The sequence below is a fragment of the Schistocerca nitens genome, chromosome 9 (genome assembly GCF_023898315.1).
Source record: "Schistocerca nitens isolate TAMUIC-IGC-003100 chromosome 9, iqSchNite1.1, whole genome shotgun sequence".
Taxonomy (NCBI): Eukaryota; Metazoa; Arthropoda; class Insecta; order Orthoptera; family Acrididae; genus Schistocerca; species Schistocerca nitens.
Window position 1 is genome coordinate 438,023,254 of NC_064622.1, and position 72,089 is coordinate 438,095,342.

At 42.4% G+C, this 72,089-nt stretch overlaps 1 protein-coding gene and 1 pseudogene across 1 annotated transcript; both read right to left on the reverse strand.

Moving 5' to 3' along the window:
* Positions 1 to 16,945: 16,945 nt before the first annotated feature.
* On the reverse strand, positions 16,946 to 54,542 carry LOC126203727 (fatty acid-binding protein-like). The gene is made up of 3 exons (XM_049938099.1): positions 54,303 to 54,542; positions 37,076 to 37,356; positions 16,946 to 17,262 (listed from the first exon to the last, which is right to left on the reverse strand). Exons 1-3 carry the CDS (start codon positions 54,379 to 54,381, stop codon positions 17,212 to 17,214), a joined length of 411 nt encoding a protein of 136 aa, XP_049794056.1. The 5' UTR covers positions 54,382 to 54,542; the 3' UTR covers positions 16,946 to 17,211.
* LOC126204812 (5S ribosomal RNA) lies at positions 45,188 to 45,305 on the reverse strand (annotated as a pseudogene).
* Positions 54,543 to 72,089: the final 17,547 nt, after the last annotated feature.

The following is a 72,089-nucleotide window of genomic DNA, read 5'->3' on the forward strand; positions in this document are numbered from 1 at the left end:
TGTAGCTTCATGAAGTTCCTAAAGGTGGCTGCGCTTTATGTAGACTTGAAAACAGCTTCTGTAGCGGAGATGTGTTCCAAGCTGAGAGCTGTCATTGAGCCTGTTTTGGCAGCAAACCAGAGTACCACGAATATTCATAAGCGCTTGCAAAATGTGGACGGAGACCTGGCGATGAACAAAAGCATGTTGAGTCGTTGGGCGAGGCATCTGTCATCTTCATGTGAAGATCATGCAGACCTGTCCGATGTACCGCTCGCGAGCCAGCCGCACACAGCTGTGACTCCTGCAATGTTGGAAGGTGCGGACACTCTCATTCAAAGTCATGGACAGGTCACAATCAAACACCTCGTTGCTCAGTAGCACATCTCTGTCCGTGCTAACACACTCATCCACCAGTTGGGGTATCCATAGGTGTGTACTGCGGGCTTTCACATAAAATGAATGATGTGTGGTGGCCCTCCACGACATAACCTCTGACTCACAGTTGAAATATTAAAAGTTTTGGCTTGTTTCGTTGTCTAGGGTCTGGGAAACGTAGTTGCCACATTACATGCCAAATACTGCTGAGTCTTCAGTATGCACTATGAATGTACACACGAATCGAATGGTCGAAGGTTCCTATCACTAGGAAATTGCGAATTTAGAATGTTACATAAAAATTTATAAATGAAAGTCTGCAATTAAATAAAATCTGCAGGTACTATTTTAACGAGTTTAAATGATGAGTACGATAGCAGTACCTTTAAGAATCCGCTTTATTACTGTAAAACACTTATTGGTGTCGACGATCCTACAATTAAATAAAATATATGTTGAATAACAGGAAAACAATAGATTCCTACTTCGCATAATCAGTTATGAGCAACAACATGCCTCATGAGATTTTCACTTCTAAATGCATACTACGTCTTCCTGCAACCACGTGCAAACTGCTCCACTGTCCAGGTCTTTCATGCGACAGTGCATCTGTCGCGCCTTACTCTCCCGGACTCTCCCGTGTCCTCTCCTGTACTGTCCAAGCCAACACACACTCACAAACATAATAAAACACATTCTAAATGCTGGATTTACATTTAAATAACTTTAAATTAAATGAATATTCCTACGGTTGGACCATAAACATGCTCTAAAACACATTATTAAATGCATAAACAAATCAAATAAACATATGTCAAAGGAATAGAAACAAAAAGTAGCCCATTAGCCTAATGTCTTTGTCCTTTCTAAAACACAGTAAATGAATGACCAGTTTCTTTGTGAACACTATATATCAGATATAAACAAGGACATAGATGAATAAATATATTTAACAGCATGCTGCTCTGTTTTTCGTGTAACTGTGGAGTACTTATGGGCTGATGCTTCAAAACGGTTCAAATGGCTTTGAGCACTATGGGACTTAACATCTGAGGTCATCAGTCCCCTAGAACTTAGAACTACTTAAACCTAACTAACCTAAGGACATCACACACATCCATGCCCGAGGCAGGATTCGAACCAGCGACCGTAGCGGTCGCACGGTTCCAGACTGTAGCGCCTAGAACCTCTCTGCTATTCCGGCCGGCTTGTCTGATGCGATCGATAGTAATCGGCCACATTGACCTCCAATAACTCATGTACTATTCAAGTTAGATGCCTGTAATTTATACCAATTTAGGTATACACTAATAGCTTTCTAAAGACACGTCGATCGACAAAATCGGATGAACCGTTAAGATTTTTGGAAATTCGATGTTGGGTGTTAAATGGTTCAAATGGCTCTGAGCACTATGGGACTCAACTTGTGAGGTCATCAGTCCCCTAGAACGTAGAACTACTTAAACGTAACTAACCTAAGGACATCACACACATCCATGCCCGAGGCAGGATTCGAACCTGCGACCGTAGGGGTCTCGCGGTACCAGACTGTAGCGCCTAGAACCGCTGGCCACTCCGGCCGGCGTTGGGTGTTACTTTTATACTTTATAGTCAGATGATAAACTTTAAACTAATAAAGATATTGAAAATCTGATTACACAATCAGAATCTTCGTGCAAATAATGGTAGTGTACATGTTTCTTTTTAAGGTATCATGATTCATCTGGCTAATATTAATTTTTATACGAACTGTGGAATGTCTGCCATTAAGGTTTCACAAAGTCCGCCATCTCTGGCACTCCCGGCATGTCTCCTTCATCGACACAGCGTCACCATGGAGTTCCCAGCCACACGGTCCCTGGACACTGGCTAACATTTGGCACCACGTGACCACTGATGCCCTGCGGCCCGCTGAGAGGCCTCAGTGCGGCCAAGTCAACACTGAAGTTAGAATAGTTTCAGGGCGCCACATCTCGCCCTTTACCTCACAGTACCGCCTGGATTTCTTGCCACCTAACAGAAGACTTCCACCTGTTTGACCCAATGAAGGAAGCACTCCTTGGGAAGCAGTAAGTGGTTTGTGGTCTTCAGTCCTGAGACTGGTTTGATGCAGCTCTCCATGCTACTCTATCCTGTGCAAGCTTCTTCATCTCCCAGTACCTACTGCAACCTACATCCTTCTGAATCTGCTTAGTGTATTCATCTCTTGGTCTCCCTCTACGATTTTTACCCTCCACGCTGCCCTCCAATGCTAAATTTCTGATCCCTTGATGCCTCAGAACATGTCCTACCAACCGATCCCTTCTTCTAGTCAAGTTGTGCCACAAACTTCTCTTCTCCCCAATCCTATTCAGTACCTCCTCATTAGTTACGTGATCTACCCACCTTACCTTCAGCATTCTTCTGTAGCACCACATTTCGAAAGCTTCTATTCTCTTCTTGTCCAAACTGGTTATCGTCCATGTTTCACTTCCATACATGGCTACACTCCATACAAATACTTTCAGAAACGACTTCCTGACACTTAAATCTATACTCGATGTTAACAAATTTCTCTTCTTCAGAAACGATTTCCTTGCCATTGCCAGTCTACATTTTATATCCTCTCTACTTCGACCATCATCAGTTATTTTACTCCCTAAATAGCAAAACTCCTTAAACAAAAACAGTAAGTGGATGATGTGGATATTATTGATACATGAAGACGTCGGATCCGTTGTCGACCAATAGATTGGTATCATGCGGACATACAGGCCCTTCCAGTAAGTTGGCGTAAGGCCATTGCATTTAACGGAGATTACGTTGAAAAATAGAATTTTGTAGCCAAAAGATTGGGTAATAATATGGTGTACTGAAATCCGGATTAAAGCCAACCTGTTTTCAGAAAATAAACGTGTTGTATTACTTGCTGAACGGCCTTCGTACAATACTGGTGGAGGCACAAGTGCTCCAGAGCACACAGTTCAGCAATCTTTGTTGAGCATGGCAGCAGACGACCCCTAAGCGCTCTTATGTCGACCGAACGACATCGTCAGTTACGACTGTAGTGGGTACGGAGTCATCTAGACTGAAACATACGTGTCGCCTGGTCGTATAATTGATGTTTCTTGTTCACCAGATCAATGTCGTGTCTGTGTACGCCGTCATCCAGGAGAACGGCTGCTCGAAACGACTGGTATTACGCTGTGGCGAGCGTTCATCCGGGCTTCCGTGATACATGGCAGTTATAAGAGTCGAGGGACACGAAAGGGAAGCAGTTGTTGGGAAGGGAGTAAGACAGAGTTGTAGCCTCTCCCCGATGTTATTCAATCTGTATATTGAGCAAGCAGTAACGGAAAGAAAAGAAAAATCCGGAGTAGGTATTAAAATTCATGGAGAAGAAGTAAAAACTTTGAGGTTCGCCGATGACATTGTAATTCTGTCAGAGACAGCAAAGGACTTGGAAGAGCAGTTGAATGGAATGGATAGCGTCTTGAAAGGAGGATATAAGATGAACATCAATAAAAGCAAAACGAGGATAATGGAATATAGTCGAATTAAGTCGGGTGATGCTGAGGGAATTAGATTAGGAAATGAGACACTTAAAGTAGTAAAGGAGTTTTGCTATTTGGGGAGCAAAGTAACTGATGATGGTCGAAGTAGAGAGGATATAAAAGGCAAGGAAAGCGTTTCTGAAGAAGAGAAATTTGTTAACATCGAGTATAGATTTGTCAGGAAGTCATTTCTGAAAGTATTTGTATGGAGTGTAGCCATATATGGAAGTGAACCATGGGCGATAAATAGTTTGGACAAGAAGAGAATAGAAGCTTTCGAAATGTGGTGCTCCAGAAGAATGCTGAAGATTAGATGGGCAGATCACATAACTAATGAGGAAGTATTGAATAGATTTGGGGAGAGGAGAAGTTTGTGGCACAACTTGACCAGAAGAAGGGATCGGTTGGTAGGACATGTTCTGAGACATCAAGGGATCAGCAATTTAGTATTGGAGGGCAGCGTGGAGGGTAAAAATCGTAGAGGGAGACCAAGAGATGAATACACTAAGCAGATTCAGAAGGATGTAGGTTGCAGTAGGTACTGGGAGATGAAGAAGCTTGCACAGGATAGAGTAGCATGGAGAGATGCATCAAACCAGTCTCAGGACTGAAGACTACAACAACAACAACAAATCTGATCATCACAAGAATAAACACAATGTAAACATTACGCCATGTATTCTTCCGCGTTTGCTTGAATATCACTGGATTTCGTTTCACGTGGAGCAGAAGCCAAGCTGTGACCAGTACAGTCGAGTACGATCATTAGGATACGTTTTAGGCCGTGTTACCGGCGTTGGTGTTACACGCGCATAGGCTTACAGATAATGCGGGACAACAGCTTTACCGGCGCATTAAAGTTGGACAGCACTGGCCAACCAGCGGTTCAACCAACCTGCAGTGATGTGTGCAGCTACAGTTCAGACGTAACAGAAGACGAGCAAAGGAACAATATAGCTTCGAATGTCATTTAACTTTTAAAGAGATTGAAATAATATTTGGAAAAACTCCAGCACTACCGCGCGTTTCTTAGGTAGCCAGACGGAAAGCATAAAATATTCTCGTTCTCACCTGACATAGGGCCGTTCAGAAAGTAACCTCCGGTTGATTTAAGAAAATACACCAAGTTAAATAAAAATATTTTAATATATACATCTTACAACTAAATCTTTGCACTATTTTTCTACATAGTCTCCATAGCGATTGAGGCACTTATCGTATCTCTTCACAAGCTTTGAAATTCCTTCTGCATAAAAATCACCCGCTTGTGCCTGGAGCCAGCCTGTGACCGCATCTTTGAGCTCTTCGTCGTCATCAAACCGCTGTGACCCGAGCCATTTCTTCAAATGCATGAAGAGGTGATAATCACTTGGCGCCAGGTCTGGGCTGTAAGGTGGATGGTTGATAACGTCCCACTTGAAGGACTCAAGAAGGGCCGTTGTTCTGCGAGCAGAGTGAGGACGGGCGTTATCGTGCAGAAACACGATACCGGAAGTCAGCATACCACGGCGTTTGATCTGTATAGCCCGTCGTAACTTTTTTATTGTTTCACAGTACACGTCTTGATTAATGGTCGTACCACGTTCCATGAATTCAACCAACAACACCCCTTTGGCATCCCAAAACACCGTTGCCATGAGTTTTCTGGCAGAAAAATCTTGCGAGGCTTTTCTTGGTTTGGTAGGCGAATTTGAATGTGCCCACATCTTTGATTGTTCTTTTGTCTCAGGGTTCACGTACTTAATCCAGGTTTCGTCACCGGTCACGATTCTGTTTAACAATGGTTCTCCTTCGTCCTCACAACGTGACAGAAAGTCTAATGCAGAGGCCATTCTTTGAGTTTTGTGGTGGTCGGTAAGAATTTTGGGCACCCATCGTGCACAGAACTTACGGTAACCCAATCTTGCTGTCACAATCTCGTACAAGAGAGTCTTAGAAATCTGTGGAAAACCAGTAGACAACTCCGAAATTGAGAAACGTCGATTTTCACGAACTTTTGCATCAACTGTCTGAACGAGTTCGTCAGTCACCAATGATGGTCTACCACTCCTCTCTTCATCATGAACGTTTTCTCGTCCACTTTTAAATAAACGTACCCATTCACGGACAACTCCTTCACTCATAACTCTTGGTCCGTACACGGCACAAAGCTCACGATGAATAGCTGCTGCAGAATATCCTTTGGCTGTAAAAAACCTTATGACAGCACGCACTTCACATTTGGCGGGGTTTTCTATTGCAGCACACATTTCAAACTGCCACAAAAACTAAACTAGCGCAGGTACGACGTTCACTCGACCACGGCTTGATGCCGACTGACCTGTTGAGTGCGTGAACGCACAGATGGCGTCGCTACTCCCCCCACAACCCGCACTGTGACCAATCGGAGGTTACTTTCTGAACCGCCCTCGTAATTACAAAGAAGAGTGATGAAAATTTCAAACTTAAACGCAGCGTGTGTGATGCAAAAGCATACTGCAGGGATTTCACCGTACTGTTGAATACTGAAGCCACTGAGACGATTAATTACAGTTTGTCGTCTGGTAATCTCTTAGCTCCTTCCTTATCTGAATCGGAGAAATACATTTCAGATCTGGGAGTGTCACCTGCCACTTTGATAACGAGCCTACCAACAACAGAACCACGAAGCCAACTAGGTGCCACATTTTCTCCTCTTCTTTTATGACGAGTCGTAAGCCCCGCCAGCGTTCGGCAGTCACATGTGAAAAACCTGCGTGCGTTAGTTCCAGTACGTCTGTCAGCTTGATACTCTTGTTACTTCTCGGGCCAAATATCGTAACTTGTCTCCAGATCAGTTCTATTGGGTTCATTGTAATGGTAGTGTGGCAAATGTAAAAATGCAGCATTTGTATGGTGTTCAAATGTGTGTGAATTCCTACGGACCGAACTGCTGAGGTCATACATAGGTCCCTAAGCTTACACACTACTTAATCTAACTTACGCTATGTACAACACACACACCCATGCTCGAGGGAAACTCGAACCTCCGACGGGGGGAGCAGCGCGAGCCGTGACAAACGCCCACAGACCGCGCGGCTACACCGCGCGACTTGTATGGTGTGCTCGATGCGTTGAAAATGATTGTTTTTCTTGTTTCTACGATACTTACCTACATATGCGGTATAAAACGATGGATATCGTCAAAATAAAGATTATTTGGTTTTTCATTTTTGCCTTAAAATTAAACTGTTGTGTTTTCTTAATTTAAGCAACTTTTATCAACAGTCTATCATAAAATATCGATAATTAAGAATTTGTATTTGAAATGAAAGCAGAAATTTCGCGTGCAGTGTGTAATTAGAAACAAGAAGACGTGCATTATTCACAAAATATGGTGATGAATTTTACAAATACGAGATGTGGGTATTTCAAATTGAACGAGAAAAACAAGGAAATCAAAGGAGATTTGACCAGGGAACTATAAACTGCAGTTGGTTATTGAACTGTTACTCTACCGAGTCCGCTACACATTCGTTAAGCAATTGTGTGTCGACTGTATACCATACAGTGCATCGAAAAACTTCAAAGCCGATTATATCTGTAAATTTATGATAAACATCAAAAACAACCTATTTCTCGGGACTTTTTAATCGTGTTTCACTACGGAGCAAGAACCAGCCTCTGACGTTTTTATACTGCGCAATAACAGCGCGACAATCAGAACACAACACTGCAGAGTCTGCGACTGTACTCGATTTTTGAAATAAAAACTACGCAGCTAAGAAAAACGTTGATGGCTGTTAATACATTTGAATATCTTAAAGTTTCATTTAACATAACTTAGTAATAATATGTCTAATACATACAGGTATGGCCGCAGGCTCGAATCCTGCCTCGGGCATGGGTGTGTGTGATGTCCTTAGGTTAGTTAGGTTTAAGTAGTTCTAAGTTCTAGGGGACTGATGACCTAAGAAGTTAAGTCCCATAGTGCTCAGAACCATTTGAACCATACAGGTACGCAGGACCAACTTCCAAGAGCGTAACGACACCAGTGTACGTGTACTACGGCTTCTGACCAATCATCGCGTTTGTGTTTGTTTGCATTAGGTTTATTCATATGATGAACGGAGTATAGTAAGCGAAGGCATCATGACAGCTGTCAATCTTGTGAACATTAGTGGGGACCATCTGAAGCTCATCATAGTTGAAATCTATCCCAACAGTGATGATATAATCTAGCGGGATAATTGTCACCAAGATAGAATCATTATTCAATGGTTTGAGGACCATGATAGTGAATCCACGTTGATATCTTGGTGGCCACATTCTCCTGATATGAATCTGAACATCTGTCGGACTTACGAAAGGACATACAAAAAGTCACTCAGTGAATTCCAACAGAACAAATTCCCCATTGTACATGAAATATCGTTGTCAAGTGGATCGGATCATGCTGGATAATGAAGAGACCACAATTAAGACAAATATATTTTATGCTCTTACATTTCCATACTACAGCGGTTTGTAATTACAACTGTGACATGATTAACGCATATATTAGCTACAGCTAAAATTTGATGACGTAAATGAACTGTTCACACAAAATACACTCCTGGAAATTGAAATAAGAACACCGTGAATTCATTGTCCCAGGAAAGGGAAACTTTATTGACACATTCCTGGGGTCACATACATCACATGATCACACTGACAGAACCACAGGCACATAGACACAGGCAACAGAGCATGCATAATGTCGGCACTAGTACAGTGTATATCCACCTTTCGCAGCAATGCAGGCTGCTATTCTCCCATGGAGACGATCGTAGAGATGCTGGATGTAGTCCTGTGGAACGGCTTGCCATGCCATTTCCACCTGGCGCCTCAGTTGGACCAGCGTTCGTGCTGGACGTGCAGACCGCGTGAGACGACGCTTCATCCAGTCCCAAACATGCTCAATGGGGGACAGATCCGGAGATCTTGCTGGCCAGGGTAGTTGACTTACACCTTCTAGAGCACGTTGGGTGGCACGGGATACATGCGGACGTGCATTGTCCTGTTGGAACAGCAAGTTCCCTTGCCAGTCTAGGAATGGTAGCACGATGGGTTCGATGACGGTTTGGATGTACCGTGCACTATTCAGTGTCCCCTTGACGATCACCAGTGGTGTACGGCCAGTGTAGGAGATCGCTCCCCACACCATGATGGTGTTGGCCCTGTGTGCCTCGGTCGTATGCAGTCCTGATTGTGGCGCTCACCTGCACGGCGCCAAACACGCATACGACCATCATTGGCACCAAGGCAGAAGCGACTCTCATCACTGAAGACGACACGTCTCCATTCGTCCCTCCATTCACGACTGTCGCGACACCACTGGAGGCGGGCTGCACGATGTTGGGGCGTGAGCGGAAGACGGCCTAACGGTGTGCGGGACCGTAGCCCAGCTTCATGGAGACGGTTGCGAATGGTCCTCGCCGATACCCCAGGAGCAACAATGTCCCTAATTTGCTGGGAAGTGGCGGTGCGGTCCCCTACGGCACTGCGTAGGATCCTACGGTCTTGGCGTGCATCCGTGCGTCGCTGCGGTCCGGTCCCAGGTCGACGGGCACGTGCACCTTCCGCCGACCACTGGCGACAACATCGATGTACTGTGGAGACCTCACGCCCCACGTGTTGAGCAATTCGGCGGTACGTCCACCCGGCCTCCCGCATGCCCACTATACGCCCTCGCTCAAAGTCCGTCAACTGCACATACGGTTCACGTCCACGCTGTCGCGGCATGCTACCAGTGTTAAAGACTGCGATGGAGCTCCGTATGCCACGGCAAACTGGCTGACACTGACGGCGGCGGTGCACAAATGCTGCGCAGCTAGCGCCATTCGACGGCCAACACCGCGGTTCCTGGTGTGTCCGCTGTGCCGTGCGTGTGATCATTGCTTGTACAGCCCTCTCGCAGTGTCCGGAGCAAGTATGGTGGGTCTGACACACTGGTGTCAATGTGTTCTTTTTTCCATTTCCAGGTGTGTATATCGCAAATACAACATACGTAATTACTTACTACCCGGTTCAAAGTATCACTAGTACGTTTATTATCCACAATCGAAACATCCGTTCATAAAAAAAAGTATTCTCTGTGATAGGTGGCTTGTGTCAACGGGCAAAGCTCTAAACTAGTCAACCAACAAATAAATATCAGCTTTGGTGTAAATAATTAAAATGGACTTTTCTTCACTGAGGAATGTGTCTCGCGTCTGTCATTATCCAGAGAACGCTCTTATAAGAAAGTGTTACCTTTCCTGTCACGAGATTAAGTGCAACCAGCACAAGTCCCCTTCACCAAGGTAAAGTTCTTGGCAGTACCGGGAATCGAACACGGATCCGGTGCACGGCCGCTATCTAGGCTAACTACTGAACTACGCAGGCGGACCTTTAGAACAACTGCAGTTAATAAAAAAATATTGTGGCATCGGAGAAGACATAAAAACTTCGAAGCTTGTCACTGAGATTGTAATTCTATCAGAGATAACAAAGGAGTTGGAAGAGCAGTTGAACGGAATGAACAGTGTCTTGAAAGGAGGATATAAGATGAACATCAACAAAAGCAAAACGAGGATAATGGAATGCAGTCGAATTAAATCAGGTGATGCTGAGGGAACTACTTTAGGAAATGAGACCCTTAAAGTAGCAGACGAGTTCTGCTGATCGAGCAGCAAAGTAACTGATGATGGTCAAAATAGAAAGGATATAAAATTGACATGGGAAGCCTTTCTGAAGAAGAAAAATTTGTTAACATTGAATGTAAACTGAATGTGTTAGAAAGTATTTTCTAAAACTATTTGTATGGAGTGTTGCCACGTGTGGAAGTGAAACATGGACGATAAACAGCGTATAGAAGAAGAGAACAGAAGTTTTTGCAATGAGGTGCTACAGAAGAATGTTGAAGATTGGGTTGGCTGATCGCGTAACTAATGAGGAGGTACTGAATAGGATTGGGAAGAAAAGAAACTTGTGGCACAACCTGACTAGACGAAGGGATCGGTTGACAGGACAAATTCTGTGATACCATATTGGTGGGAAGCGCGAGGTGGTGGGGGGTTAGCCAAAATTGGACGTCCTCTTTTTTGTGTATCATTGTCGTGTGAGAGACAGTTCAACATCTGAAGCGGTAACAGGAAGTGTCACGGAAAGCTGTATCGTTGCTCCACCACAGCTGCCCAGTTTATTCTGCAGAGGACACAGTTACACATCATCGTTGAAGGAACAATATCAATCCGATTCTGTCAGCTGGTAATAATGACTCAGAGCATCCATTGTTACTACACCAATGAAGTCTTTTCAGTCCTTTACAATTAAATGAAGCTGAAATAATATCGCTTTAAATGAAAAAGTGCAAATTTCGCGTTAATACAAAAGAATGAAATACAATGTAATTTGGGCATCGAGCGCTCCGCGAAGCTTTTCGGTGACGAAGCGAGCTGCATCTGTAGGCAACCTGCAACGCTGACAGTGGTGAATACCTGCAGAGCGTCGACGATAGACACAATGGGTCGTACCTCTCCCTCACTCTCAAAACTACTCGCTACTTCACTTTCATTTTACCAACAGTTCCTTCCTCAGTGGAAAGATTCTCTTCTGAAACGCGGTCCATTTCAATCAACGGAAGCCTTGACTCAAGAACTGCTGTCCAACACTGGGAGATACCTAACAACCAATCACAATGTACTCTGTTTTTTTTCATATATGCGACAAATCGACACAGAGTCAGAAAAGTTATACTATATCCTCAAGGACGAATACTGCTTCTTTAGGCAACTGAATTTTGCCTTCCCTTGCCTCTCCTCACCTCACCCCATCCACTCGTCCCTCTTCCCAACCCTATTTCTCTGACATGGCACCCTTTGGCTCATTCCTTCTTCCTCGACTGGACAAACTATTCTGTAGCAGGAATTTCCAGAATGATTACGAAGGATTCCGAGATATATAATTTGCTGAACAGCCAGAACGCAAACTTCTACACTATGTGATCAAAAGTATCCGGAAACCCCCAAAGACATACATTTTTCATTTTAGATGCATCATGCTGTCTACTGCAGGGTCCTCCATATCAGCGACCTTAGTATTCATTAGACACCGTAAGAGAGCACTATTGGGTGCTCCGCGAAGCACACGGACTTCGAATGTGGTCAGGTGATCCGGTGTCACTTTGTCACATGTCTGTACGCGAGATTTCCACACTCCTAAACATCCCTTGTTCCATTGTTTCCGATGTGACAGTGAAGTGGAAACGTGAAGGGACACCTACAGCACAAAAGCTCACAGGCCGACCTCGTCTGTTGACTGACAGAGACCTCCGGCAATTGAAGATGGTCGTCATGTGAAATAGGCAGACATGTATCCAGACCATCACACAGGAATTCCAGACTGCATCAGGATCCGCTGCAAGTACTATGACAGTTAGGCGGGAGGTGAGAAAACTTGGATTTCATGGTCGAGCGGCTGCTCATAAGCCACACATCACGCCGATAAACGCCAAACGACGCCTCGCCTAGTGTAAGAAGCGTAAACATTTGACGATTCAACATTAGAAAAATGTTGTGTGGAGTGACGAATCACGGTACACAATGAGGCGATCCGATGGAAAGGTGTAGATATGGCGAATGTCCGGTGACCGTCATCTGCCGGCATGTGTAGTGGCAACAGTAAAATTCCGAGTCGGTGGTGTTATGGCATGGTCGTGTTTTTCACAGAGGAGGCTTTCAACCCTTGTTGTTTTGCGTGGCACTATCATAGCACAGGCCTGCATTGACGTTTTAAGCACGTTCTTGATTCCCACTGCTGAAGAGCAATTCGGGGATGGCGGGTGCATCTGTCAACACGATCGATCACCTGTTCATAATGCACGGCCTGTGGCGGAGTGCTTACACGACAGTAACACCCCTGTAATGGACTGGTCTGCACAGAGCCCTGACCTGAATCCTACAGAACACCTTTGGGATGTTTTGGAACGCCGACTTCGTGAGAGTCCTCACCGACCGGCATCGATACCTCTCCTCAGTGCAGCACTCCGTGAAGAATGCGCTGCCATTCTCTAAGAAACCTTCCAGCACCAGATTGAACGTATGCCTGCGAGAGTGGAAGGTGACATCAAGGCTAAGGGAGGGCCAACACCACATTGAATTTCAGGATTACTGATGGAGGGCGCCACGAATTTGTAAGTCATTCTCAGCCAGATGTCCGGATACTTTTGATAACATAGTGTACACAAAGGTCTCTGATAACTCATACATCGTCGAGGAGAGTGTGCCGCACTGACGACTGAATTATGTGCGTGTGTTAAATCTTATGGGACTTAACTGCTAAGGTCATCAGTCCCTAAGCTTACACACTACTTAACCTAAATTACCCTAAGGACAAACACACACACCCATGCCCGAGGGAGGACTCGAACCTCCGCAGGACCAGCTGCACAGTCCATGACTGCAGCGCCTTAGACCGCTCTGCTAATCCGCCCGGCCCGACTCAATTAGATAGTACTGCCAGCACCATCAAGTTTTATGATCAGAGCTTGATGTTTTCGAAGTGATAATTAAGAACTCATACCACCTCACGTATCTGGACACCTCTCTTGTCAATTATTGCTAGTGGCACACAAAAGAATACTAACTGAAGCCGTTTCTCATTGACAACTCTTTTCTGGGATAGATATGTATTCGGACCCATTTATTTAATTTCATCGTAGATTAAGTAAAAATCCAATTACATAAATGGGCAGCGTGTAGCCACGTTCTCACAGAGGAAGCACTTTTTATTTGTGGACCTATTGTCGAGTCTCGTCATTGTGAGCTGTCACAAGCCGGGCGCTGTGGTCGAGCGGTTCTAGGCATTTCAGTCCGGAACCGCGCTGCTGCCACGGTCGCAGGTTCGAATCCTGCCTCGGGCATGGATGTGTGTGATGTCCTTAGGTTAGTTAGGTTTAACTAGTTCTAAGTTCTAGAGGACTGATGACCTCAGATGTTAAGTCCGATAGTGCTTAGAGATGTCACAAATATTATACATGGAACATGCAAATAGCCGATTGCCATACTTACATACAGCACATGAGGCATCTGGTGCTGAAAAACTTGTTTACATGCACCGTAGTTACAATACGCGCACATGTTGTACAAAGCAAATAGCATTTAAATTAATTTATTATATGAAACTTCCTGACAGATTAAAACTGTGTGCCGGACCGAGACTCGAGCTCGGGACCATTGCTCCTGCTCTTGCTCGCGAAAGCCAAAGGTCCCGAGTTCGAGCCTCGGTCCGGCACACACTTTTAATCTGCCAGGAAGTTTCATGTCAGCGCACAGTGCTGCTATTGCCCGCGAAAGGCAAAGATCCCGAGTTCGAGTCTCGGTCCGGCACACAGTTTTAATCTGCGAGGAAGTTTCGCATCAGCGCACACTCTCTGCAGAGTGAAAATCTCATTCTGAAAATGTATTATACGTTTATAATACAGTATATTATCACTTTAGACAAAATAGAAAATGCAATGTCTTCACACCACGAAAAAGAAGCACTTGAGGTAAAAAACGAAACAAGTCGCTGCAGCAGAAACTGGTTTTTCCGGTATTTGAAGACCATTTAGAACCACTCTTGTCCTCTGCAAGTTAATTACTGGAAATGTATAAAATTATCCTTTTGCGAAAAACTTGTAACCAGTGACACTTTACTTACCTTTGTAAGACTTTTCAAGGTACAAGCAATACCAACATTTTAAACAATGTTGTTTTAAGTTATACAGGGTGTTACAAAAAGGTACGGCCAAACTTTCAGGAAACATTCCTCACACACAAATAAAGAAAAGATGTTATGTGGACATGTGTCCGGAAACGCTTAATTTCCATGCCAGAGCTCATTTTAGTTTCGTCAGTATGTACTGTACTTCCTTGATTCACCGCCATGATTTCATACGGGATACTCTACCTGTGCTGCTAAAACATGTGCCTTTACAAGTACGACACAACATGTGGTTCATGCACGATGGAGCTCCTGCACATTTCAGTCGAAGTTTTCGTACGCTTCTCAACAACAGATTTGGTGACCGATGGATTGGTAGAGGCGGACCAATTCCATGGCCTCCACGCTCTCCTGACCTCAACCTTCTTGACTTTCATTTATGGGGGCATTTGAAAGCTCTGGTCTACGCAACCCCGGTACCAAATGTAGAGACTCTTCGTGCTCGTATTGTGGATGGCTGTGATACAATACGCCATTATCCAGTACTGCATCAGCACATCAGGGATTCCATGCGACGGTGGGTGGATGCATGTATCCTCGCTAACGGAGGACATTTTGAACATTTCCTGTAACAAAGTGTTTGAAGTCACGCGGGCACGTTCTGTTGCTGTGTGTTTCCATCCCATGATTAATGTGATTTGAAGAGAAGTAATAAAATGAGCTCTAATGTGGAAAGTACGCGTTTCCGGACACATGTCCACGTAACATATTTTCTTTCTTTGTGTGTCAGGAATGTTTCCTGAAAGTTTGGCCGTACCTTTTTGTAGCATCCTGTATACTGGGATTGTATATTATTCCTTATATGCCTCATTTCAAAATGTAAAAATATTTCTCACTTCCTTAGAAACTGTTGAAACATGTGAATATTCCATTTTGTGTTAGGCGCTACGCACTGTGATCAGCAGTTTTCTTAATCTGTTCTGTTTCGTCTGGGTGAGATACGGCTTCGCACTGATAACTTCAATGACTGATCGATGTTTTGTAGTAAAACGCAATGCCGAATGACCACGATGTTACGAGTATAACTTTCTACTACCTTATACTTTTCTGTGGCTACAATTAATTGTAATTAATGTTCCTGCCCCCTTCCTCCGCAGTTATATTTTGGTCATTTATTGTTTTGACCGTCATGTGCCATTGTTTTTCAGTAAGTTGCTTGAAACTATGAAAGTCATATTACTTTTGAAAAATTTTGATTTTTACTATTCTTTAAAAAAGGTTCATAGAAATTCGCATATGTGCTTTGTCCTTAGGTTCAATTTCAGCAGCGTGAAGGGTTAAAGCTTCGTATTATTGGTACAACTTTGTAGCTGCATGACCGGCAATTTTTTTTAGTACAGTTACAGTGACGAATCTCAATGTTACAGGCATTATTCACTGCTAGGCCATAAACGGCAGTGGTTTTATTTTACCGTAATAGCTGTCCCTATTCCCTTCCTCTCACTTTGTAAAGTTTTATATTTATTGAGTCATTTGTAATTTTGGTTTTTCCGTATAATATTGATTTATCGTTTTGGATGAAAATTATATAGGTCTACTGAGCTACTTCGATTTGCGTCATTTCGTATATTCGAATTCTAACAGCTTTAGAATGTAGCAGCAACGGCCTTGTTGCAGATACTTTTTACATAGATCACATAGAATATTTCGGATGGAATTATATAAAAGTTATTCCCAAGAAAAATTTGAAAGATATTGACTTTAATACTTTTCCTTAAATACTTTTCTTTCTAATAGGACTACTAAATCGCTAAATCCTTTATAAAATCCGTTTTGTGAATATGGTTTGAACAGTGAAGTATCAAAAATAGTGTTTCGTATTGCTTCTACGATTCGTCAGTGCGTTTCGCGAACACAGCACATCACTTATCAGATTACTAGAATGTTATTTGTGTGTGTATGTAGTTGGAAATTTTGGAAATTTATGTTAAGTTCCTATGGGACTAAACTGCTGAGGTTATCGGTCCCTAGGCTTGCACACTACTTAATTTAACTTAAACTAACTTACGCTAAGGACAACACACACACCCCATACCCGAGGGAGGACTCGATCCCCCGACGGGAGGAGCCGCGCCAACCATGGCAAGGCGCCCGAGACCACGCGGCTACCCCGCTATGTAGTTCAGTTTGTCTGCGTATTAGGAATTTCTCTCTTTGAACCTGCTAATAAAAATAAAGGATTTCAGAATATTTCATATTCTGAATAGAAAGAGAGCCAACAGAATAATATACGTGAACTCCGACGTATAATAAATCGTAGGTACATAAAAAGGGCTTTGCATTGAATGAACGTTCTTATATTTGACATGGAGATATATTTTACGATCCGGATTCGAGATAATTACAAAATTACATACAGATACTTCATTACACTGTTAAATACAGACGACACATTTTACATTTACAAGTTTTCCGTTAACATATTATGTTAAAGCATTCTGGCGTAAGATTAAACCATCTTAGAATATTATTGAAAGTTCGGGTGTTGTTTTTATACAATAAATACAAATATTTTCAAACAAATGTGCTGTTTGCAGAAAATATGATCCCACCGTTCTCCAGGGCAACCTTTGCGCTTCTAGACTGCCTTGTATATTTTCTTGCAAATAACATCATTGAGCTGCATAGTCTGAAACAGATGTTATCATCAAAAGTTAATCAGTGTAAAAGAAATACGAAACTGCGTAGAAGACATACACGAACTGACTTTAGGTATATGGAACATGATATTAACAATCTCACATTCTTACAGTTCTTTTTTCCTTGATCCACACAGAAAAAGAAATAAGACACATGTCAGAGACTCAATTTATTTCCAACATTTTCGAGTTTCATGAAGAGGAATACACTACATTTACACAGTTCCGTCTGTGGACAATCGTTCTGGAACATCTCACAGATGATGTGAGGAAATAATTAATTAAAAGTCTTGTGTCTGATAATACTGAAACTAGAAAATTGTACTGTTTTCGAAACTAAATGTTTTTGCAGCTTTTCATAAAGTTGTGAGGAGTCCAGCAAACACAAACGAGGAATGCCAGTTTTCACTTTCACGTTTCTCGTCACATACGAATAGTCCTTGATATCAATGCTATCTATTACTATCTTAAATGGCTATTTCAATGTTTTGCGACGTCTGATTTTGTCTGATGCAGTCCCAATGATGCAAAATGCTGTTACTGTTCGTATGAGGTGGATAAAAGATATACTCTGTACCCACGATGTAAAAGGATTATTTTATTTCAGTACCTATGGTAAGTAGGAATATGAGAAAGGATTTGTGCACACCTACCGATTTAAACCAGTTGGAACTGTACTGACAAACGTGTTAAAAGTATTAACCATACAACATAATTACGTGCCCCTCTGCGTACTGTTATTAGCCACAAATCTCGTTTAGGTAGCTTCAAACGTTTGCAATATAGCAGGTAATACACGACTCACCCAGTAGGGATGCATGTCACAAACTGAAGTCCAACGCCAGATTTTTCTGTCTTGTGTGTTACGCTAAATCGTAGCACATACTGTAGGGATTTTGATGTGCTTTTTCATTAATTGATAGACTGATTGACAAGGGGGGTTGGTGTAAGTCTATACATACTACAAACAAGTCGTCTTATCTTGGATAGTGCTGCTGCACGAACCCGGGCGTGTCGCTAGTGTTTTATAAAAAGCCGTTCGAGTTACGAAACGGAATGCCGACGGGACATGATGGTATTTCTATACAAATGGTTAAAGGCCGAGGCATAGTAATCTAAGGTTATTTACAGAATGTTCGCAAAAGAAGACAATTCTCCACACTTGGAACAGAGCTAAAATAGTTCCGCTTCATGAAAGGAGACAGAAAGATTGCATAAAGAATTGCAGTCGTATCAGCTCCCCCTTCGCAGTGTGAGAGGTTCTGTTAAATCATTACCAACATAGAAATAGCACTGGCTTTTAACCCAGCAAAGGAACAGGCTAGTTGCGGAAGTGAGCGGAACACCATTTGCAAATCGTGAACTAACTATGGAACGGACCAATGAGTAGGAATTACCACTTTTCTAATATTCACAGATATGGAGCTAGCTTCTGACTCAATTTCAACTAAATCGCTACCAATACCCCTTGAAAATGACGACAGTGAGTCAACTTACATTAGCATTCTGAAGAATATACATGTCAGCGCTACAGTTTCCATTGGATTTTATCAGGACGATAGGAGATACAAAAACTGAAAGCGCATTTAGCAAGGAAAGAGCGTACCACAAAAAGTTATTCTCAGCTCACGTAGAGGAAAATATCAAACCCTCTAATAAGGAATGTAGGATACGTGTCAACACAAAACCATACCTAAACCACTGTCTATCTGTTCTTGACGTTGTACAGTTTGCGCTTGGTAGAAACAAATTTAACTCAATAATGAAAAATCAGCTTTAATAATGCTAACATCAAAAGAGACTATACAAATTACTAAGTTGAGGAAGTTTTGTATTTCGGGTAGCAAAAGATAACGACTGATTTGGCAGCATAAGAAAGAATCAGAAGCATGGAACTCCGCAGGAATTTATCCAGGGGGGAGGGGGAGGGTGGGGGAGGGTTGGAGGCCGCGACAGGGAAGGGGCGTGTGCAAAGTTCTCTAAAGTTGTTGTTTTTGGGTCACCTTCGAGATGTGTTATGCCACAGAACAGAACTTTATAGGTGACACAAAAAACCTTAATAAATCACATAGGATTGATGGTTGTCGATTCAACTCTAGAAGTGTATCAGGATTGTGTAATGAATAAGAAAAGTCCTGCTGTAGGCGGGGGTGGGGGGGTGGGGGGGAAGGGGCACGAAGCATGACAAAAGAAGGTTCGGCACGATGTTAGAAGGTATCCCATGACTTTCAGCACCTCAGTCTGCAGCACTTGTGTATCAGAATTATAAAAAGTAAAACGTTCGTTTATCTAACCTGACAACGGTCGTTGATCTCGCTGTTTGTTTAAGTTTTAAGACCGCGAGAATTAATTTTCGTGAGGAACTTCACCATCAGATTCTAAGGATTAACAGCACTACTACACTACCGCAGACAGAGTCCGTGGCAAATAAACAATTCCAAGCATTCGTAATAGTTTTCTTTCAGACCAACAGGAGATGAAACAGTCACGTCTCACTGCCCTATGGCAAAACTGGCTTTACAAACAGATTCGACAAATTGTTCCGAACGCCCTGTGTAATTTATTAAAATCAATTATTCTCAGGTACTCCAACGTTGCTTTCCGAATTTTAGAATGGAACTGCGGTCCATTATCACTTACATTGTGTATTAGTTTGCCTGAATGAATAACGTAAACGTTTCTTATATTATTCTCTAATGCTCTCCTTGAGCTCTTTCTCGAGGGGTACAGTGCTACAAATTTTGAACCAGCATCTAAAACTACAATCACCCATCATTTTACATTTAAGTCCATCTCCACATGCTTTTAACCAAATACATCACATGTTGTGCTGTTTAAGGCTTTCCCGGCGCTGCATCTGCTTGATAAGTTCCCGGGAATTACGCCGGATAATGTTGTAAAAACCGCGCAATATATATATTATATTGGCCAGACGTGTCGTACGGTTAAAGACAGATCCGACGAACAAAAACGTCACACGAGCTTGGGTCAGCCAGAGAAATCTGCCGTTGCTGAACACTGCCCTGACACGGGACACGCCATGAACTATGAAGAAACCAAGATCCTCTCGTATGCTTCCACATACTGGGACTCCATCATCAAAGAGGCGGTCGAAATACGTATAAGCAGTGACCTAATAAACAGAGGCACGTGGTTTCACCCGAGCAGAGCCTGGGAGCCAGCCTTGGCGGCACTAAGCAATCGTCAGCCGCAGATTAGCAACTGCACCGAGTCAACGCAGGTGGAAAACCTTAGGGCAGATGCTGAAATCTCGCGCCAACACATCGCGCGCGCGAACGGGGTCCGTCGCTCCCGCCGCATTTTCCCGCGCCGCTGCGCGCTCCCGCAGACCGGACTCGTTTCTGCAGCAGAGGGCTCTGGTACTCGACACGGTGTACGATTGGTCTTCGATGACGTTATGCCCCCGCTGGCGCCTGCGCTGTTCTAGAAAGCCAACACACAAATTGGCGAGCTGCTCAGCGACGCGACAGTAGCACCTGAAGATGGTGGGGAGTTGTCTCGCTGAAATATTGTGCGGTTTCTACAATATTATCCGGCGTAATTCCCGGGAACCTATCAAGCACATCACACGTTGTCAGGATTTAATTTACACATACATACCATTCTAACACACAATGGTTTATCCACAGAAACACCTCCAGTAGCTTTACCAGAATAAGTCCACACAGCATCTTTTAATATTAAGATCTTATGTGCAACAAAAGCATTAGGTGGAATAAGTTTCGAAGACACAATTGTTGAAATACTATCTTTGCCCTCTCTAATAATACCGATAGTGACCCAGTTCCGACCATCATGAATGTCAACAGTGGTTAATGCAAAATCACACATTGTATAACGGCATGTGGCAAGACCACAGAAGAATTACCGATAGGTAACACTTGCAGCCGCCACATTAAAGCCAACATCAGCATCATACAGTTATTTAGATATTGTAGGATTTGTAGGCTGCCATTGACAGACACAGTGAGCAGCTCATGGCATACACCCTTGTGTTATTGCAAGAGGGGCGTAGATGAACACTGTGATCTTATCTAAAACATTATCAGGAATGAATGGATAAATTTCTCCTTCTTCTTTGTATCGATTGGAGACCTTCGTTTTTTTTTCTTTTTCTTTTTTTTCTTTTTTTTTTTTTGCAGTCACACGCTTCCAACAATTTTCTGTCTTTTCTCCACATTGTTAAATACATTGTTAAATATGAAGAATTCCCTCAGCTCTTTGGTGTAGTTCTTTACCCCAAAATATCCATAACTTAAGTAAATATATAAAATTAATTTGCCTACCTCATTTTCCAGCTAATAAAACTTCCAGTTACTCGAATCAGGATCAATCTTTTGATACAAAATGTACTAAGTAACAAAATGTACTAAGTAACATTTCCTTTGTTTTACTTCCCATCAATATTTCACTAGATTAGTGTTTCATTTAAATTTTGCTCTTTGTGCATGTTTTGACTAACCTTGTGACATGATCCCAAAACTTCACTCCTTTTATGTGTAAAATCTTCATCTCTTGTAGTTTTGTTTCAAGTACTGTAACGACATTCATGCCAACTGGCAACCAAGACAGGGCCTCAACTACAATAGTTTCTGAACCAGGCACACAAATAACTTGGATATCATATTCAAGCAGTAAAGGAAACAAAAGAAAAATTCGGAGTAGGTATTAAAATCCATGGAGAAGAAATAAAAACTTTGAGGTTCGTCGATGACATTGTAATTCTGTCAGAGACAGCAACAGACTTGGAAGAACAGTTGAACGGAATGGACAGTGTCTTGAAAGGAGGATATAAGATGAACATCAACAAAAGCAAAACGAGGATAATGGAATGTAGTCGAATTAAGTCGGGTGATGCTGAGGGAATTAGATTAGGAAATGAGAGGCTTAAAGTAGTAAATGAGTTTTGCTATTAGGGGAGCAAAATAACTGATGATGGTCGATGCAGAGAAGATATAAAATGTAGACTGGCGATGGCAAGGAAAGCGTTTCTGAGGAAGAGAAATTTGTCAACATGGAGTATAGATTTAAGTGTCAGGAAGTCCTTTCTGAAAGTATTTGTATGGAGTGCAGCCATGTATGGAAGTGAAACATGGACGATAAATAGTTTGGACAAGAAGAGAATAGAAGCTTTCGAAATGAATGCTGAAGATTAGATGGGTAGATCACATAGCTAATGAGGAGGTAGTGAATAGAATTGGGGAGAAGAGGAGTTTGTGGCACAACTTGACAAGAAGAAGGGATCGGTTGGTAGGACATGTTCTGAGGCACAAATTTAGCATTGGAGGGCAGCGTGGAGGGCAAAAATCGTAGAGGGAGACCAAGAGATGAATACACTAAGTAGATTCAAAAGGATGTAGGTTGCAGTAAGTACTGGGAGATGAAGAAGCTTGCACAGGATAGGGTAGCATGGAGAGCTGCATCAAACCAGTTTCAGGACTGAAGACCACAACAACAACAACAACAATGGCACTAATGCCCATCTTTACAGTTTCACACTTGTTAACTTGCTGTCTGACCAGAACGGTAATGCTCTATGTCTGGTGTATACGAAAATTTTCTACCCACATGTTAACATCTAATTTTTGTGAAAGCCTGTTCCATAACCAAAGCTTCTGTCTCTGTCACAGAGTAATTTCTTTTCCATTTGTTTAGAATTCGGCTAGCAATGCTGATTGCATTTCTTTCTTACCCTATAACCTCAAATAATATTGCAGCAATATTCGGACACATCTGCACCTAATCAAAATCTCTGTGACACATCAAGTGTGACAATATGACTGATCTACATAATTCTTCCTTAATTTGCGCTGGTTCTTTCCTGCATTCACCAGTCCACATTCGAAACACACTGTTCTTCGTTAAGTCCAGCAGTGGTTTGGCAATCATTACCTGACTTATGACAAATTTGCGATAAAATAGACAAAAGCCTAGGAAACGTTTTATTTACTTTCTATTCTTGGGACCAAGAAAGTCCATAATAGCTTCCATTTTCTCAGGATTTGCTCTTATTTCAGAAGCTCAAGTAATATATCCTAGAAATTTTATTTCCTTTCTTTCAAATTTTGATTTTTACGATTTTAGTTTAGATGTCGCTAAGAACTCTTTTAATACTTGACGATGTTCATTCCAACTTCTTGTGGCTATTAATATGTTGTCTGCATAGAACATTGCCTTCACCAGTGAATCCTTACCTAACACTGTGTCTAACTTTGAAATAAATACTGCAGTCGATATTTTCAGGCCAAATGGGAGTGGAATCTTCACCCCTCCCCATTCCCCAGACAAAGGCTGTGTATTTCCTGCATACCTCATCTAAGGGCACTTGCCAAAGTTAGATGTTAAATCAATGCTGCACATTACTCTTGTATCATTAAATTTCTGTACAAGTTTCTCTTGAGACTCTGATCGAGCCATTTGCGGCACTATGATCTTACTGATAGCCCCTGCATCTAGCGCAGTTCATACTGATACGTCTTGTTTCAAAACCACTACTAGAATAACTAATTCCATACCTCTCAGTCAATCATCTCTTTATCAAATACCTCTCTTTTCCGTACTGGGACAGGATGTGGTCACATTCTAAAGGCATCATGTGATACAACCACAAATTTACGCACAATGTTTTCCATCAAACACGGTTAACTCATATGCATCAGTAGCAGTCAACTCTTTTATTTCTGAAACCCTTTGATGTTAATCTCAGCATGTATGCCATTACCTGTATGTACAAGTATATCTTCAATCATCGATTCGAACTATCTTTCTTGTACATCCCACAACAAATGTTCCCACATTATCTTTACTTTCATCTCTGCATTCTTCTCTGTAGGCATTTCATACCTTCTCCATGAATTTATTATTTCATTCCCATTTACAGTGATTTTACCTTTGTCAAAATCTATTTTATCTGAGTTGCTCACTTATCAACCAGTTCATACTTGGTCTGGGTACTACCACTGTATAGTTTATCCCACCGACCTGAAAGGCTAACAGAATCTGTCTTCTTATTAGCTTACGTTTATCTCCACATGCTGTGACTGTTCTTATTCCTTGCACCTGTAACAACAGGATCTCATTACTTACCTTAGTCCTATATGAACGTTTTATGCTATGATACTTGTTTCGCATCCTGAATCCACCATGGCTGACACCTTTAAATGATACAGCTTCATACTAATTTTAGATTGAAATGCTTCAGCAACTTCTCTCTCATCGTCCTTCATCAGTGTCTCTTTGATATTATCCTTGGCATCATATCCTAGAAAATTAATCTTTGGTCCTTCCGTACTTGTAGTTCATGTCCTCATCTAAACATGCCGTGAGTTTCTGGGAGGTAAAGCCTCCAATTCATAATTCCCATTATCAAGACGATTATAACCTCTAATGAGCGCAGTGAAGCGAATCACCATGTGTGAAAAACTGCCTAATCTTAAACTTATTGATGTACTTAATCATCTTAATGGTAAGGAAACCATTAATACATTAAGTAGCTGAATGACAACACAGATCAGTGTAAAAAGACATCATTTCGATGGCCAAAAATGTCAAAATCAGAGCCTATGCTTTACGCGTTCATCCCAATCAACTGGCGAGTGAGGGGAGTGGTCGCTCTCACCGATTGAAAGAGTGTTTCTCTGTCTCCCAAGAGAGGTGCTGTAAAGTACCAAACTAATTCGTGATATGTCCTAAAGTTTTTTAATGTCATATAGCTGTATTCAGTAATATTACTTGTTCATTTTTTTCGAATAAATCAAAGAGCTCTTTTTGTGCCATATTCTATGCAATCACTTTACTATGTGTTCCACCAAACTACATTTCACTTTCGTTAATTCGTATTTTTCCCCCTCTTCAACCTGTTACGCGACACAGCAGTTTGTTTTCAGTCTCTTTTAGAATTCACAACTCCACCTGTCCATTAGTCGTAAAGCATCTCTAGTTGAAGCAAACTGGATCGAACGATAGTTGCAGGCTAAACGCCTGGATTGCACACACATTCACCAGGAAATGCTCCGAGCGTTGTTGCAAGAGACCTGGTAACTATGTTGAGAAATAGGTCATGTGCTTGTGTCACTTTTAAGTGTGGTGCAGCATTCAATAAAATGTACTTCCCTCCACTTTTTGTCTTTGGCTTATTTCGATTATGATTTTCTTGTCTGGTGGCGCCCTAAGGCATAACGACCTCGTTAGGTATAGTGATCACCATTCAAGTTAATAAAACAATGTCTTTGCTAAAATGTATTGTGCAAGATGCCTATACTCATTTGTCACGGGAAATGAAGACGATACAGTTCAGTGGTTTTATTATTAAGAAAATAGACATGTCACTGCGTGAGACTTGCTGGAATCTACACTTTGCCGAAGAAAGTCATGGGATAGCGATACGTACATACAGGGATGGCGGAAGTATCGCGTACACAGGTACAAAATGGCAGTGCATTGGTGGAGTTGTCATCTGTACTCTGGTGAATCATGTGAAAAGGTTTCCGACTTGATTATGGCCGCACGACGGAAACATTATCCTTCTATTCCTTCCAGAATAATTATGAGAGAACTAAATTCTAAAAAAAAAAAAAAAAAAAAAAAAAAATCATTTCAGATGGTATGGATGCATTATATAATTCGAAGTGGTGATGATGAGTTAACCTATTCAACTACAGGAATATCACCTGTGGAATTGTTAACCAGCAAGAAAGCTACAAACTTAATCACAAACTCACTGTCATTCACCCCAAATAACAATCTCACAGTCGATAACAAAAGAATACTGCACTGTATGTAATAAAAGACAAGGCAGAGCAAAGAAACTTAAAGAACCATAAAAGGATTGGATCGGAAACGTTCAGCCTAGATGATGTGATGTTAGTTGAGACGAGACACAAATCCTCAGAAATCAATGCCAACATAAATTTTTACCAGATATACGAAGAATCCTATAAATTCACTCAGCTAAAGGATGAGAGATACAACAATTAAACAAATCGGAATAAAGGGGTGCACAACACTGTGGAATTAAAAAGATAGTATCGTAGTTAACAGCGAGACCTTAGTCATCTTATCAAGATTATGTAGATGATGACCAAAAGGGCCTTGTGTTTGTGTATGAGCAAGCAATCTCGCTGTATTCTGCCAATCGTTAAAGCATAAAGCTAATCTTTATCCACCCATCTCTCTATGAAACTAAGAAAAAGCGACACTAGAAAGCAGTGTGAGTACTGAACAAGATCCATAAAGTTGAAATAAAACTAATCATGCTATGATAAGATAGTCAACAGAAGAAGTATCAGATGGTGTATTAAGGTAATTAGAAGAAAAGCAAAGAACAATTTATAGAGTGGATGGGATGAATGACAAATGGCGCACAAACGCCTTAAGATTTTATCAAATAAATATTAACATATTGTGGTAAACAATGATAAGTATATGGACAGAGAATGATAGATAAACAGACATACTCCATAAATCAATAAACAAACACCTTCATCAGATAGCACTGATGAGTATGAAGAGAGAATTAACAAAATGAGGTAAGAAATCTCCAAACTAATGTATGAGGTAAGTCACTGAGTCGAATATGTCACCAGCATGATATAACAGATTATAAAGATATAGAGGAGACTATTGAATGTAAGTGACAATCAGTGTACTGCATGACAGTAGATATTTGATGCGAAGTTTATTCAGTGGGCAACGAATATTCTGCCACTAGATGGTTAATTAAGATATTATTGAGTAGAGGTTAAGTAACTCCTACACTAACAGTACTGATAGAGAGGGAACAATAGTAGGCGACAAGTAAGCTGGAAAGTATAATGAATGACTATGACATGAGTGTATATAATACTTAGATTATTAACAGTTAATATCATTTTCATAAAATAAGCTTTTTAAGTTAGAACAAATATGATAAGTCAAAGACAGAGAAATTTGTTCACCGATCATCAATAAAGTACCACCATAGGAGCTGTTATTTTTGTAGAGACACTACTGAGAGGGGTGCAAGCAGCATTTACTGATCAGATTGACAAGAACACAAATCAAAGAAGCAGTAATTATAAATGTATAAATACGAGGTGATTATAAAAAGGAACAATGCTCTTACAAGAAAATCTATCAGGCGACTGTAGAATCTCTGCATTCTAAAAGAAAAAAATAAAGCAATGTCTGTATTGTCACAGTTGCAATAAAACACACAATAAGATGTGCATGTTATATGTAGAAAGTCTGTAAAGATAATAACTAAGGCGGTATATATGGCGCTGAGGAACACTAATGGAAGTGGCTTGTTTGCAGATTGGAGGCGAAAGGATCTCAGTGGTCAGTGGATGCCTCGGAGCAGGGCGCAGCTGGTCGGCTACCCAAGGTATTTTTTCTTTTTTTTTTAAAAAAAAAGACATTGTTAGAGAGAGAAACTGTCAAAGTCGCATCTGGCGAAATCAAACTCACTATCAGTTAGAAAAGACTTGCAACGTTCGTAGTAGTGAAATAGGGAGCAACGAGGAGTAAGGTTGAATTAATATTAAGGCAGAAATAAGAGAAATGAGTGATTAACCAAAGTTGCAATTCTTTACGTAGTATGACTTGTAACTAATCAGTGTTAATGTCTTCTGTTGCATGCTAAAATTCTGATTGATCTATCTGCTGTGGAATGGAGAGAATATTGTTGAACTGCCCAGTGTCAATGAGGGACCACGGGAAAACTGGCAGCAACAGTACCAGTATCAACTGACCCTCAACTGGAGTTTCACTCCAATCGAAAGAAGCAATATGTAATAAGTGGAGAGTTCCTTAGACGACAAGGTGCCTCATTATGGAATGTTAATTTTATGTTGTTTTTAGTGCCTCCGTATATGAGATAGTTTTTAGAAAAAGGACGAGCATGTGTGAAGAAATGGAAAGTTATGATAAGTTAAAGGCTACATAGCTAAAAACGACAGAAAAACTGGCGATAAAAAGTGAACCTATATGTCCAAACTATTTTATGTAGTAGTAAGATTGAAGGTGAGGAAGCTTGTTAGGAGTTTGATCAAGGGAGCTGGAAAGTAAGCTCCTGGATCATCAGTTTTTCAAACTTTTCATTGTCAGCGAGAATTTTACATTTTGAAAAAATAATTATGTTACAATCGGTATCGAATATTTATGATATGATGCAATATGTCACAAAACATATGGTCTGGGCAGAACGCTACGTGGAGATTCCTGTGTGACATAGTCGCACAAGATTTCCTTTCGCTGTGAGTGGTTAAGATAGGGGGGACCACGGTGGATGACAATATTGGTGGTTTATCTCATCAGTTTAGAAAATAGTATTAATAGTTTATTAAAGAGAATATTGCGTAAACGAACAAAGTAAACAGTCGTAATGGTGATGGAAACAATGAATTCTTATGGAAAATCACATTACTGAACGTGTCGTAACCAGACGCCAATGTGACAGCCCAAAATCCCAAAATCGCCGTCGTGCGGATAAATATTACTAAAGTATCGTCAAGGACGATCGTATTACTATGAAGTGTGGTTAGGCATTATTGAATTAATGTACCAGCAAATGGTACTTGTGAATGTAATCAAAGAGCGCAAGTATAGATTTGTTGGAACACAGTGCTGTGGCAAGACTTACAACCTGTAATAAAAATAGCATCCCTGAAAAGAAATGATGTGTTCCCTACTGCAGATTGTTTCCTCAGTTTGCAACAGTTTTGACTTAACAGCGCTACAGCATCTCAGTGAGGTCACGACCTGGTACTGGAGAACTTTTACGAGGTGAGATAGACTGGCACATCTGCAAACACAGCCCTCGCGTGTCTGGTTTGTCTGTTGCGCCCAAACAGTGGAAATGTACACTCATGTTCAGACAAAACTGAACTCCTTCAGCGACTGGTGATAGAACGTTCATATTCACAGGACAAGTACATTAGTATTTTCTGCAGAAATGATTAGTATTTGAACCACGTCTTCCTACAGGTTCAGTATCGATACGGCAGTGCAACACCACCTACCAGTAGAAACGTACCTGCGGCTCTTGTTGTCGCTATAAAGCGAAGATAATGGTTCAGTCTGACTTGAGCAGATGTGCAGGGTGCCTCGCTGATGTACATGCGAACCGTACCATCAAAACAGTGAGTTTGAAAGAGGATGCATTATTGGAATGAGAGAATGTGATGCATCCATCCAGGAAACTGCTGCTAGTGTGGGATGAAGTGTATCGACAGTGCAATGGGTGTGTACAGAATGGTTCATGAAAGACAGTAGAATACGATGAGGTGGGTCAGGTCGCACCACACAGACCACCCTTGGAGAAGAATGACACCTCATCCAAAAGGCATCTGCAGGTAGATAAGCTTCCTCCTCGACTGTGGCGCAACAGGGTAACATTATCAGAGGTGCCCGTCTATTGCTGTTTATTATAGCGTGGGTTACGCATGTGTCGTCTACTTCTCCAATGTGCAGAGAAATGCTAGACGGCAGTGGTGTTTGGAACGATGTCAAGGGTACAGGAATGGCATAAGATTGTGTTTTCAGACGAATTCTAGTCCTGTTTGTTTGAAAATGATGGCCGCATTTTGGTTCGCCGCAGACAGGGGAAGCAGCATTACAGTGACTGCATTCACACAAGACATACAGCGACAACTCAAGGCCTTAAGGAGTATGCAGATAATGGACACAACGAGAAATCACAGTTTCCGCGTGTCCAGCGCAAAAAAAAAGAAAAAAAAAGTGCGTGAAATCTTATGGGACTTAACTGTTAAGGTCATCAGTCCCTAAGCTTGCACACTACTTAACCTGAATTATCCTAAGGGCAAACACACACACCCATGCCCGAGGGAGGACTCGAACCTCCGCCGGGACCAGCCGCACAGTCCATGACTGCAGCGCCTCAGACCGCTTGTGTCCATCGCACTGTCACCGCTATGGCCTGAGTGAATGACACCCTCTCTGCAAAAAAACCCCAAACGGCATTTTTCATCATGACAACGCATGATCGCATGTTGCTGCTTGAACATCTGCCTTCGCAGTGTCACAGGACGTCAGCCTTTGCCCTGGCCCGCCAGATCACTAGACTTGTCACCAATTGGAAATGTATGGGATATGGTGAAACGATGGGTTTAGTGCTGTGACCCAATGCGAACCAACACGATGAACTTTGAAACAAATTGAATGTAGCCGGGGTGGCTATGCCACAGGACGCCATTCATGCCTTATACACGTCGATGCTGTCACGCATGGAACATGTTATCAGGACCCATGGCGGACCTTGTGCATACTAGGCAACATGACACATGCTGAACCGAGGTGACTGAAATGCTAATCACTTCTGCAGAACATACCAGTGTACATGTCCTGTAACTGTGAATATGAAAATCCTATCTCTAGTCGTTCAAGTTGTTCTATTTTTTTCTGAACATGAAAGTGTTTGTAGTGTACCCATTGTACTATGCTGTACGTATATACGAGGTGTGGCTAGAAAAAAACCGGACTAGTACTGGTGAAACAATAAAACGAATGCAATAAGGCTGAAAGTCGCGTGGCCTGTCACGTGACTCTCGCTCCGCCTACTGCTCGAGTTTCATCTGCCTCCTGCACTCAGTCTGCCCGTGGCGTCTGTTTTAAGTGGTTGACGTTTTGTCTGTCCGTCGGAAAATGTTGAGTGTACAGAAAGAACAGCGTGTTAACATCAAATTTTGTTTTAAACTAGGAAAATCTGCAAGTGAAACGTTTGTAATGTTACAACAAGTGTACGGCGATGATTGTTTATCGCGAGCACAAGTGTTTGAGTGGTTTAAACGATTTAAAGATGGCCGCGAAGACACCAGTGATGACACTCGCACCGGCAGACCATTGTCAGCAAAAGCTGATGCAAACATTGAAAAAATCGGTAAACTTGTTCGACACTTTCCTTGTCAACTCCTGTTAACTCATACACTGCTCTGATTGTTAAACGGCGATCTTGTCGAACAAGTTTACCGATTTTTTCAATGTTTGCATCAGTTTTTGCTGACAATGGTCTGCCAGTGCGAGTGTCATCACTGGTGTCTTCGCGGCCATCTTTAAATCGTTTAAACCACTCAAACACTTGTGTTCGCGATAAAGAATCATCGCCGTACACTTGTTGTAACATTACAAACGTTTCACTTGCAGATTTTCCTAGTGTGAAACAAAATTTGATGTTAACACGCTGTTCTTTCTGTACACTCAACATTTTCCGACGCACAGACAAAACGTCAACTACTTAAAACAGACGCCACGGGCAGACTGAGTGCAGGAGGCAGATGAAACTCGAGCAGTAGGCGGAGCGAGAGTCACGTGACAGGCCACGCGACTTTCAGCCTTATTGCATACGTTTTATTGTTTCACCAGTACTAGTCCGGTTTTTTTTCTAGCCACACCTCGTAATACGTAAAATTTCGCTATATGGTAACCTTCCTGGCGTTTGAACAACTATCAGCAGTTTAAAACTGTAGAAACGTTTAAACTCGACTGAATGAAAATTGCTAGTAGAGGAATACATGCCCTATCTGAAATGACTCATGCGTTATCAGTGATGGTCTTCTTTGCCCACACACGACGCGACCGTGACTGGTCTGAGCGTCCTTTTAAGTTACCACACACAAGAGCTCCATTTTACATTATCCTTAGGCTACTCTCAGATCACGCTAAGCGTAAGGATGACAGTGCAGTGAGACCTTACGAACCTAGCCTTATGCTGTCGCTTTCCTGACTGCAAGTGAATACTGATAATCAGCAGTAGAGTAGCTGTCACGAAATCAGGCACCTCAAGGTGACAGCCGCTCCCTGCAACCCGCTGCGCTAAGCGCTGCGACCAGCTCACCTCATAGTTGTGTTGCCACATGCACTAACAATGTAATATCGTGTGCTTTTAGTCTTCCGTGGAATGCTACATTAACGTTTGTTTGATAATGAGCGTACACTGATCGGAGTGTGTGAAGGGACAAGACATTCGAAAACAACTAAGATTGCCTAATCGAACGTATTGAAGACTTTTTTTTTTTTTTACTGGTCTGGCCAGCAGTGAAGCAGCCAGGAATAACATAAATTTTGTGCAAATTCATAAAATGGAAACAAAAACTTGTGGTATTTCCGAATAGACTGTGCTTTGTATTAGGAGTGCTGTAACATCGGCAGAACCTCTGTATGTGAGCAGGTACTCTAATTCTCTAAGAAAGAGATATAAATGAAACGGGAAATTATGGAATATTTTGTGCTTAGAAGAATTCTTCGACACTACAACAGAAAAGAGTATCCGACGGCTAGAAAAGTTCAGAATGAAAAAATTAATTATTCTGGGTCGGAGACCACCATTCTTCGTCTTCAACACTCTTGATTTTTAATTTAGGAAGTCTAATGAACGCAAAAAAATTTCATGGAATACAGAGACATAACGTAAATGGGCGATCTGAGTGATGGGTGCAGTGACAAAGCTTCAGCAAGAACTGCAGATTAAAAATTTTCGGGAGGTACTGATATTCTCGCTCATATTAAAGCGAGCCGTCAGAACTGAAATCCTGGTGCTGGCACTCAAGTACTCGCGCACTATCATACACAAAGTCTATTGTAACTGAAATGTGCTCATGCATGACACGATGCAATTATGATGTCTCACATGTTCATGTCTTAACAACTTACTCGTTGGAAGTTTCTACAAGATCCAACAGAATGAAAATTCATCAGCGACGACATTTTTCGTTGCGCAGGCGGAACAGTTACAAGCTTCTTAGGGTATTTTATTTTTTATCTCGGAATACCTTTATGTTTTCACGATAAAATATCGATTATATGCTTGTATAAACTTTGAGAATGTTCATATATTATTTTCAGTCTAAATATGTCAGTGGTTCTGCTTTTCCCACAGTTTGAAGTAAAAGAATATTTTTCCTTGAAACTTCTTGTAACGTTAGTTTTTATTTTTTCTCTTAGCATCTGGCAAGAATTCTCTTTTGGAAAGTACTCCATCATGTTCTAAACTGAAAATATGCATGTCTCTCTTTTCAGAGTTTTTACTACAATCTGAAGTCATCACCGACACTGCAGTGGGATGTCGAGATGAGCTTATCTGCCTATTTCCGTGACAGCCACTATATTGGAGCAGGGAGACAGACCGTGCAGACACTACAGCCTGCAGGATACCTAGTTCCGTGTACTCAGCACAGTGCGAATAAATACATCTATGTTTTTATAATTCTATAGTGTTTGATACGCTCTAGAGCATTCATCCACCTTATTACACTGACGAACACAGCAAGTACAGAAGGAAGGAGCTGTATAAGTGACGTATTCAGTAGTGGAAGTCAGTATAAAGCCAGGACTCCACGAAAGTAATAATACAATGTCTCAAGCATACATACACTAGGTGATAAAGAGTATCCGGACACCCCCCAAAACATACGTTTTTCGTATTAGGTGCATTGTGCTGCCACCTACTGCCACGTAATCCTTATCAGCGACCTCAGTAGTCATTAAGGCATCGTGAGAGAGCAGAATGGGGCGCTCCATGGAACTCATGAATTTCGAACGTAGTCATGTGATTGGGTGTCACTTGTGTCATACGTCTGTACGCGACATTTCCACTCTCCTAAACATCCCTAGGTCCACTGTTCCCGATGTGATAGTGAAGTGGAAACGTGAAGACACACGTACAGCACAAAAGCGTACAGGCCGACCTCGTCTGTTGATTGACAGAAACCGCCGACAGTTGCAGGGGGTCGTAATGTGTAATAGGCAGACATCTGTCCTGACCATCGCACAGAAATTCCAAACGGTATCAGGACCCGCTGCAAGTACTAAGACGGTTAGGCGGGAGGTGAGGAAACTTGGATTTCATGGTTGAGCGACTGCTCGTAAGTCACACATCACGCCAGTAAATGCCAAACGACGCCTCGCTTGGTGTAAGGAGTGTAAACATTGGACGATTGAACAGTGGAGAAACGTTTGTGTGAAGTGGCGAATCACGGTACACAATGTCGCGATCATCCGGTGGCAGGGTGTGGGTATGGCGAATGCCAGTGAACGTCATCTGCCAGCTTGTGTAGTGCCAACAGTAAAATTCGGAGGCGGTGGTGTTATGGTGTGGTCGTGTTTTTCATGGAGGAGGCTTGCACCCCTTGTTGTTTTGCGTGGCACTATCACAGTACAGGCCTACATTGATGTTTTAAGCACCTTCTTGCTTCCCACTGTTAAAGAGCAATTCGGGGAAGGTAACTGCGTCTTTCAACAAGATTGAACACCTGTTCGTAATGCACGGCCTGTGGCGGAGTGGTTACACGACTACAACATCCCTGTAATGGAGTGGCCTGCACAGAGACCTGACCTGAATCCTAGAGAACACCTTTGAGATGTTTTGGAACGACGACTTCGTGCCAGGCCTCACCGACCGACATCGATACTTCTCCTCAGTGCAGCACTCCGTGAAGAATGGGCCGCCATTCCCCAAGAAACCTTACAGCATCTGATTGAACGTATGCCTGCGATAGTGGAAGCTGTCATCAAGGCTAAGGGTGGGCCAACATCATACTGAATTTCAGCACTACCGATGGAGGGCGCCACGAACTTGTAAGTCATTTTCAGCTAGGTGTCCGGATAGTTTTGATCACATAGTGTACATCGAATTTACTACGAAAGTAGTAGACACGTATAAGGCACAAACATTCATGAATTATTTGTACAAAGTTTCTTTCATAACATGAATATCAAAATAAGTCGTTTGCATTTCTTGTGTGGAAATTATTATATAGGCACTAAGTGTCCTGTTGTGCTATTACATTGTTAGTACTTTGTCCAAACTTAGTTCCCCTTTATGCCTCTAAAATCGTCTTCGACATTCATTTTGTCAGGGTTTGTAGTTCTTGGAGTGAAACTGTCGCCCACTCTTCTCGCATCTCTCTTTTCAGCTCATGTATGGACTCATGTTGCCTTCTGTCGAGTCAAAAACGCCTTAAAAATATTTTCCGAAGATTCTCCACTGGATTCAAGTGAGGACCACATGCAGGCCAGAGCAAGACCGATATTTTTATCTTCAAATCACTTTTTTATTGTAGCAGAAACATACACAGAAACGTACTTCTTGAAGCATTAGAGTTTTTCGTCCCATAGATCCTCATATTCTCATAAATTCTGTCTCTAGCATCTTAGTGTACATATTAAGAGTTCACTCAAATGTTCTGCCAAGCGATGCGTCACTTACCTTCAGTGCAAAAGGCTGCCCACATCATTGCACTTTCGCCATCACAATTTCTGCTCATTCTTAACTGATGCTCAGTTTTCAGATTATAACAGTAATATCGATATCCATCCTGCCTATCTAAATTATACTTCTTCTAATCACTGAAGATCACTTTATCCCGTTCTGAAGTCCATGACAGATGTCTTTCAGCAAACTAGACGGTAGCCTGTTTATATTTGGGTGTTAGAACGGGTTTCTGCAACCGTTTCTTGAATGTGAGATGTTCGCTATATACCAAAATTTGTCATACACTTCTGACAGTTACTAGGAACTGTAAATCAGCAAGAAGGTGAGAAGAATAACTGTTTGTGGCTCTTGATTTGCGAAAGAGTAACCATTTCTCTGTCTCAGATATTTTTTTATTTTGCTCACGTCTTTCGTTCTGTTCCTGCAGTGCGCCCAGCCTAACGTAATTATCAGTAACTGTATTTGACAGTTCAATGACTTGACGATTCGATTGTTAGAGTGAACCACTTACTTTTACGTATTGATTTTTGCTTTTTGGCCTCACGATAACGATTTTCCGTATGTCAGTGTCACAAACGTGGTTTATGTACTCAACACGCACTGTCACTAATAGTATCTGCTTACTATCTGCAGTAAAAGCACGTACGCACACACCAGCACCACGCAGAGCCGTCTATCTTTTTTTTTCCTTCATTGTCATTTCCATTCCCCATCAGGGGCGGGCTGGCAGCAGCATAAGCGCTACTCTTCAGCCAAGAGACATAAATAGACAGGAAGACATTTAAAAAAATAATATAAAGGAGATAACATGGCGGAATATAGAGACAAAAAAGGCGGAACAGAAGCAAATAAGACTTACAAAGCGGTGACTCACAAATCGGAGATAAATCTAAAAAAGTATGTTACACAAAAAGAAAAACACACACACTACATTAAAAGGTACCAGGCAAAGTACGGCTGGACCATAAAAGTCCGTAGAACAAGTAAAACAACCATATTACGAGCGGAGAAACAAGGAACTTCATCGACAACTATCAGATCGAGCACTCATTAAAACCCACATCACTAGATGACACTGTAGAATGGCACCAAAACACAACACCATCGTAGCACACTGATACCGAATATAAACCTGGGAGGATCTGTATGGGAGGGGGGGGGGGTCAAGGGAAATGGGAAGAAGGGGAAGGAGGCGAGGAGGAGGGGAGAGAAAGGGGGAGGAGGTGGGTGGCGCGCCGAAGGAGGGCTGGGAAGGGAAGGGACGGAAGAGGAAAACAGCCGAGGAGGGTGTGCAGGGACTAAGGGAGGGAAGGAGGAAAATCCACTTTGGGAGAAGGAGGGGTGGGGAAAAATGGGGCCCTGGGGAGGGGGGGACTACCACCTACATCGTTGATGTCTTTATATGGCATACTACTGGCATCAAAATGCAATACCATTTGACTGCCTTTGTGGGTGTACTGATTTTCGTACTATTGCATATACATTGTGAACAACTATTCAAATCGACAATGTTAATTATCCTACAAATATCCATGCCCTTATACTACGGTAGTAGTGAGTGCCGTGTGGAGACTCACAATGGTGACCTGCTCGGGCGTGAAGTGCCTGGTGACGGTGGCGCTCTTGCCGTCGTCGGCCATCTGGCGGTGGAAAAGCGTACTCTCGTCCTGCAGCGTGATGACCGCCTTGACGAGGGCCCCGTCGTGGCGCTCCTCCTCGAACTCCTCGCCCAGCCGGAACTTGAGCTCGCGGTGCTTGAATGACGAGCTGGACGTCAGCGTGTACGTGTCGCCGTCCCGCTTCAGTTCGATGTACGGGTTCACCACCTGCGCCATCTTGCGGATTAGGTAGCCCACACCTGCAACATCGCACTAACCGTTAACTTCACATCCAGTACTACACTCATGCTCATAAATTAAGGACAATTATAGAATGTGATGCCATACAACTTGGCACTACGTAAAACTGGCGCTAATAGCATAGGTCATAGGGAACACACACAACACAGATCTGTAAGTCCACAGTATTGGTGATAAGTTGAGAAAACCATTCTGTTTCCGACATCAGTATGGGATATCATCACCGTGCACATGTACACAGGCCGCACAACGTGTTGGCATACTCAGGATCAGGTGGTCGAGCAGCTGCTGGGGTATAGCCTCCCATTCTTGCACCAGTGCCTGTCGAAGCTCCTGAAGTGTCGTAGGAGTTTGAAGATGTGTACCGATACGACGATCGAGAGCATGCCAGTGTAAGTAGGCTGTTTAGGTTTTCTTATTTGTAACGCCACGTAGCGCTCTGTATGAAAATCACTGGCTGTGCTGTGTGCAGTCTGTGGCTAGTTTGCATTGTTGTCTTCCATTGTAGTATTGGGCAGCTGGATGTTAACAGCGCATAGCGTTCGGCAGTTGGAGGTGAGCCGCCAGCAGTGGTGGATGTGGGGAGAGAAATGGCGGAATCTGGAAATTTGTAAGACTGGATATCATGAACTGCTATATATATTATGACCTTTGATGACTAATAAGGTAAATACATTTTTTTTCTCTATTAAAATCTTTCATTTGCTAACTATGCCTATCAGTAATTAGTGCCTTCCGTAGTTTGAATCTTTTATTTAGCTGGCAGTAGTGGCGCTCGCTGTTTTGCAGTAGTTCGAGTAACGAAGATTTTTGGTGAGGTAAGTGATTTGTGGAAGGTATAGGTTAATGTTAGTCAGGGCCATTCTTTTGTAGGGATTTTTTAAAGTCAGATTGCGTTGCGCTAAAAATATAGTGTGTCAGTTTAAGCACAGTCGTATATAATTTTTCTAAGGGGACGTTTCACCAGATGTACTCGATGGGGTTTAGGTCTGGAGATCAGGCAGGCCACGTTATTCACCGGATATCTTCTGTTTCAAGGTACTCTCCCACGATGGCAGCTCAGTGGGGCCGTGCGTTGTCATCCATCAGGAGGAAGGTGGGACCCATTGCACCACTGAAAAGGCGGACATACTGGTGCAAAATGATGTCCCGATACATCTGACCTGTTACAGTTCCTCTGTCAAAGACAAGCAAGGGTGCACCAATCATAGTCCCACCCCACACCATCAAACCACGACCTCCATACAGGTGCCGGCCGGTGTGGCCGAGCGGTTCTAGGGGCTACAGTCTGGATCCGCGCCACCGCTACGGTCGCAGCTTCGAATCCTGCCTCGGGCATGGATGGTGTGACTTCCTTAGGTTAGTTGGGTTTAAGCAGTTATAGGGGACTGATGACCTCAGCAGTTAATTCCCATAGTACTCAGAGCCATTTGAACAATTTTGAACCATACAGGTCTCTTTCAAGGACACTGGTTCCTGGTTCACGCCAGATGAAAACCCGGCGAGAATCACTGTTCAGACTATACCTGGACTCTTCCGTGAATATAACCTGTGACCACTGTTCCTACGACCATGCACTGTGTTCTTGAAATCAGGCTTTACGGGCTCTCCTGTGACCAGGGGTCAGTGGAATGCAGCTTGCAGGTCTCCGGGCGAATAAACAGTGTCTGTTCAGTCGTCTGTAGACTGTGTGTCTGGAGACAACTGTTCCAGTGGCTGCAGTAAGGTCCCGAGCAAGGCTACCTGCAGTACTCCGTGGTTCTTGTGGTGTTGTACACTGTGGACGGCCCATACTGTAGCGCCTGGACACGTTTCCTGTCTGCTGGAATCGTTGACAAAATCTTGAGATCACACTTTGTGGCACATGGAGGGCCCATGCTTTTGCCAGCTATTGACCATCCTCCAGTCGCCCTAGTATTCTACCCCTTATGACCTCATCAATATGTGTTCTTAGAGCCATTTTCAACACAAAGCCACCATTAGCACGTCTAAAAACATCTGCACACTTACTCGCTGCACTGTACGCTGACATACACCATCACACCTCTGCGTATGTGGACTGCTGCCAGCGGCATCGTGCGACGACCGCAGGTCATATGCACTGCATGGTTATACCCCGAGGTGATTTAAACCCGCAAACTGCCCACCAGAGCGTGTTCATGATATTAGTATCTTACATACGGAAAAGAAAGGCTTCAGGCTTGATATTCTTGAACAGTTGGAAATTTTCAAACATTTTTCCCGTAACGACCATTTAATCCTCAATGAGCAATTACAATTACGTGATAAAAATTTCTTTGATGGTATAAAGCCCTTGCTTAAAATCACTTAACGCGGAATATTGCTATTATGCTTCCCGTACTGTAGCCTTAAATATTAGTTCTCTCTCTCCCTGTTTTACAGTATAATATTTTGTTCAACTTTCGTTCTGTTACATACTGTCTGACATAATATAATCAGCACATTACGTGCACTCCTGTTCCAAGGCTTCTGACAGCTGTTGTCACTGTAAATTACAAGCATTCAATACTAGATGGCGCGATACAAGGTGCCGACTTGCTAACATCGACGGTGCGCGCGCCTGTCAGTCTGATGCTGCTTACAGTGCCGGCCGCACAAGCGACCCTTAGCATTGCTAAGAAAATTTTATAATGTAAAAATATATTTTTATCTTTAATGTGAGCACTGTTGCTCTAAACCATTTCATAACTATTTACTCTATGTAAGTATGCTTTCTTTGTGTACTGTACCGTAGCAGTTAGCTAAGATGTAATTTTATTACGTATGTTTAATTTAATAATTTTTATATTATTCCAAAACTCTGTTATAGGTAATGTAAAATTTTTTTATTTCTGATGAAGGCTGCCTTAGAGCAGTTGAAATTAGGTAAAGTTGAAAATTTTTTACCTGTGCAACCGAAGAGCTGTATTTTCAAGTAATATTGTAAAGTTTTCAACATGTCATAACATAATTCTTAAGGTCCTTTTATCCTGCAGGTGACGCAATATTACGCAAAACTGAACCTGATAAAATGCAGACGCCACAGAAGAAAGCTCAGTGTGTGGCATGATTCGTACAGACGACGCCCGATACCGAAGTGCAACGAAACTTTGGAACACTGTATGGAAGGCAACTAACGTCCCGACCATTTATGGAAACGGGTAGTGTTGTCCATAAAAAGCGGGCGGTTGCCCATCAACTACCGTCCCGACCATTTATGGAAACAGGTAGTGTTGTCCATTAAAACGGGCGGTCGCCCAACTGTTTCAGAGGCCAATGTGGACAAAATACGGCAGGTGTTTGCAAGGAGCCCTACCAAATCGGTGCGGACGGTGGCCAGTGACTTGGAATGGAGACGGTCAACTGTGCACAATGTCTTGCATAAGAGCTTACTGCTATGTATCTATGAGGTGCATTAAGGCCTTCGGGCAAACCTCGATGTGAACTCTTTGCAGTGGATATGCTAGACAATATTGACGCAAACAAAGACTTTTCAGATGAGATTTGTTTCTCTGATGAGACAAGGTTTCATGCACCCAGCAAACTTTATTGTCATAACTTTCGTATATGTGGTTCACAGCATCCTCATGTTACACGTGAAATAGAGAGTCTCAAGGTTAATTTTTGGTGAGGACTTATGCACAGTTGCATCATTGCTCCATTCTTTTTCATCGAGTCTGCCGCCAACGGTGACGTTTAACTGGACATATTACTAAAGTTTGCTATGCCACAGCTGGAACACTTGCAACGTGTTGCCGTATTCCAGGAGGATGGGACACCACCACACTGATCCGTAAACGTCCGCAAATTTCTGGATGAAAAGTTTCCGGATATTTGTATTGGATGAGATGGTCCAATTCGGTGACATGTATACATTAGAAAACTGAACAAGCTTTTCATTCTCACATAAATGCATCCATCTTAAGTCTTGGTATATACTAGGGCTAGAAAGTAATGCCTCCAAACTTTCTATTGAAAACTCTTAAATCTTTTCAAATAAAAGAAACTTTGTTAACATTCTACATCTTTATTCATCACGTCTATATATTTGCTGCCTCTGCCACTAGAGGGTTCGTAATTGTAGTGTGTAACATGGTAGTATGTAATGTAACTATGTCGGTGCGATTTTGAACAGTTTGTCCACACATGGAGCACCGTCCCCTTCTTCATGGCTTTTTCCAGACCACACACGAGCGCTGTTTCACCTGCAACACTCCGACGCCTCGGGCTCCATAAACAAAGTCAAGCATTCTGTAGTAACGGTATCAACAAACTGGTCTCGTTGGGAGAAATGTGTTCGTCGCAAGGGTGACAATGTTGAGTGATATACGAGGTGTGGCTAGAAAAAAACCGGACTAGTATTGGTGAAACAATAAAACGAATGCAGTAAGGCTGAAAGTCGCGTGGCCTGTCACGTGACTCGCGCTCCGCCTACTGCTCGAGTTTCATCTGCCTCCTGCACTCAGTCTGCCCGTGGCGTCTGTTTTAAGTAGTTGACGTTTTGTCTGTGCGTCGGAAAATGTTGAGTGTACAGAAAGAACAGCGTGTTAACATCAAATTTTGTTTCACACTAGGAAAATCTGCAAGTGAAACGTTTGTAATGTTACAACAAGTGTACGGCGATGATTCTTTATCGCGAACACAAGTGTTTTACTGGTTTAAACGATTTAAAGATGGCCGCGAAGACACCAGTGATGACACTCGCACTGGCAGACCATTGTCAGCAAAAACTGATGCAAACATTGAAAAAATCGGTAAACTTGTTCGACACTTTCCTTGTCAACTCCTGTTAACTCAGACACTGCTCTGATTGTTAAACGGCGATCTTGTCGAACAAGTTTACCGATTTTTTCAATGTTTGCATCAGTTTTTGCTGACAATGGTCTGCCAGTGCGAGTGTCATCACTGGTGTCTTCGCGGCCATCTTTAAATCGTTTAAACCACTCAAACACTTGTGTTCGCGATAAACAATCATCGCCGTACACTTGTAGTAACATTACAAACGTTTCACTTGCAGATTTTCCTAGTTTGAAACAAAATTTGATGTTAACACGCTGTTCTTTCTGTACACTCAACATTTTCCGACGCACAGACAAAACGTCAACTACTTAAAACAGACGCCACGGGCAGACTGAGTGCAGGAGGCAGATGAAACTCGAGCAGTAGGCGGAGCGAGAGTCACTTGATAGGCCACGCGACTTTCAGCCTTATTGCATTCGTTTTATTGTTTCACCAGTACTAGTCCGGTTTTTTTCTAACCACACCTCGTACATGTGCATATAAAGAATAATGACGTAGGATGTTAATAACACTTGTTTCATTAAAAAGCTTTAATGGTTTTCACATAAAAATTTCGGTGGCATTACTTTCCAGCACGCCATTATATATAGTGACACGAGAAACAGGAGCAGAGGGTGGAACTCGTATTGGTTCTGTTATTTAATTTGCTAAACAACTGTTCGAAATTAATAACATTTCCTTTAAAGTGTTAAGGGATTGCTCAAGGTTAAAGAGGTTCTTACATATGATGTGTTTTAACTGAGCCACCAAATGTCAGATTTTGAATGATTAAACGGTTGTCCCATTGAAAGTGGCTTTGTATTGCTAAAACATTGTTTAGTTTTTAGAAAGATTTTAAATCATTGGAGGTATGAATTAAACAGCGCCTTCAGTCACAACTTTTTCGTGTTTTATTAACTACAAGATGTATTTCTGACCATGTGGGTCCATCGTCAGGTGTACTTTGTCTTAATACATGTTTTATTTCTTCTCCTGAATGAGATGAAATGCATATTCCTCCCACGAAAAGCTTTAATGTTAGGTTATGAATTTCGTAAGTCGAACGCGGGAAATATGTGCAAAATAGTGGAAAATGAACAGCATGAACTTTTCACATAATCCAAGGAAAGCATTTTCAAAGTTTCAGTACCGGCAAACATTCTTTTCTCCCTCGTTTTAGTACATGTCACTTTACTCAGGATGTACAATAACTTTAGAATAGGTCTTTAAAATTATTGAAATAACTATAGCTTCCGAAATCTGTTTGTTCATTTAACATAGATTCTGGTTTTTTGATCTTATGGAGGTATTTCTCCAGTTGTTCCAACAGACTTAGGGTCTTACCATTGAGTTCGTTATGTAGTATTACCAAATTGTTTTATAGACTGTTGATGACATGTTTAGTTTCCAACATATGTCGTGCAATGAATTATTTTTCGAAATTCTTGAGCCTGAAAGCATTTACATGTTCTTGAAACGTGTCTTGATGTTTCATCCTATTCTAAAGTTATTCCTTGTATATGTCATTCGTTTATAGTTATATCTTTAGCACTACGAATAAATTCATCTTTGACAGCACCATGTACAAAAACATCTGTGAAGTCATTATAAATATGTGTGTGCAAATGTACATCCTGAATGAAGTGACATGTACTAAAACGAGGGAGAAAAGAATGTTTGCCGGTACTAAAACGTTGAAAATGCTTTCCTTGGATTATGTGGTAAGTTTACTGTGGTGTCACCGCCGAACACCACACTTGCTAGGTGGTAGCTTAAATCGGCCGCGGTCCATTAGTATATGTCGGACCCGCGTGTCGCCACTGTCAGGATCGCAGACCGAGCGCCACCACAAGGCAGGTCTCGAGAGACGTACTAGCACTCGCCCCAGTTGTACGACGACGTTGCTAGCGACTACACTGACGAAGCCTTTCTCTCATTTGCCGAGAGACAGTTAGAATAGCCTTCAGCTAAGTTAATGGCTACGACCTAGCAAGGCGCCATTAACCATTTGTAACGTTGCATGTACCTCAAGATAGAGTCTCACTTGTATCATCCAGAATGCTGTATACCAAAAGACAATATAAAAGTTAAGTGTTCTAGTAGCTACGTTCTTTTCTTTATCACATTCATTACGAATCCTGTTCCAGACTTAACGCCAGACGGCGTGAGTTGACGCGTGCCCTTTCGGCTACTTCACTGTGGACTGGCTGCCTTAACAGTCCACTACATTTACATTGTTCATTTTCCACTGCTTTGCACATCTCCTGCTTTCGACTTATGAAATTCATAACAAATCATTAAACCTTTTCGCGACAGGAATATGCATATCACCTGATTCAGGAGAAGAAATAGAACATGTATTAAAACAAAGTACACTTGACGATGGACCGACAGGGTCCGAAATGCATCGTGTAGTTAATAAAACACGAAAAGTTGTGACTGAAGGCGTTGTTTATTTCATACCTCCAATGTTTTGAACAGAGTCACGTTTTAAGCCACAAAATATGGATAAAATTAAATTAAGATTTTAAATGTTGGCATTTCTATCACAGTAACTAAGTAATTGTTCAAATTTTACATTGCCAGTTCTAAGAAAATATATTTCGGCACAGTATTGTTTAGTTTCAAAACGTTTAAACTTTTCCTTATCTGAATGTGAAGTTTTATTAGGAAAAGCAAATCTGATGAAACAGCAATTGAACATTTTTCCACTGCAGTCGACCCAGACCATTAAAGGAAAAATACAATGGCATCAGAATATATAACATGATATGCCGGCACTTCGGCACTTCTGAATTCGCGACGTAGGCGTCGACTGAAATAATTCCCCTGCCTTTCTCGCCCTGTCTGTCAGCAGTGCTTCGTGTTGTGTTAGCGGGCAGCGCTGAGACGTCCGGAGAGATCACGAGGCATGAAGTGCCACCCACGAAGGTTTCAGTGGCTGGCAGGTGGTGATCGGTATAACAGCGTCATCTAGGGATCTGCGGTGGAGACCTGTTCGGTCGAGTAGCTCCTCAATTGGCATCACAAGGCTGAGTGCACCCCGAAAAATGGCAACAGCGCATGGCGGGCTGGATGGTCACCCATCCAAGTGCCGACCACGCCCGACAGCGCTTAACTTCGGTGATCTCACGGGAACCGGTGTAGCCACTGCGGCAAGGCCGTTGCCTCCGAGTTTTGTGTAGGTCGTATACAAGTAGTCGGTTTGGTTCCCCAAGACGCGACTGCAATTTCTCAGTTGGAATTTGGTAAAAGGTTTACTTGTGTGTATTGCTTAACCAACGCCATTTGTTTAGTTGCCACGCCACTATGACGTTACAGGCCAGTGCAATCCGTTTTTGCTGAACAGTGTTGTTGTTGCGAGCGCCTGTTCACTTGTTTGCAGATCGTCACGCCATCGCTTCTGGAGTGGACAGTGACGTGTGCAATCTACTCGTGTCACGAATCAATTATCGTTTACAACCGATTACACAAAGACGAGCACTGGAGGGCACAACGTCGTGAAGTAAATTTTTCTTGATGTTGGTGCTTTGTGTTACTCGTACACTAAGATCTGATTGGAATAACGAGGTTAGTTCGTGTTTAATTGGTTCCGCTTGATATAGAGTGTGGATTAACGCCGTGTTCACATAGTTGACCTGTGGACCCGAATGAGTGAACACCTGCTACCTAAAAATGCTTGATGTTTTGTTCACTCTCGCTCTGATTGTTCTGTAGCTAATTATTTGAATAAGTCTAACAAAGTGTTGTCATTTGATTTCGGTTGGATTATGAGGCAGCGGACCTCGTAGTGTGGAAGGCTTGCTGTGAGACACAGTTATCTTGTCGGAGGGCCAGACGATTCCGGGAGAGGAATCGTGTTTAAAAAAGAGAGGTGTTTGGTCGTTATTGAGCGGCATGCGCTATGTTTGTTTGACTTCAAAATCTAGTGTCGTACAACAGTTCCACCTTCTGTGGCGGGTATTCCTTAGCGAAAGTAGTTATACTAACACTTGCCGAACTAAATAGCTGTGAATCACTGTAGTTAGGTGTTTAAGTTATAGATTGACGGTAATTAACATTTTGGCTACAGTCTGGAACCGCGCTACCGCTACGGTCGCATGTTCGAAACCTGCCTCTGGCATGGATGTGTGTGATGTCCTTAGGTTAGTTAGGTTTAAGTAGTTCTAAGTTCTAGGGGACTGATGACCTCAGCAGTTAAGTCCCATAGTGCTCAGAGCCGTAACATTTTGGCTACGGTCGCCCTCCAGGCCGCGCGGGATTAGCCGAGCGGTCTGAGGCGCTGAAGTCATGGAGTGTGCGGCTGGTCCCGGCGGAGGTTCGAGTCCTCCCTCGGGCATGGGTGTGTGTGTTTGTCCTTAGGATAATTTAGGTTAAGTATTCTGTAAGTTTAGGGACTGATTACCTTAGCAGTTAAGATTTCACACACATTTGGACATTTTCTCGCCCTCGAGGTTTCTAGCCCGCAGCACACGCTTGTTTTGATTATTCAACTGCAGGCAACTGCTAGCGGAAGCCGTACACAGGCAATCGTGTCACGACGCAAGGTAGTCTGTTAGGACGACAAAGTGTCCTATTACTCAAAGCGTGGTGTGTGCGGCTGCATAGCGCTGGTTACAATTTGTGCAGTTCTGTGAGGTCTAGGCTCAAGGGCGTTATCTCATAAGAAGGGTAGGTATTTAACACGGGGTGATCCATTTATTATTCTAAGCAAACTTGTGGTTCTCTGTGTGACTGTATTGCGCTGAAGGACCTATACCAACATATGCAGGGTTCGATGGTACGCGCAGTAATATCGACTTCACGCTAGCAAATAATGCAGCAATGGCATACGTAACAAACTGGACTGTACACGACAACATAACCAGTAGTGATCATAATGTCATAACATACACACTAACTAACTCACACTCAGAACCCAATGACCAAATCACACACCCGACACTTGCTGTTGCACAAAGCAGACTGGAACAAATTAACAGAAATTATCCAACGACACGATCTAGAAAACATCAATGGAAGTATCGATTATAGAGCACACAACACAGGTGATACAACATGCACAAAACACATCAATACCGACAGCAAAGAACACAAATTGCTCACCAGTACCATGGACCAACGAACTTACGAGACTCAAACAAGACGCAAGACGCAAACGAAAATTATATCAAAGGGCGATAGCCGATAGGGACCGACGAATAAGACTTGAAGCATATAGGCATGCACAAGACTTATACAGACAGACCCTATACAACACGCGTAGACAACAATGGGAGCTATTTGTAACAACACAAACAGAGCAAAACATATGGGGGGAACCGTACAAAATACAGAGAAGATAAAAACCCCACTAGTTTTGGGAACGCTAAGGCAGGATGAAAGGCACGATGACGAGGGGATGGAGGAATACAGCGGAGTTACTGCTGTATAAACTGCTCCCTGACGACGTTATCGATACAGAGACACAATATCATGCAACACTAAGAGAAAACCTACACACACCATACAACACTGCAACTGTCACCTGTCCTTTTGCGCAAGAAGAGGTTGCGCTAGCAATCTCAGAGCTCAAAAACAAAAAAGCACCTGGACCAGATGGTATCCACTCGGAAACACTGAAAAAACTAGCCCCGCAGATCACCCCGTTCCTAACAACGTTACTGAACGATGCCTTACGGCTGGGCAGGGTACTTACAGTATGGAAAACCTCCAAAGCAGTCATTATTAAGAAATCAGCGGACAGGGATCCTTCAGATCAAAAGACTTACAGGCCAATATGCCTAATAAACACCCTAGCAAAGATTCAGGAGAAGCTACTGTGTAAGCGCCTGCAAACACAAAGAGCTCTCAGGGGTATGAGCCAACACCATTTCGGTTTCAGATCTGGCAGATCAATAGATGATGCCATCAACCAGGCCCTGCACATAGTTAACACCACAAAACAGAAATACGCCATGGCAATAATGATTGACATTGCCGGAGCATTTGATAATCTTTGGTGGCCAGCACTGTTTCAGAGGCTAAGACATCTGGAGGTACCGCAATCACTGTACAACAGTTTTCTGGCCTACTGTAAAGACCGAGTAGTCGAATGGCAGATGGACAGCCGGAAAGTAATTAAAAGAATTACCAAAGGCTGTCCTCAAGGGTCGATCTGCGGCCCCATCTTCTGGGACATAACAATCGAACCCCTCCTACAGCTTCTGGATGGGGATGACAGGTCAGACGGAATTGTCGCCTACGCAGATGACCTATTAGTTGTAGTCACTGCAAACAACAGAGCCCAGTTAGAAGAGAAAGCCAGTGGATTACTACAAACAATTACTCAGTGGTGTCACAACAACAAACTCAGGATAGCCGAAAATAAAACAACATACACTTTACTGAAAGGATCACTCCAAAGGAATCCTTCGGTGAAATTGGGGACACAAACATCAAACGAGCACGCATTACGCGCTATCTTGGGGTACACATAGATGAAAAATTGAATTCCCACGAACACATAAGGCTGACAACAGACAAAGCAGAAAAAAATCACAAACTCGTGAGGCTAAATTCAAAACAGTACAGACTACCTCTACCAGTCATACGTACATACCACTGTGCGCTCTTCGAATCAGTACTCAGCTTTGCAGCTAGCACGTGGGCACATAGACTGAACGTGGTCACCAACAAAGCATCCGTCAGACGAGGGCAGAGAAGTGTCCTACTTAGACTATCTGGAGCCTTCGGTACCACCTCAGCGGATGCACTGTGTGTGGTGCTCGGAATATGCCCCATAGATATCACGATCAAATACAGAGCTGCGAGGTACTGGTTAAAGGTGGGGAGACTAGATAAGGTACACACAATAACCGGTGTGCCCATAGAGACGATACGTCACCTTAAAAGTTGGAGTTTGGATACATGGCAAGGTGAGTGGGATGTAAGTGATAAGGGACGTAGGCTGCACGACTTCCTCCCTGACATAAGGGAGCGGTTGAGAGTGAGACATATCGATCCCAGCCGCGGTATGGTACATTTCTTAACCGGGCACGGACCTTATCCCACGCACTTAAACCGCGTGAGTCTGAGGCAGACACCTACATGCACATGCGGGGAAGAAGGTTCCCCAGAACACACTGTCTTTTTCTGCGGGCAATACACGAACAATAGACATACACTACACTTAGATTACACAGATACAGACATAGATATATACACAGCAATAAGAGACGAAGAACAATGGGCACAATTAAACGCACTGACAAACAGTATTTCAAAAACAACACATGAAGAGTATATGCGGACACGACATCACAGACATGCCTATTTGCAGCGTAACAGAAATCCCCAGAGGATGGACAGCGATACCCACAGTGACAGCGAAAATAGTGAAAATGAGGAGGAACAGGAGGAGGAAGCTGAGCTGTGACAGTAAATAAGCAAATTGCTGGCAATCTAGCCAAGAAAACACCAAATGCTGTACAAGGATGCGCACCTAATGTAGTTAATACACAGGATTAGTAACAAATAGGATAAGAAACATTATTTCTCTACTAATAACCATTTGTGTGTGTGTGTGACTGGCGGTCAACGGCTCGATGAAACCATTCCGAGGTATTCACCGTCAATCACACTCGGTGATGGTACTAACATATCTCTCATCTATCCTATCTTCTTTTTATATTCTTCTTAAAAACAACCAAATTTTATTTATATTTCAACCTCAAATTATTGTTATTTTGAATCATTCTTTGTAAATGTTGTAGATAAAACAAAAGGAAAGAAAACTGTAAAAAGATGAAAAACGAAAATTGTAAGATGTACGACTTGTTTTAAACATCAGGTAACAGGTCTATAATTTGGCAATAAATAAATAAATAATAAATAATAAATTGCGCTGTTGCTGTGATGTGTAAATGGTGTTGTTCTGCGTGGGGGAGTTACTTACCAAATTAAATTACTATTCTGATATTTGCTGTGTTTTATTTTTATAGACCTAGTGGTTCTAAATTGAGAGAAAATCCTGTCTTATTGCCTTCTAGGTCGTTTCATTCAAGATTTGTTAACTTCGGTATTTTAGAAATTAAAGGATTGTGCAATAAGTTTACCGATATCATAACCGAAAGATTAGGACTTACCCACTTGGTCAAATCCAGTATTCAAGTGAATGATGAGGGGCCCATTCGAAAACAGTCTTATAGGTTCCTCCCGCCCCCCTCTCTCCTCCATACCACTGCATGAGACAGTAAAGCAAGCGATAGGGAAGATGTTAGGGAAGATGTTACAACAATGAGTCACTAGAACATATATTTACTGTTAAGAAACCGCAGGGAAGAATTTGACCTGTTGTTGACTAAGAAGGTAATTTTGCGTTCAGTACCACTGCCCAGTCTCCACTCTTGTTTTGTGTAGTTTAAGGGAACCAAGGTCTTCACCACTATAGACTTGAACCAGGCTTATAATCAAATACATCTTGAAAAATCATCTTAGATGTTAGATTATGTTCAGTTTTCGTTCCATAGACCCAAAAATGAGATGATTCCCGTGGGTGTGGAACAAGTTAGAAATTATGACATAAATGAACATAAAACATTTGAATATAATACTCACTACCCTGCTCACTTGTCAGGAGGTTATCAAAATAGGTGAATACATCTCAGTACAGTGGAACAAAATTAATACACTGTCAGAACGAAACATAGTTATGCACTTTTAATGAATACATCATACACAGAATACCTAGTCTTGACTGTTATGACCAAGTGCTAACAAAACAGAAATCTGACAGACATTTTTACTTACGGTGGTCTAACAGTCCCTGTTTAGATATTCATCTATAGAGTAGAAGGAGGTGCCTATCGGAAAATCTTTCAAAGTCTGTTCAAACTGTGTTTTATCTGAAACCAAGTTTTTAATGGTTGCTGGAAATTTATTGAAAACGTGTGTTCCTGAATACTGGACTCTTTTTGAACCAAGGTAAGTGATTTTAGGTCTTTATGTAATTGTTCTTACTCCTGGCATAGATACTATCTATTGAGCTAGTGGTTGGAAATAGAGATATATTACTTGCAAAAAAATTTCATAAAGGAATAAATTTACTTAGAAGCAGTGAATAGAATGCTGAGTTCCTTGAACAGGTTTCTACATGATGTTCTTGAATTTACTCCAATATGAGTCTTATTACACGCTTTTGCCCGCTAAAAAATTTTCCTCTCTTTGACGAGATACCCCAGAATATGATCTCGTACGACATAATTGAACGACATAAGCAAAGTACGCAAGTTTTTTTATGTACTTGTCTCTTACACCTGGGCCGGCCGGAGTGGCCGAGCGGTTCTAGGCGCTTCAGTCTGCAACCGCGCGATCGCTACGGTCGCAGGTTCGAATCCTGCCTCGGTCATGGATGTGTGTGACGTCCCTAGGTTAGTTAGGTTCAACTAGTTCTAAGTTCTAGGGGACTGATGATCTCAGTAGTTAAAGTCCCATAGTGCTCAGAACCATTTTTTTTCTTACATCTGGCATCATTCTGACTGCAAATACAGACTTGTTTAGGCGCATTTATTAAGGAGTGGAATCAGATTTTAACCGGGAATCTGTTTGTGTGTCGTATTTTCTGAGATGGAGATTGGGGGACCAGACCAGTATTTGTGTAAATGAGCGTAGGAAACGCCCTAAAACAGCACGCGGGCTGCTGAGTGTACCAGGCCAGCGATCGTTAATCCGCTGAGCAGGTTTCATCCGGATCTGGATCCATCCCTGTCTCGAAAGCTATGGACGGTGAGCGTTATGCTACACGAGCAAATTGTTTTTTCGTTGTGATTATTATTGTGACTTCTACGTGTGTTTTATTTATAAAAACCTTTCGATAAAGTTGAACTTTACAAGATAGCCGCGTTGCTAAAAGAATGGTACGGAAGACAAAGACCTCTGGATCACAATTAACCTATACTGGAATGAATATGCTGCTGTGAAAGTATAAAATGATAAATGTTACATATTAAGCATCAGGTTCAATCGTAAGTCCGCTATTGTTCTTCATATATGTAAACGACTTTCCGTCTAGTATACAACAAGCAGGACTAGTTCATTTTCCTGAAGCTAGTTCTGTAATCAATACAAGCATAAATACGCCTACGGAAGAAATGTTAATCACTGACCAGGTTTCTGCGAAAAGTCTCACTCTCAATTTTAAAAGGACGCAACATATTCAGTTCTGCACATATAGATAAGTACAACACATGGTGAGGAAAAATTAAATATGGTAGAAACATCAAAATTCTTCGTGTGCTTTTCCAGTCAAAGTTATTAGGTGAGACTGGAAAAATCACACTTTTGAACTGCTAAAACAACTTAATTCAGCCACATTTCCACTTCGAATCATTGAGTTGGCATAATTTCCGCATCTTCATAGAATAATGCCATATGGAATTATGGTCTGTGGTTGCTCATCTTTAAGAAAGGAAGTCGTCGTTGTTCGGAAACGTACTATAAGAAAAATATGCGTGCTCCTCCACGATCATCTTGCAAGCATCTATATAAGGAGTTAGGCATTTTGACCACTGCTACACAGTTGATTTATTCCTTCATGAGGTCCGTTGTAAATATTCAACTGCAGTTGAAAAGCAACAGTACTGTACATAATTACAATATGACAAGAAAAAATGAGATTCATTACTCCACATCTAGGTTGTCTTTAGTACAAAAAAGGGTGCACAAAGCTGCAACCCAATGATATAAAATGTCTGGCAGAGAGCAAAGTAAAAGTTGAAACAAAATGAAAAATATTCTCCTTGGCAACTCCTTTTGCTCCGCAGAAGAACTTCTGTTACTGTAATGGTCAGCATATGGCCATATTTACAAAATAATGTGTGCTGTGAACTTAAAATGAATAGTTCGACAACATTACGATGTATCGTGCAAAACATGCATGGAACATGAAAATGATGGTTCAAATGGCTCTGAGCAATATACGACTTAACTTCTAAAGGTCATCAGTCGCCTAGAACTTAGAACTAATTAAACCTAACTAACCTAAGGACGTCACACACATCCATGCCCGAAGCAGGATTCGAACCTGCGACCGTGGCGGTCGCTCGGCTCCACATTGTAGCGCCTAGAACCGCACGGCCACTCCGGCCGACCATGAAAATGACTAACAGCCCAGTGAGACAAGGCTGTATTTAGTGGCTGCTGATGTTTAACATTTATTCGGAATGTAACTTCAAAGAAGTCTTGAAAACATCGACGAATGAATCATCTTGAAAGGAGAGAAACTGAATAATATCCGCTACGCTGTTGATACTGTAATATTTGCTAATGGCTTAAACAGTCTTCAGCATCTTGTAACCCGAATCAGCGAAAATAGTGAGCGACACGGCCTATAAATCAAGATAAGTAGAAATTAATGGTTATCATCAAGAAAGACATACCATATTGATATATAAACATTAATGGAAAAATTTTTGAGCAAGGAAACAAGCACACATTTCCGGAAACTAACAATCAATTATATACCAAGAAATTAGTCCTTATTGAAAAAGTCAGTCGTGTTTTGTGGAATGAGTGATGACTCATCTCTCTACGGAAGAAAATTAAGATCTGTACGTTGTTACATATTTCCTACCCTTTTCTATGGAACTGAGACTAGGACATTGACCAAGACGACGGCCAAACGACCTGAGATATAGCTTTCAGGAGAATCCTAAGAGTGCCATGGACAAATAACGCGACAACAACATTCTCCTTAAAATGTAGAAAGAAAACGAAAAACTCGACAGAACAAAATTTAGAAAACTGCAACATCTCGGCCATGTGATGAGGAATGGAAGAAAGTATAAAATGCCGCAGAACATTCTCCAATTCAACGAAAGATTCCTGGTAAAAGACAGCGAACAGTAAGAGGAACATCTTGGCTAAGAAACTTAAGCACATGGACTTCACACACGAGCAAGGAGATTTTTCGATCAGGTGAAAGTGATATAGCTGTGATGGTTGCCAACGGCGGATAGGCACTAGAAGAAGATTATTGTCACGCTCAGAGAAAAATCAACGGAGAAGTAAAGATTAAGAAAAGATAATTCATGACGTCGACGGAAAAAAAATTCGATCCCTGTGGCAACTCAAAAAAACAGCTACTGCCGTCGCTTATCGTTACGTAACTTGTATTAAACTGACTCACCGAAAGCCTTCAGGAACTCCTCAAAATTTTCGCTCTTCTCGAGCTTGTACTGTCGTCCAAGGCACGCTTCGAGAGACATCGTTGAACTGGCTGGAGCGAAGAACACACGCACGCGCGATGCACTGCCGCCTTCCTGCTTTTATACTGGGCCATCAAGTCGAGACAAGGCGAACGCTCGAGCACGTGGCCGAGTACCTGGCGACAAGTACTCAGCTGGACGCCAAGTGCTCTCACAGCTGTCGACTCGCTATCAGTGCAGCCGACCGTATCGCCTGGGTATTTGCTTGTGGCCTGAGGGATGAGCCATAGCCCTGGTGTTGGGCGTGGGCAGCGAGCAATGTTGAAGTATGCTGGACCGTTGACCCTCTCCAAAGTATTGATAGCTTATCTCGGCCTTCCAGAATGTGCTATAGAGACATCGTTTCCTGCACTTGCACGACGTTTGTGGTGCACCGAACAACTGGTATTACCTTTAGTTTTTTATTCCGAAACATTTAGTACGAGGTGTTATTGACAAGACACTGTATCATTGTAAGTAAGTTCAGATGTCCCTTTTCTCTGGACAGTACCAACCTCTCCGGGCAAAAAATCTCAACCTAGACCAGTGATTACCAGCCTTTCTTAGATCACTACCCCTGACTGCAATCAGCATTAGTTAGTACCCCTCCCACTCGCCCCGCTGCCGTCTCTTGCCCCCCCCCCCCCTCCCCTTCCCCACATCATCACCAACTGTAGCCCCTAAATAAACTTTTGGTAGAATTAAATACTTTCATCTTTCATTTTTAAAATGATGAAGGATGTGAAAGATGAACGATACTTTGTGTGTGTGTGTGTGTGTGTGTGTGTGTGTACGTGTGCGTGCCTGCGCACGTGTATTAGAATGAATGATGAAGCAGTTTGCATTGCATCGAAAATGCTACCCACAGCCCCTTCTCAGATAAGAAAGATAACTATCCACCGGGACGTAGACACTTGCTACATAACATACTTCTCTTGCATTACTCCGTTCCGTTGCGGCGTTTGCTTGATCTGCACACTGCAGCCCCATTTAAAACCAAATAATCAGATGTGTGCACTAAACTTACTGTTTGCTGGACTCCTTACTTCTGAACTGGCACAAACTGGGCGACTTCAGGCTGTTAATGCTTTGTGTCTAGCCACTCTAATAATAATAAGACTGCGTACCGCCTTATGTAGTTACAGCTGTATCGTGCTGTCAAATCATTTATCTGTTTCGAAGCGGGTAATGGAACAATTTTTTAACGATTGCAGGTACTACCAACAACTTGAAGAAGACATTTTGTTGAGAGATTTAACATTTGTTACGTATATGTCTCACTTTTATCATCAGCAATGTACGAGACAAAGCACAACATATATGTGTAATGGGTGGTCTATGTGAGGGACCTGTAACCTCCACCGGATTAATGCTACTAATTGAGAAAAAGCAGCGGGCCGCTGTGACCGAGCGGTTCTAGGCGCTTCAGTGCGGAACCGCGCCGCTTTTACGGTCCCAGGTTCGAATCCTGCCTCGGCCATCGATGTGAGTGATGTCCTTAGGTTACTTAGGTTTAAGTAGTTCTAAGTCTAGGGGACTGATGACCTCAGATGGTAAGTCCCATATGGCTTAGAGCCAATTGAACCATTTTTGAGAAAAAGTAATTGTGGACAACCTATAAAAAATGGTTCAAATGGCTCTGAGCACTATGGGACTTAACTTCTGAGGTCATCAGTCCCCTAGAACTTAGAACTACTTAAACCTAACTAACCTAAGGACATCACATACATCCATGCCCGAGGCAGGATTTGAACCTGCGACCGTAGCGGTCACGCGGTTCCAGACTGTAGCGCCTAGAACCGCACGGCCACTCCGGCCGGCGACAACCTATACAATCAGTATTAGATTCTTACAATAGTAATAATGATCTTTTGAAAATAATTTAATTTCGTGACTGAAACAGAATCAAATCATTTAGTTTTACCCCTCACAAAATTTCATTTTACTCCTCAAGGGGTTATTGATACACGAACTTTTATGACGTATTTCCATACATGTTACCTTGTGGCTTATTTACGAATTAATCTTAAATTACAGCATTACTTTGGTCTGTTGAAACGCTTTAGAAATGACCCTGCTTTGTCAGATATGATGACGTGATACTTATGAGAGCCCATCTTCGAAGCCGTGCTTACTAGCACGCAAATCTACAGTGATTCTTGATTCAGAGGTAATTGGTTCCGTAACGCCGCGGTGGAAGAAATCGCCGTCATTTGGGTAACATGTGGGTGTGCATCGGGCGTCTAGATCCTTCTCAGAAGACTGGGTTTCATTTCAAACATCTTCATTGCACTTTACGCATTGTTGAAGCGGATGGGGATGTTATATCGGCTCGACCATTGACTTATACGGTTTGGGAGAGTACTAGGCGGGGCGTCCGATAACGCTAGGTTGAAAAATACACAAACAGTATATGAAACTTAAGTATTGTGACACGAGCAAGAAAATGCAGCAAATTGGTATTTCAGGATGTACAAAGTATTGAACGTTCAATGGGTTGTTAATGCTTTCGTGGAAAAGAGACACAAACACTTGTGATGCAACTGCGGTAAAATTTTTCTCTGTGTGGTTGCTGAGCGACGTTGGTGCATCTAATCGCAACAGAAAGCAATGTGAAACTGACAGGTTGCGTCCTATACGTTCTAATGTGTGCTTTCAGATTAGTGATCGTCGCATTGAACAGTTGTTGTGAGCTCAAGTCGTTGCTTTAACGTTCAAGTTATTTCATTAAAAATTAAAATATTAATTGCCAGCATTAGTGAATTGTCTCAAAATACTCAGTACCACATGTGTAATTTTCTTACCCTAAATGTATGTAGGGTGCTGTACGTGGTGGAGGACTCTACCTTACTCATTAGCAACACAAACATAACATTATGTACCGACTCACTGCAGTTATTTGCACTAAATACATAAACGTCGAGCACTGAAAGACCTGAGTCGAAACAAGGCCCCGGGAGTAGACAACATTCCATTAGAACTACTGACAGCCTTGGGAGAGCCAGTCCTGACGAAACTCTACCATCTGGTGAGCAAGATGTATGAGACAGGCGAAATACCCTCAGACTTCAAGAAGAATATAATAATTCCAATCCCAAAGAAAGCAGGTGTTGACAGATGAGAAAATTACCGAACTATCAGTTTAATAAGTCACGGCTACAAAATACTAACGCGAACTCTTTACAGACGAATGGAAAAACTAGTAGAAGCCGACCTCGTGGAAATCAGTTTGGATTCCGTAGAAATATTGGAACTCGTGAAGCAACACTGACCCTACGACTTATCTTAGAAGCTAGATTAAGGAAAGGCAAACCTACGTTTCTAGCATTTGTAGACTTAGATAAAGCTTTTGACAATGTTGACTGGAATACTCTCTTTCAAATTCTAAAGGTGGCAGGGGTACAATACAGGGAGCGAAAGGCTTTTTACAATTTGTACAGAAACCAGATGGCACTTATAAGAGTCGAGGGACATGAAAGGGAAGCAGTGGTTGGGAAAGGAGTGAGATAGGGTTGTAGCCTCTCCTCGGTGTTATTCAATCTGTATATTGAGCAAGCAGTGAAGGAAACAAAAGAAAAATTCGGAGTAGGTATTAAAATTCATGGAGAAGAAGTAAAAACTTTGAGGTTCGCCGATGGCATTGTATTCTGCCAGAGACAGCAAACGACTTGGAAGAGCAGTTGAACGGAAAGGAGGATATAAGATGAACATCAACAAAAGCAAAACGAGGATAATGGAATGTAGTCGAATTAAGTCGGGTGATGCTGAGGGAAGTAGATTAGGAAATGAGACACTTAAAGTAGTAAAGGAGGTTTGCTATTTGGGGAGCAAAATAACTGATGATGGTCGAAGTAGAGAGGATATAAAATGTAGACTGGCAATGGCAATGAAATCGTTTCTGAAGGAGAGAAATTTGTTAACATCGAGTATAGATTTAAGTGTCAGGAAGTCGTTTCTGAAAGTATTTGTATGGAGTATAGCCATGTATGGAAGTGAAACATGGACGATAAATAGTTTGGACAAGAAGAGAATAGAAGCTTTCGAAATGTGGTGCTACAGAAGAATGCTGAAGATTAAATGGGTAGATGACATAACTGATGAGGAGGTATTGAATAGGATTGGGGAGAAGAGCAGTTTGTCGCACAACTTGGCTAGAAGAAGGGATCGGTTGGTAGGACACATTCTGAGGCATCAAGGGATCGCCAATTTAGTATTGGAGGGCAGCGAGGAGGGTAAAAATCGTAGAGGGAGACCAAGAGATGAATACACTAAGCAGATTCAGAAGGATGTAGGTTGCAGTAGGTACTGGGAGATGAAGAAGCTTGCACAGGATAGAGTAGCATGGCCAGCTGCATCAAACCAGTCTCAAAACTGAAGACCACAACAACAACAACAACAACGTCACATAAAATACTGATATTCTGGAAATAGGAAAATTGCTTATGTGCGCGGCGGAAGGAAATCTTTCCAGTATGGCAGCTCAACAATTCCTCATGGCTTCCCAGGCAAAGATGTTTTTTTGGCGGTGTGAGAGGGGGGGGGGGGGGGGATGGGGTGGTGGAAGAGTTCGTACGTGACTGGGAGAGAGGAATTATATGTTGTACTGGAGGATGCCAGGTATTCTGAGGCATGATGGGAATTATGACTGAGGAGGGAGGAGCGCTAGGGTGGCACACAGCCATTGACCAGCGTAGTGCTTAGCGCATCTGCCTAATGAGCAGGAGACCTGAGTTCGAATACCGGCCTACATACATACATCACAGAAGTTTGAGACTTGGAAAGGTCTCTGGAACCATATAACGTAGTTTCATTTGATTAAAGCACCTAAGCCTGGGTTTCAGGCAGGATCCCCAGTTTCTTCCGATGCTGGTGTGCTGTGCCAGTACGGTTGGAGAGCCACTGCAATACTGTTCGAGTTTAGGGGAAATACCAAGTGGACAGAGAAGTGGGTGGGATTTTGAATTGAGGAGACAGTTGTGCTGGGGCCTGCGTGCAGTTGTACAAAGCTACTGTGCCAGAGTTGCGTAGTGGTTAGCGCTTCAGCCTAGTGAACAGGAGACGCGGGTTCGAATCCCAGCCTTGTTACAAATTTTCATTCGTCTTTTCAGTCTGCGTACGCACAACAAAACATATTCAATTCCATGGTAGCACGTCTCGTTGATTTACCTGGACTACGAATGTAAGAAAGCTGAACTTCTTCAGTTGCTGCGTCAAAGGCTGTTGGCCGATCCTGACCAGTGCTCTATGTGATATAGAGCCAGTTTCGGTGGAACGATTGTATTAGTGACAGTTTCTCTTTCAAGTGTCGGCTTGCGATATTTAGTCTTGGATTGTATCTAAGCTGTAGTAGCGGATTTGGATTCATGAATCCACAGCCAACACTGCGCACGCTCTACACCGTTATGACACCATGATGACTGGTGGAATAACTATTTCGGGCGTGCCACCTAGCGGGAACGCCAGGAATTAAGAGTGCTAGGCGGGAACCACACTTGAGGATCTACAGCTTTCAGCGCTGTATGAAGCATTTCTGTAAGTTTTTTACCCGTTTCGCAATTAAAAGTCAATTTTGTACAACTAATCTATAACACCCTGTATATTACTAAACAACTAAAACGGTCACCTAGCCCCAGTTGCAGTTTGCCTATCTAACGGCGTCGTGGGGCAATAGAAATTTGATTTTCAGTATTCCATATAATTGAAAATCAAATTTAAAATGCTGTCGTAGTGTACCAATTAGGGAAAAAACCGGACAAGAGGGAGTTGGACTCGCCCTCTCAGCGTTCTGTGAAACTAAATTACGTATATAGACAACAAGAATAACAATAATTGCGTATGCCTCAATGGCCTGATGCAAGTCTCTCTATTGGACTCCACTTCAGTGGCTTCTGCATCCCTAACCTACAGTTATTCAACCGGGGAAGTGTACCTACAGTTTAATGTTTAATCCGAACAAGTTCTGTTTATGGTGGCTACTCATATCTTTATTATTATTATTATTATTACTATTATTATTATTTCTTTACTTTCTCAGACTTTTTAGAAGTCTGGTTAAGAATGGAGTGACGCGGACCTTTATCAGGCGTCACTTCCTTTTTGCTGTACGGTACATGTTATATTGCATTTAGGAACTTTCGGGTAATTGAACATGTATCAATAATTACGGATTTCTGTAATTGTATATATATGTTTGGATGTAGCTGTATTGCATTGATGTATTGGTGGATAATGTGTGGTATGACTCCTGTAGTTGATAGTATAATTGGTATGATGTCAACTTTATCCTGATGCCACATGTCTTTGACTTCCTCAGCCAGTTGGATGTATTTTTCAATTTTTTCTCCAGTTTTCTTTTGTATATTTGTTGTATTGGGTATGGATATTTCGATTAATTGTGTTAATTTCTTCTTTTTATTGGTGAGTATGATGTCAGGTTTGTTATGTGGCGTTGTTTTATCTGTTATAATGGTTCTGTTCCAGTATAATTTGTATTCATCATTCTCCAGTACATTTTGTGGTGCATACTTGTATGTAGGAACGTGTTGTTTTATAAGTTTATGTTGTAAGGCAAGCTGTTGATGTATTATTTTTGCGACATTGTCATGTCTTCTGGGGTATTCTGTATTTGCTAGTATTGTACATCCGCTTGTGATGTGATCTACTGTTTCTATTTGTTGTTTACAAAGTCTGCATTTATCTGTTGTGGTATTGGGATCTTTAATAATATGCTTGCTGTAATACCTGGTGTTTATTGTTTGATCCTGTATTGCAATCATGAATCCTTCTGTCTCACTGTATATATTGCCTTTTCTTAGCCATGTGTTGGATGCGTCTTGATCGATGTGTGGCTGTGTTAGATGATACGGGTGCTTGCCATGTAGTGTTTTCTTTTTCCAATCTACTTTCTTCGTATTTGTTGATGTTATGTGATCTAAAGGGTTGTAGAAGTGGTTATGAAGTTGCAGTGGTGTAGCCGATGTATTTATATGAGTGATTGCCTTGTGTATTTTGCTAGTTTCTGCTCGTTCTAGAAAGAATTTTCTTAAATTGTCTACCTGTCCATAGTGTAGGTTTTTTATGTCGATAAATCCCCTTCCTCCTTCCTTTCTGCTTAATGTGAATCTTTCTGTTGCTGAATGTATGTGATGTATTCTATATTTGTGGCATTGTGATCGTGTAAGTGTATTGAGTGCTTCTAGGTCTGTGTTACTCCATTTCACTACTCCAAATGAGTAGGTCAATATTGGTATGGCATAAGTATTTATAGCTTTTGTCTTGTTTCTTGCTGTCAATTCTGTTTTCAGTATTTTTGTTAGTCTTTGTCTATATTTTTCTTTTAGTTCTTCTTTAATATTTGTATTATCTATTCCTATTTTTTGTCTGTATCCTAGATATTTATAGACATCTGTTTTTTCCATCGCTTCTATGCAGTCGCTGTGGTTAACCAATATGTAATCTTCTTGTTTAGTGTGTTTTCCCTTGACTATGCTATTTTTCTTACATTTGTCTGTTCCAAACGCCATACTTATATCATTGCTGAATACTTCTGTTATCTTTAGTAATTGGTTGAGTTGTTGATTTGTTGCTGCCAGTAGTTTTAGATCATCCATGTACAGCAAATGTGTGATTTTGTGTGGGTATGTTCCAGTAATATTGTATCCATAATTTGTATTATTTAGCATGTTGGATAGTGGGTTCAGAGCAAGGCAGAACCAGAAAGGACTTAATGAGTCTCCTTGGTATATTCCACGCTTAATCTGTATTGGCTGTGATTATTATTATTACTATTATTATTATTATTATTATTACGTCTGTGCGCCTCTTGCATGGCAGCTCTTGGCGTTCTTCGTTGGAAACTTCATTCAGTACGAGGGCCGTTCAGAAAGTAACCTCCGGTTGATTTAAAAAAATACACCAAGTTAAATAAAAATATTTTAATATATACATCTTACAACTACATCTTTGCACTATTTTTCTACATAGTCTCCATAGCGATTGAGGCACTTATCGTATCTCTTCACAAGCTTTGAAATTCCTTCTGCATAAAAATCACCCGCTTGTGCCTGGAGCCAGCCTGTGACCGCATCTTTGAGCTCTTCGTCGTCATCAAACCGTAATCTTAGAAATCTGTGGAAAACCAGTAGACAACTCCGACATTGAGAAACGTCGATTTTCACGAACTTTTGCATCAACTGTCTGAACGAGTTCGTCAGTCACCAATGATGGTCTACCACTCCTCTCTTCATCATGAACGTTTTCTCGTCCACTTTTAAATAAACGTACCCATTCACGGACAACTCCTTCACTCATAACTCTTGGTCCGTACACGGCACAAAGCTCACGATGAATAGCTGCTGCAGAATATCCTTTGGCTGTAAAAAACCTTATGACAGCACGCACTTCACATTTGGCGGGGTTTTCTATTGCAGCACACATTTCAAACTGCCACAAAAACTAAACTAGCGCAGGTACGACGTTCACTCGACCACGGCTTGATGCCGACTGACCTGTTGAGTGCGTGAACGCACAGATGGCGTCGCTACTCCCCCCACAACCCGCACTGTGACCAATCGGAGGTTACTTTCTGAACCGCCCTCGTATTTTCTTTTTTATTACGGCGGATAGCTGCCGTTTCGACCGAACTCGCTAAGCTACCGTGCCGGCTAAATTTCGTTAAATAGACCACCAGGCCCGGCATGTGTATGTATAGTTCATCTACAGATGAGTCTGTTTACGAATATCAAAACTTGTGACATGCATGGCCGTAACTTTTCAGTGACTTGACTTAGAAACTTAAATGACTTCGACCGCAAAGGGACTGTAAACTTTTGTATTTCACATAAATAACAGACGTACATTTCTACATGAAGCAGGTTTGAATCTCCTCGAAGACTCCTGCCTTGTCCTAGTGGTGTGGTTTGTGCACTCTGGTATGGCCTTGATTGACCCCAGTGAAAGTTGTGCTGAGTATTTTATTTAATACATACATGACATTCATTGTAATGATTATTGCTACAATTGATAACAAAAACAGCTTTTGGTTTTCACTCATTGTTAAGTTATAGCGACTGTCATTATTAATTATTTAGGACCGCAACAGTCATCCTCAGTTAACCAGTAAACAGTGTGGCGCGTGGAAACTTATTTCCGTGGCACATTGATAGACTGTATAAAAAGGTAAAACTGATGGATGACGAAATAAGAAATTTGCTTGAGAAGTTAGACAACGAAACTATCCGAAAACTGAAGCAGTGAAGCTCAACACGTAGTCGTTGAACTTCCAGATCAAGTAGTTTCTGACAGGTAATGATATTTATTACCGTTTGCAGATATTACTGAGTATATTACGATGTCTGCCTCGGTAGATGAGTGGTTAGCGTGCTAGCTTCCGGTTCTGTTTTCGTATTTTTATAGATATTCAAGCAACCAGAAGGCGACTCAGGCTGGAGACACAAGTTGATCAGCTTGACACAAAATGGTGGCCCCATCAGATGTGATATGGAAGACAGAGACTAACTTAAATCGAAGGCGGAGGTCTACTGCTAACATAATGAGAGCTCCAAAAGGAACGAAGTCCAGGATGAAACCTGATCAGCAGGTAAAACGTTTCTCATGTACTCTGATGACAAGATTTTGGATAATGTGGTGTATGCCAACGAAAGCTAGGCATTCCTTGGGAATCATCTGAAGACATTTTCATGAAAAATTTCAAAGATTTTGAAAGGGAAGAAATTGTGACAGCAGCTGGAAATCTTCTGACTTGTGGAGTCCATAAACAGAAAAAAGGCAGTTTTACGTGACAGATTTAGTAAAGAAAATTTTCCGGTGTACCGAGCTTCATTTTCGGAGCATAGACCGAGGCTCTTACTAAGGTGCCTGCGTTTTGATGATGCTCTAATTCTAGCAGCTTGAAGACAGCCCGACAGATACTCTCCTGTCAGGAATATAAGGAACATAATAGTAAGTTTCCTGAGGCTTGTAATCCTGGTGAGTCAGTGACGGTGGATGAAGAATTTGTGACCTTCCATGAGTGACGCAAATTCGCGTTATTTATTCCAGTTCCAACAAAACCAGCAGAATCGGCATAGAGGTGAAACTGTTATGTGATTCAGATACGAAATACGGCTCCACATGGGATCCCCATGCTGCAAAGTATGTCAATGAAAACTATAACAGCTGTCCTGAAACAGTAGGTTGGTTGAAATCTCTAACTTGATTCGATTAGGAAAAAAACATCCCCATGGGCAGAAAATTAATGCGCACTAGCATCTGAACTTTTCTAAGAGAAAATATCTACACTTGGTACTATTCGAAATGATAAACACGATGTACCTACAGAATGCGTCCTGTTTCTCTAAGAAAAGCTGTACTAGGAACAGTGCAGTTTGGCTTTAATGATGATGCCTCTTCAGTCAATTACGTGTGTAAAAAAGGAAAGGTTGTTACAGTATTGTAAACCCAGTATCATGACATTAACGTGGCAGAGGCCAAATATCTTCCTGTTCAGCACGTGTACAATGTCTGGAGTGGATACACTCTATAAGTATATAAGAATGTAGAGCTGCAGTCGAACAAACCGGCGATGGCCAGTGGCGGCGTTTTTCAACTTCGTTGACATTGTAGCATACAATTCGCTTGTTGTATTTCAAGATGTGCGCAAGGAATGAGCAAAGAATTGTCCCACAAACAGGTCTTGGAGAAAGCAGTAACCGAAAGATCTTGCTCGAGAACTTGTCAGCATCAACATGAAAAGATGTGCTCAAAATGCTGTAGGCCTATACTCGAAATACACAACAGCCGCTTGCCTCCCCCCCCCCCCCCCCCCCCCACCAACAGAGAGTACTGGCATGCAACTGTTAAAGCTCCTGAGCAGGCCGATCTGGTCAGACGGGTCTGCTGGACAGGAGTCAAACAAAGAGCAGTCAACAGCATAGGGGGGCAGACGGAACTCGTAGGCGTTTTTTTTTTTCTTTTTTTGTCATCAGTCTACTGACTGGTTTGATGCGGCCCGCCACGAATACCTTTCCTGTGCTAACCTCTTCATCTCAGAGTAGCACATGCAACCTACATCCTCAATTATTTGCTTGACGTATTCCAATCTCTGTCTTCCTCTACAGTTTTTCCCCTCTACAGCTCCCTCTAGTACCATGGAAGTCAGTCCCTCATGTCTTAGCAGATGTCCTATCATCCTGTCCCTTCTCCTTATCAGTCTTTTCCACATATTCCTTTCCTCTCCGATTCTGCGTAGAACTTCCTCATTCCTTACCTTATCAGTCCACATAATTTCCTACATTCGTCTATAGCACCACATCTCAAATGCTTCGATTCTCTTCTTTTTCCCACAGTCCATGTTTCACTACCATACAATGCTGTACTCCAGACATACATCCTCAGAAATTTCTTCCTCAAATTAAGGCCGGTATTTGATATTAGTAGACGTCTCTTGGCTAGAAATGCCTTTTTTGCATAGCGAGTCTGCTTTTGATGTCTTCCTTGCTCCGTCCGTCATTGGTTATTTTACTGCCTAGGTAGCAGAATTCCTTAACTTCATTGACTTCGTGACCATCAATCCTGATGTTAAGTTTCTCGCTGTTCTCATTTCTACTACTTCTCATTACCTTCGTGTCTCTCCGATTTTCTCTCAAACCATACCGGTTACTCATTAGGCTGTTCATTCCGTTCAGCAGATCATTTCATTCTTCTTCACTTTCACTCAGGATAGCAATGTCATCAGCGAATCGTATCATTGATATCCTTTCACCTTGTATCTTAATTCCACTCCTGAACCTTTCTTTTATTTCCATCATTGCTTCCTCGATGTACAGATTGAAGAGTAGGGGCGAAAGGCTACAGCCTTGTCTTACACCCTTCTTAATACGAGCACTTCGTTCTTGATCGTCCACTCTTATTATTCCCTCTTGGTTGTTGTACATATTGTATATGACCCGTCTCTCCCTATAGCTTACATCTACTTTTTTCAGAATCTCGAACAGCTTGCACCATTTTATATTGTCGAACGCTTTTTCCAGGTCGACAAAACCTATGAAAGTGTCTTGAGTTTTCTTTAGCCTTGCTTCCATTATTAGCCGTAACGTCAGAATTGCCTCTCTCGTCCCTTTACTTTTCCTAAAGCCAAACTGACCGTCACCTAGCGGATTCTCAATTTTCTTTTCCATTCTTCTGTATATTATTCTTGTAAGCAGCTTCGATGCATGAGCTGTTAAGCTGATTGTGCGATAATTCTCGCACTTGTCAGCTCTTGCCGTCTTCGGAATTGTGTGGATGATGCTTTTCCGAAAGTCAGATGGTATGTCGCCAGACTCATATATTCTACACACCAACGTGAATAGTCGTTTTGTTGCCACTTCCCCCAATGATTTTAGAAATTCTGATGGAATGTTATCTATCCCTTCTGCCTTATTTGACCGTAAGTCCTCCAAAGCTCTTTTAAATTCCGATTCTAATACTGGATCCCCTATCTCTTCTAAATAGACTCCTGTTTCTTCTTCTATCACATCAGACAAATCTTCACCCTCATAGAGGCTTTCAATATATTCTTTCCACCTATCTGCTCTCTCCTCTGCATTTAACAGTGGAATTCCCGTTGTACTCTTAATGTTACCACCGTTGCTTTTAATGTCACCAAAGGTTGTTTTGACTTTCCTGTATGCTGAGTCTGTTCTTCCGACAATCATATCTTTTTCGATGTCTTCACATTTTTCCCGCAGCCATTTCGTCTTAGCTTCCCTGCACTTCCTATTTATTTCATTCCTCAGTGACTTGTATTTCTGTATTCCTGATTTTCCCGGAACATGTTTGTACTTCCTCCTTTCATCAATCAACTGAAGTATTTCTTCCGTTACCCATGGTTTCTTCGTAGCTACCTTCTTTGTACCTATGTTTTCCTTCCCAACTTCTGTGATGGCCCTTTTTAGAGATGTCCATCATTCCTCTTCAACTGTACTGCCTACTGCGCTATTCCTTATTGCTGTATCTATAGCGTTAGAGAACTTCAAATGTATCTCGAGTCATTCCTTAGTACTTCCGTATCCCACTTCTTTGCGTATTGATTCTTCCTGACTAATGTCTTGAACTTCAGCCTACTCTTCATCACTACTATATTGTGATCTGAGTCTATATCTGCTCCTGGGTACGACTTACAATCCAGTATCTGATTTCGTAATCTCTGTCTGACCATGATGTAATCTAATTGAAATCTTCCCGTATCTCCCGGCCTTTTCCAAGTATACCTCCTCCTCTTGTGATTCTTGAACAGTGTATTCGCTATAACTACACTGCTGGCCACCGTAAATGCAACACCAAGAAAGACAAGAGGTAGCACAACAAGATTTATTTTGTAGATAACATGTTGACCAAGTATCAAATGATTACGTTTGCAGACGTCTGTGACATGTGGTTCCTGCCAGAATCAGTAGCCAGAGTAGCCGCCATTGTTGGAGATCACCGCTGCCACACGTCTCGGCATTGAGTCAAAGAGACGTTGGATGTGTTCCTGGGGTACAGCAGACCAAGCAGCTTCCACACGTTGCCAAAGATCATCTGGTGTGGCAGCTGGGGATGTAATCTGGGTCACTCGTTGAGCAACCATGGACCACATGTTTTCTATCGGCGAAAGATCCGGAGAGCGAGCCGGCCAGGGAAGCAATTCAATCTGGTTATTGACGAAGAACCTTTGGAGAATGCGTGCCACGTGTGGTCGCGCATTATCCTGTTGAAATATGGCTGTGGCCGAGCCCTGAAGGTAAGGAAGGACAACTGGCTCCAGCACCTCGGATATGTAGCGCCGGCTATTTAAAGTACCGGCAATGCATACTAGAGGCGTGCGAGAGTAATATCCAATACCGCCCCATACCATAATACCCGGTGCAAGACCAGTGTGGCGGTGCATAATGCAGCTGTCCAGCATCCTCTCTCCACGGTGTCTCCACACTCGAATCCGACCATCGTGGTGCTGCAGACAGAAGCGTGCCTCGTCAGTAAGGACAACGTCATTCCATTCTGCCGTCCACATCCGTCTGTCATCACACCATTGGCGACGGAGACGTCTGTGGTTCTGCGTCAATGGTAGACGAAGCAATGGACGTCTTGCGGACAGACCACTCTGCTGTAAACGGCGTCGAATGGTACGCGCAGACACTGGATGATGCGTTACAGACGCAATGTGCTGTGCTATGGTTCGGGATGTCACTGAGCGATCCGTCACTGCCATGCGCACAATTTGCCTATCAGCACGTGCAGTGGTGCACCGAGGTGAATGCGATCGACCACGTCGGTCTGTCGTACCCTCCTGCATCCAACGGTCACATATCCGCATTATAGTTGTTTGGTTTCGTCCAACACGACTAGCGATTTCTCTGTATGATAATTCACAATCACGGTAAGCCACTATGCTTCCTCTGTCGAACTCGGATACTTGATCAAAAGATGTTCGCTGTAGTCTACGAGGCATAACTGATCGTCTTGTGAAACAACCACAAGGTAAACACACGTGCCGAACGTACACTCGTCGAAATCGCCAAACCTTAAATGGCGCTATGAGGTGGCACCACAGGCGCGCGTGGTGTGCGTCTGCGCTGAAATTCTAATCAGTTGCATATCTCATCGCTGCAAACCCATGGTGTAAATTTCACTTTATTCGGATGCTTCCTTCAGGGTGTTGCATTTACGGTGGCCAGCAGTGTAGCTGAAACTTGTTACAGAACTCAATTAGTGTTGTGGCGTAACAAGACAGCCACACCACTCTGAAGTAGCCGAAAGGCACGCGTTAACTCACGCAGGCTAGTAGATAGGTCTGAAACAGGATACGTAATGAATGCTATAAAGAAAAGTACGTAGCTCCTGGAATACTTAACTTTAATCCATCCTTGTGGTACATCGCTCTTGAAGATACAAGTGAGACTCTTTAGATACAAGCTATGTAATGCTAATGGCGCCTTGCTAGGTCGTAGCCATTGACTTAGCTGAAGGCTATTCTAACTATCGGCTCTGCAAATGAGCGAGGCTTCATCAGTGTGCATCGCTAGCTACGTCGTCCGTACAACTGGGGCGAGTGCTAGTCCGTCTCTCGAGACCTGCCGTGTGGTGGCGCTCGGTCTGCGATCACTGACAGTGGCGACACGCGGGTCTGACATGTACTAATGGACCGCGGCCGATTTAAAGCTACCACTTAGCAAGTGTGGTGTCTGGCGGTGACACCACAATTAGTCTTTCTCCTCTTTCATTCCTCGTCCCAAGCCCATATTCTCCTGTAACCTTTTCTTCTACTCCTTCCCCTACAACTGCATTCCAGTCGCCCATGACTTTTAGATTTTCGTCCCCCTTTACATACTGCATTACCCTTTCAATATCCTCATACACTTTCTCTATCTGTTCATCTTCAGCTTGCGACGTCGGCATGTATACCTGAACTATCGTTGTCGGTGTTGGTCTGCTGTCGATTCTGATTAGAACAACCCGGTCACTGAACTGTTCACAATAACACACCCTCTGCTCTACCTTCCTATTCATAACGAATCCTACACCTGTTACACCATTTTCTGCTGCTGTTGATATTACCCGATACTCATCTGACCAGAAATCCTTGTCTTCCTTCCACTTCACTTCACTGACCCCTACTATATCTAGATTTAGTCTTTGCATTTCCCTTTTCAGATTTTCTAGTTTCCCTACCACGTTCAAGCTTCTGACATTCCACACCCCGACTCGTAGAACGTTATCCTTTCGTTGATTATTCAATCTTTTTCTCATGGTAACCTCCCCCTTGGCAGTCCCCTCCCGGAGATCCGAACGGGGGACTATTCCGGAATCTTTTGCCAATGGAGAGATCATTATGACACTTCTTCAAATACAGGCCACATGTCCTGTGGATACACGTTACGTGTCTTTAATGCAATGGTTTCCATTGCCTTCTGCATCATGTCGTTGATCATTGCTGATTCTTCCGCCTTTAGGGGCAATTTCCCACCCCTAGGACAAGAGAGTGCCCTGAACCTCTATCCGCTCCTCCGCCCTCTTTCACAAGGCCGTTGGCAGAATGCGGCTGACTTCTTATGCCGGAAGTCTTCGGCCACCAATGCTGATTATTTATCAAAATTTAGGCAGTGGCGTGGATCGAACCCGGGACCGAAGACGTCTTGGTTATGAATCAAAGACGCTACCCCTAGACCACGGGTCTAGGGGTAGGAAAACCAGTCCTGCTAGAGCAGAGAGCCTTGACGAAAAGCATGGAAGGACATCCTGCAAAACACGGAGAGATGGTCCCATAATCGTAGTGAAGGCAACCGTTTAAGGGACACAGTTGGGCATACCTTAATGGTGGCTCCCCACCCACTAACTGTCCTGCCTGCAAGTTGGTGTCTCGTAATGAGGGAATTAAAACATTATAAAATGAAGTAGAAAAACGGAAAAACGGGCTGACCGTCGGAGATGGAAAGATCAGTTAGCAAGCAAAGATGAGTTAACCAAAAGTGGATATTACTATAAGTGAGACTGACTGCGATTTGATGAACACAAAAATGTACAAAGGTGCAGGGCGACTAATTGCAACTTTCTTGCATTTTTTTAAAAGCATTTTGTGAGTTAGATTGACCTTTTTCCATGGAAGAATGTGCATATTGTTGACGAAGGGCAGCTTTTATTTCGGACATATTGTATTATGCAACAGGTAAGGGGCACTTGAGGTAAATAGCGGGACTGGCATCGCAGATGGAGATTCAACAGCTCTCTTTTGCACAATATGTGTGTTTGCGCGCCGTAGGAACAGTGCACTTGTCTCGCCGCAGTCGAGATAAAGAGCACCGAGCGAGTGACACGGCGGTCGACGTACCCTTCAGCGGACGGATTTCCCCACTGCTGTCAGTATCCATTGCTACTGCCCTGTCTTCGTCTTTCGAGAACAAACATAACTATACTCAAGCAATCTCCAGCAGCTAAGCACATAGTTGTTCTTCGCTTTCTCACTGCAGCTAGGCCTCTTCAGCTACTATGAAAATTTTTTTTATTGGTATCGTACATGATGGCCATTAAAACTGTGAAAACGTGAATGCAGTGTGCAGTAAATATGAAGTTGGCAGGAAGCGAACTACATGCTTGGATACATAAATAGTCAGTAATTCAACGCAACGCATTCATTCTGAATATATAAACAGATTAAGAGAGGTGATTCTTCAACTTCTCCCGGCGTATTTCTTGCTCGAACAATCCACGGGTGTACTGCCGGTCCATGTGTCCAACGGACACAATATTTCGGCGATCAGACATGTCGCCATCATCAGGTGCGTCCGATTTAGAACGGCCGCCCGCCCTCAGAAACTCAGTTCGTCGGCGCACCTGACGATGGCGACATGTCTGATCGCCGAAATATTGTGCCGTAAGAACGAGAATGTCTACCAGTTCGCCAGTTCGTGTCGGAATTTGAAAGCAGCAATATCGTGACTCACTGCGATTTATCGTTGCGCGATATACATTGAAAAGAGAGAGAGAGTTCGCGAAGAAAAAGGACACATTACGAAGGAACTATCCGAATGGGACGGAAATCAGTACCTGAGATGTACATGTAGAACCATGCAAATATAATTTCGGAAAAAATGGATGATTTCTTCAAGAGAAAGCGTTTCATAAATTGAGAGAGTTAATAACGCATTGGAACAACTCTGTCCCTTATGCAAGAAGGTTTTCGGCTTGGTATTTATTGACAGAGTTGTTGGATA

What these genes read in the sequence shown, in the direction of transcription:
- LOC126203727 (XM_049938099.1), bottom strand. Translation starts at nt 54,381, where the DNA reads ATGTCTCTCGAAGCGTGCCTTGGACGACAGTACAAGCTCGAGAAGAGC. An exon ending in GGAGTTCCTGAAGGCTTTCG is followed by an intron (nt 37,357 to 54,302) that starts GTGAGTCAGTTT and finishes GCGATGTTGCAG; the next exon opens with GTGTGGGCTACCTAATCCGC. An exon ending in CGCCCGAGCAGGTCACCATT is followed by an intron (nt 17,263 to 37,075) that starts GTGAGTCTCCAC and finishes CATCTGTTTCAG; the next exon opens with ACTATGCAGCTCAATGATGT.